Here is a 68084-nt window from a genome sequence, read left to right as displayed (position 1 = left end):
AGCCACAGCATCCTTTTAAACTGCCTCTAGACTTCCATCAGAACTACAGTGCTGCTGGTAGCTAAGGCGGATACAACTTCATCCCTAAACTTCCTTGTCAAAGAACAGTCCAGGAGCAAATACAGTTCTGGAAAGACTATTCACCTGAGATGCTAACGTTACAATAAGGCATTGGTCTTAACAAATCACTTTAGCCCTTACTTGGCATTTGAAGGGTCTCTCTGTTGAGTGAACATGTTTAACGTGACAGCTTAAATGATCAGGCCTGCAAAAAAGAGAGGAACAGAAAAGAGAATGCATACTGTTACAAATACATAGTAAGGACACGGTGGCTAGCGGTGCTGAACACTGCTGGTGACCCCTCGCAGCCCACCCCCTCTGCACAGCAAGAATAAACACATCCCCCTTACCTACGCAGTGGCTTTCAGCTAGAGTAACACATGGTTACGCTGAGACCCAACCTGCTGTTTAAAACTTAACCACGTTCTTCTTAACACACCTGAAAATGGTACGGTTGGTCGTACCCTGTGTAAAGGTGACAGATCAACAGCTCTAAAGGTTGAAGTTTTTTCTCTGTCGCAAGCACAGGTATAGATACAGCCAGCAGCAATGCAAGCTCCCCCACAATGCTCTGTCAGTACGCCTCAACCTTGCTACCGGGCAAGGAGGCGGTTTGCCTGCTGCGCCCCATCCAGCCATTGACCTTTGCAAAGGCTGGTCAAGGGGCTCCGTGACCCCCACCAGTGACACGGACACGTGTCCTACGGGACCTGGATGAGGTCCCAAAATCATTTTAAAACAACTCCCATAAAAGAACGAGCACTTTTGGCTCAGATCAAGACCCACACCCTAGAGGTAAACAAGGCTCTTTATCCCCTCACCAATCTTCTAAGATGTCTGGTTCTCCTAGCCCCTCGCTATGATAGCTTAACCCTTCTTGGTTATGAAAAGCCAATACTTGAGCTCGCCTGGGATTTTCTACATGGTACCTCGAGAAGCCTTTTCCACAAACACCACAGGTGTAGGGTTTCGTGATGCCACCTTCGTGGGACCTCACGTGGTAGGTCATGCGATCCTTTCTCTTGAAGCGCTGATTGCAAATAGGACATTCAAAGGGTTTTTCATCTGAGTGGGACAGCTTGTGCCGGTTGAGGTGGTAGACATCCCTGAAGGCCTTTCCACACATCTCACAAGCGTGGTTCTTCTTAACGGGCTTGCTGGGCTTCTTTGCTGTCTGAGTCACTGCCATGGCCGTTGCGCCGGCACTACTGCTGGGGTTGGTGGCAGAGGAAGACGTAGTGACTGTGGACAGGATGCCTGCGATAGTCGAAACCAGTGAACTTCGGCTGTTGTCACCAGCGATGGTCGAGATAAGGGGCACCATTGTGGTGGGAGTTTTCTTTGGCCGTGACACTAACTTTATCCCTGTGTGGCAGGACTCGTGACGCCTCAAATGGTAGCTGTCCCTGAATGCTTTGCTGCAGTAAGTGCACACAAAGGAGGTTTTAGGTTTTTCCTTTTTAATCCCAACAATAGCATCCTTTAATGTTTCTGGTGCAGGCTGAGGTTTCTGCGTTATTGGTAAGGGCAGAATCGGCTTCTGATCGGGTGGCTCAACAGCAGAGCTCAGGAGAGGCAACAAACTGTTCTGTGCTGCCTGCTGTTGGTGATGTGAGGCTTCGTGTGCCTAAAACCAAACATTCACACTTAAATTCTATTGATGGGTGCTCACTCTGACACGGTGAGAACATTTACAAACTACAGGAAAGCACATTCTAGACTAAAAGCCATTGAAGTAACAACTGGAAAAGGGAACAGAACTCTGGTTTTGGACAAGAATAAACCCGCTCACGCTCTTACATGCACCGGCTGTGCAGATTCTGTGGCAAGTGGAGGGATGGCACACATCATAACGAGCAAATAATTAATAAGTTTCCGGAGGGCAACACTTCTTATGGAAAACAACGAGGCGCTTGTCAGATCTTTTACTAACACAGCATTTGATCTTTACATAACAGATAACTTGTTTTGCTAGCGATCGTATCAGATGCCACCTTGGGACTATCTTTGGAGCTTACGAATGTACCGACAGGAGTTGCAAAATAATGCCCCACCTTTAAGCCGAGCTTAGTGCACACTGAGAATCAAACTGCAGCCACAGGGAGCCAGGATGCGATAAGGTGTCTTATTTAAACGTGTTCATACTGGTGTGTTAGCACTGAACCAAAGCAACTTGAATCCAGAGCTGGCTCAAGCCACATTGCTATATTTAGCAGGTTCCCCACTGCATTTATACACTGAACACTGTGCTCTTTTGCTGGAAACTAATGAGAATAGTGACATGTCCTTTTTCTCTTCGTCAGCAGCTACTCTGTCACAGGAAGAGCAGCTAATCGATAAGCACTGGTAGATGTCTAGAGATGCTGGAGAACACGGTTGGGGGCGTTGGGGAAAAAAACCCCTGAAAACTGTTTCAAAACGGCCAGTACCAACTGACTCTGAACTACAAGAATCAGCGGGAGAAGCTAAAGGGAAGAGACAGAAGGGGATCCCCTGCTCAGCTGAGCTGCAGCCTGTGCTGCTACAGGCTGTCCTACATCCCGCTTGTATTCTAAGGCTGTTTATCCTAAGGTAGAAAACACTGTGATTAAAACTCCTCCAGTCAGACTAGGACAAAACCCTAGCAGATACAATTTTAAAGTGGTTTAGAAACCACACAAACCAATTCAGCCTAATGGAGCATTAAAATAAATCACTCTAGCACCTTAAGCCAGTTTAAGCGCATCTGTATTCAAGATGTGCCTCGGTCTCATCAGACCAGTTTTAAATCAGTCTCGTTATTAACGCAGCATGCCAGGTCTGAAGCTGAGTTTGGGGAAACTTGCATTCCCATTAGATCAGTACTGCAGCCTTCCAGGACTTCTTCCCTATGGTTTCCTTCGCAAAATAACACGACTCGCGGCTGTGAGAGCTGAATAAAATGCTGTGCTGGCTCGTGCCCCCCAACCTGTCTACTTTTACAGCAGTTCAGGATGGACAGTGTTACGAAGCGCCCTCGGGCTAATACTCTTCCTACGGGAATCCATTTCATCACGTCCTCTGGAGAAGTCAGTATCTCTAGAAGCTCACTTGGGGACTTTTCTCTTAGTTGCATCCAAGCTCCAGTGTTTTGCCTCTCCTGACCGCAGCAGCAACTACAGCACCTCAGTGCAACCCCCCCAATCTGGCTGCAGGGGGGATCCCACCTCCTCCTGCCACTGCATGAGCCCTGCAGCACTTGAGCGACTCATTTTTCAGGAGCACGATGCCGGTGATCTTTGGATAAAAGCCACCGGTGGACACAAACACTAACCCACGTGGGTGTGAATACGTGCTCCCTAACACTCCAAGCCTATCTGACAGGAAAACGGTTCACGGGAGAAAGCCTGGATTTGGTGTGACAACGTGCAGGACTCGGTAGGAGCCAGGCCAGCCTGTCCGGTTGGATCCCGTCCGCGCCGAAGCTCGGGATGCAACAGGTAGGCTGAGAATTACCACACCGCGCCTGGCCACGGCAGCCACCTCAAACAACAGCCTCAGGGGCCGGTTTGTGGTTGCTGAGGAGCTGAATGCAGAGCTCTCCTGGAGCTCACACTGCTCAACCAGCACTGCCCAAGCTCCAGCCTCCACCAAACTTCTGCCTGACTTCAGTGCCAAGCGTGGAGTTCCAACCATTTCTTTTCCATGTTTTTAAAAAGCCATTGAGACATCTACGTTGCATAAAACCAGGATGCGTGATACACATTGAAAGCACAATATTAAGCAAGTCGTGTACTTGAATACAATTTTAATTTAAAAAATAGAAAATCTGAGACGTTTTACAGCTGGCTTGAAATAAGCATTAAACAATGTTGTTAAACTGCATCAGAAGACACTTAAGAGCACCTAAGGATAGCTCCAGAGATACAGTTTCAAAGGCAGAGCTAGCAGATCGGATAATAGAGAGCCCAAATCCTTTGGACAAGGTTCAAACTTATGCAGTTTAGGGATATTTTTAAGTCTTAAAGAATCGTCAGCCCTTCAAGGTAACGATGCACTTATTGCTACGGAACCGATCCAGACGGGAGCCATAAAACAATGTATATTCATAAGGCTACAGGCTACGGAGCCGCTGCTTATATAAGTCTGCTTATCTTGGTTCCCAGATAGCCAGCGCTATTAGCAGCGCTGTCTTCCTAACAACCCCTCTTTGCCACAAGCAGTATTCCTCCCTTCCCGAGGGCTGCGGCATCAAAGCCTTTTAGCAAAGGATCAGGCAGTATTTTTTTTAACTCCCTGCTCCAGAAGGGAGCCGGCACCTGCTGCACGCCTCTGGCAAGTCATTCCTATTCAGGCACAGACCCGGCTTTGCTTGACCCAGCATTCATGTCAAGTCAACATTTTTGTGATACTTGGATCGCCTGGGCCGGGCTCTTGTGCAAACCCCCCCCCTCGTCCTACCACTGCTTTGTGCTTTCCTTGGGGGGCAGTAAACAAAACAGAGCTGTAATTCCTGACCCGGAGTGGTAGGATGTGGCATTGTGAACTTCCAATGCCAGAGGCGAACATTTTTTCGCACTCCAGCCTTAATGTGAGAGCAACAAATTAGCATGAGTCATATCTTGAACACTCTGTTTGATGGATGATTCCTCCTCACATTAACAGATACAACTTTCACTTTCCCAGCAGATACTAAAAGCGGTTTTCAAAATGCGCATTTCAGGGACTAATAAGATCCAAACAAGAACTGCTCCAAACAAGAACTGCTTATTCAGTAGCGCAGTCGTTTCTTTAAAGAGAGAGATACAAGTCATCAAAACGCCACCTAAACACAATCAGACAACTTTATTTGGAAAGAGCAATTTACAGTCGCACATCCCATTGCTACCAAGGCTAAAATTAAGACATCGAAGCCTCCTCCAAACACATTTTGCTAAAAATTACAACTTTACACACAGTGTATTGAGCTGTCCCTGAGAAATCCTGTCACAGCTGGAGCGTGGTGAAACCTCCCCCCCCAGCAGAATGAGGGGTTTATTCAGTCACTCGCATTTGTTACTTAACCAATACCGAGGAGGGGCTGGGAAAGGCTTTTAAATCCACTTTCTCCTACTAGTTTTAACTAATCCCAGGTGGATCTTGGCTGACATGCTGGTAGCGAGCAAGGAGAACAACTAAACTCACATCAGGAGTATCTTAACAGTGCTTTCTGCTGGGTGCGTCAGGATGCTCGCACCCTAAATCATTAGTTTTAACAAAACGACTCAAGAAACGATATTCAGCATTTATTACGAGGTCTTAAAGCTTTATTATTTGGGGCGAACATAAAGAACTCAGAGGAAAATTTCCATGCCACGGCTTTATGAAGATGCTTCCAAGTCGCACAGAGCCGAGTACGTCAGGAAAGCGAGCTGCTGACTCCTTAATTAAAAGCAGCAAATCCTACTCCTAAATCAAAGTGTGACATCGCTATTTCAAAACGCAGAACCCTTCTCAAGAATAAAGACGAGCAGCAAGAAGCTGGACACGTACTTAAAAGTATTACTCGGCATTTCTTAACGGAGGCTCCTGCAACACCACACTGCCAGCCTACAAATCATCTCCCCTGGAAAACGCTCAGCTGGGAGGCAGAAAGGCGATAAAACCAGCCCCAACTCGGAGGGAGATGGCCCTAAACTAAGGAGATTAACTTCTTAGCGTGAAGTTTCCTACGTGCGAATCACAACTGCCCACTAGAGTGAGGAATAATTCGCCAGACCTCAGCCAAACTCGATGGCATCACCCGCGTTCATGGCGAAAAGGAGGAAAACCCAGCGCCCAGCTCCCGGTACCGGCTCCCCGGGAACATTCCCGGCGTGTTTTTGGAGGCAAGAGCACCCGAGTGAGTGACTCATCCCTCGGTACTTGCAAGGGAATAATTTTTCCTCTCTAAAGGAATGGTGCTCGCTCTTGGCAGATTTATTCATTCAACTCAGGTTTTCGAACTCGTGTCACGGGGCGGGTTTGGGTTTAATTCCGAGGAGGACAGTGAGTAAGCGAGTGCCCGCCGCTGGGAACGTGCAAAGAGGATTATTTTACCTTGACAAAGGTGATGTGTGGGGCTTATTTTTTCCTCTCCCTTCTGCTGCAATTACACATTTCACATTTCCAAGCTCCGAAAGAGCAGGAGGCACCAGAAAACAATCCGGCGTGAAAGGGCTCGGCTCACAAAAGCCAAGGGAGGATCTTTCTTTTTTTTTTTCCCCTCCTTTTTTATTGCTACACTGGATTTTCTTTGGAATTACATAAACAGCGGTGGTTTTAAGTCAGTCTTTCGCAGACAGAAGGGGGGAAAATAGTGACTCAGTTGGCAAAGGGAGGGGTTGCACGCTCCACCGTCCCTATTCCTGCCCGTTACCGTTAGCATTTCGCCAGTTTTTACACAAATCCGGCCCGCTCGCGTCCTATTTTAAAAGAAAACAAGCTCCCCCGTCACCGGGCCCTGAGTCAGGCTGGTTAAAGAGGGATTAATTTATTCTCCCAGACACGGTGTTTGTTCCATCGGGGTTTTGTTAGAGCCCGGTGGAAGGTTGGGGTGGGTTTTTTGTTGGTTTTGGCGGGGGGGGGGAGGTGTTGGTGTGTAAAGAAAAACAACAACAACAAAAAGCGGTCATTTGAGGGGAAAAAGATGGAAAATAAAAGATATTAAATTACATCGATCCTTCTTTTGAAATAAATAAATAAAAGGAGCAGCATCGCGGGCGGCGGCGGAGCGCGGCCAGCCGGGAGGCGGGCGGGGAGAGGCAAGGAGGGAAAAGCGCTGCCGGCGGCGCGGGGCCGGGGCAGCCGCTGCCCCAGGCGGGCCGCACCGCACCGCTCCGGGCCGGGCCGGAGGGAGGCGGGCGGGAGGCCGGGCGGAGGCGCTGACTGACAGCCCCGGCCTAGCGGGGAGCCCGGCGGGGCGGCCGCCCGCCCGCGGCCGCTGAGGGGAGGGGGGGCGCGGGCAGCGCCGGCCGCCGCGGGGCCTCACCTGAAAGAGGAACGCGGTCCAGTTGGCCTCCATGGCGGGGGCGTCCCGGCCCTCGGCGGGCGGCGGCGGCGGCTCCGGCGGCGCGGTCCCCCCCTCCCTCCCCCGGGCCTCAGCTACATGGAGCCGACAACAAAGCGGCGGCGGCGGCGGCGGCTCAACATGGCAGCGCCGAGCGGCCGCTTCCGCTAACCTCCGGGCTGCACCACTGCGGCCCAGAGGGGGGAGGCGGCGGCGCGGCGGCCCGGCGGGGCGGTGCGGGCCCGGGCCGCCGCGGCGCCGCCCCCGCCGCTCCCCTCACCTCGGGGCGGGCGGCGGACCCGGGCCGGCGCGGCGGGGCGGCGGGACGAGCGGTGGGGCCGGGGCGGCGCGGAGGGCCGGCCGCCCCCCCCGCGGGGCTGGCAATGGGCCGGTCCCGAGCTGGGGAAGCCGAGGCGAGCTGTGGCGAGAGAAGATGGAGGAGCGGGCCGAGGTGTCCAGGGCCGCCGCCGCCGCCTCGCCGCGCCCCGGCCCGGCCCGGCCCGCGGGGGCCGCCTGCGCCGCCCGCCCTCCTCCTCCCTCTCCCCTCCCTCCCCGCCCGCCGCCTCCGCCCGCCGCGCAGGGAGGGAGCCGCGGGGGCGGCGGAGGGCGGCTTCGCCCGCGGGTGCGGGACGGCGCCGGGCGGAGGCCCCGCATGTGCCGCCCCGCCCGCTGCCGCCGGGTCCCGCGGGGCGGGGGGGGATCGCCCGGCACCGCGCTGACCTCGGCCCACCCGGGGTCCGGCCTCGCACGCCCGCGGTTCGAGGCTCCCTCAGCACCACGGCCCCGGCGCACCCGGGTTGTGCGGCCCCGCGGCCTCCAGCCTGGCCCCGCGGGGCTCCGCGGCTTCGCTTCCCCCCCCACAGGCGCGTCTTTCACACACACAGCCGGGTCCGAAGTGACCGGGTTCCTCGCATCGAAGGCATCTCCAGCGCAGCACCTGAATGCAAATCAAAGCCACAAGCAATTAAGTGTATACTTACCGTTAATTACGTGTTTACACACATCAAGCACATCCCTGACGGGCGAAGGACGGGGCCCTGGGCTCCCCGTAATGGGGAGCTCCTCCTGCTTCCCGGGTGCTCTCGGGGACAGGGAATGACATGGGGACACCCAACCTCGGGTGGCACCTAAGGGACGGATGGCAGGAATAGGGAGAACACGAGTGTGGCAGTTGAATTCTGCACTCGATCGGGGTGTTCTAACACCCAAACGCTGCTCAGACAAGGGCTGTGCCTGCGATGGGGGGAGATGACAACAAGCTGACAGGACTTTATTATTCATTCCGCCCCCCAGCTCCATTCGCTCCTGAGCTCGCTGACCCCGCTGCATCCGAGGCCTCGGTGCCGGCTTCACCAAAACCACCCGTGTCCGCTCTGCCGGCTTCCGCGCAGCCTGACCCCAGGCAGCAGGGCTAAACACGGCTCACGTCGGTGAGGTCTCCTGCAACACTTCCTCCCTCACAGGAGAGCTGGGTGGTTTGTCTCATCTCCTGTTACCGATAACGCAAAGGCAGGTCCCAAAGCTCAGCGTAACGCCGGTGCTTGCGCCACTGTGATACCTCATTGGGGGTCCCAGCCCGCCCCAAGCGTTGCTTCACTTTCCAAGAGCATTGCAATAGAGCCGCTGTTCTGCTCGGGATGCTTGCGGTCGTTTCATGCCTTTCTGGCTATCTGCTAGCTGTTTTCCTTGAAACCCCAGCGCCAGGGTCAAGTGATTACGTCAAAATCTGTTTGCCTTCAAAAGAATAATAACAAGGTTTCTTGTCCGTGTGCTCCCAGAGGGAAGTTTGTGGGTATGAGTCTTCCTGGAGTGGCCTGACCCCCTCGGGTTCTTTTCCCTTGGGGAACGTGGAGCCTGATTGCTTTTGACCACCCCGTCTGCACCACGTGGACCTCTGTGCTGATGCATCAGTTGCGCAGCGCTGGAGACGTGCAAATATCACCCTTGCTTTGCAGAAGCTCTGAATTCAGAAAAGCAAACCCAAATAAAGGAGTCGAAGGAGGGGTTGCACATGGAACACACTCTCAGCCCTGCTGGGATCACACTGCCCCCGCTCACAGCTCACTCGCAGAGGGGTTGTGCTGCTCGGAGAGAGGCTCTTCCCACTGTGGCACAGGGACAACCGCAGCATCCCCCCCTGGATGCTGCCCACCACCACATCCCCTCTCCTGCCCTTTATCCCATCCCCAGCACCGTTATTGGCAGCCAGGAGGAACCCGTGTCTGTGGAGGGGGGACACCGCTGCTGCTCCTGGTTATTTTTCTCCCTGTTGGTCAGTTATTTTTGCTGATGCTTATAATGAAGACCTGGGAGAGGTCTTTGTTGAGGGCTCGCACTCACTTCAATTAAAGGCTAAGAAAACTACCCGAGCGTATCACTGAGTCATCGAAGAAATCCCGATGAGCACGTAGGAGGCTGAGCCCCACGTTCTTGTGGGTTTACAACCAAAGAGGGGCTACAGGAACAGAATGAGATACTCAAACCCTTCTTACGGAGTCGGAGGAGAGGGAAACAGAGCTGGAAGCCACTTTCCTTTTGATAGCATCCAGCTGAGCCCTCCCAGCCCCTCTCACACCCCAACACATCCCACAACAGGGCAGTGAACACAGAGAGAGAAGCTGTGTTAGGAGCAAAGCAGAGAACCCCCGGGGGGGGAGCAGGAGCTCGCAGGAGCTCTATTTATAAAGAGCAAGCCTATGCCAAACCTGACGAACTTCCCTTTACCCGGAATTATAACTGGAAATACAAAAAGCCGCAGTGTTTGAAAGCACGTATTTACATTATATATGCCCCAAAGCAGAATAAACAAAAGGTTAGATTTGTAAACTCTCCATCTTAATTAAAGCAGCGCTGCTTTGGACAAACCCACATCACAGGTGGCTCCAAGTGTTGTGTTGTTTAATTTATACCTTCCAGCTCCCTTAGTCACGGAGCTGGGACAGCGATAGCATCAGCAGCCACCCTGCAGCGCTGCCGCTCGGGTACAGGGAATTTCTAGGGCACCAGGAACCGTGTGGCCCATTTAACACCATCCCCAGAGTGCTCTTTTGTGCCTTTCTGAACAGAAACCTGCCTTCCTTTCTTCCTCAGCACTTCCCATGCTGTTGTCGGGAATGCTGCCGGGGTATCCCCTGCTCCCAGTGCCCCACCTCCTGAAGAAGCAATGCCCGTGGTTCATTGTCAAACCTACTTCATGGCACGACTCGTACAGAGAGGAGCAGCTTCCTCCACCGTGCTCAGCCACAAAACTGTTAGTACAGTGCCCATTTGCATGGGCACCAGTAGCTGTTGCTGCTGGGCAGGGCAGCAGGATGCAGCCCCCCTCCACCCCGGAGCCCTGGAAGGACCATCTAAAACTCTACCCGTTTTATCCCATTATCCTTGCAGACCCCTCCTGAGCTGTAGTGGGACATGAGTGATAAAGTCATAACGTGCTTTCTGCTGTCTGCACACCTCCCATGGTTATGGAGCTGATGAGCTGGGTCCCATGGCAGGATGTGAACCCCTGCACCCTCCTCACCCAGCACCTTCCCAGCCCCTGCCTGCCTCTGACACCGTGCTCTGATTTCTACGTTGAGCGTGTGTTTGCATCGCCAAGAATAGAAAATGTCAAATATTTCAGCTTCAGAGGAGCCCCTTTCTGTTTGTCTCTGCTCCCCGAGTGGGTTTCACAGCTCCGTGGGGCTGAAGAGCCCTCAAGTGTGTAAATAAGCTGCAGCGACAGAATGTGCTCCCTGCAGGCAGTTTCCCTTCAGCTGCTTCCCGAGTTCGTGTCTTCTCTGGCGTCTCTCTTTGCAGCTTCAACTTCCCTCTCAAACTGATTAGGGAAGCTAAAAAGAGACAGTAACATACGTCAGCGGGAAGCACGCATTGAAGGCTCAGCCGCCAGCACGGCTGTTCTGTGCCAGCTACGCCATGGGATGGTTCAGCATCCTCCGAAGAGCATCCCACCGCATCCCTCTGCCCAGCGCCCGCCGGACGAGCGCATCCTTGACCTGCAGCAAACACGGACAGAAGGTGCTGTGGGAGCAGAGAACCCGCTTCTATGCAGAGGGAAAGGGAAGGCTCTTGCCATATGGCTGCCCACAGCCGTCCCCTGCTGCTGCCCATCCACCCTCCATCCTGTGCCATTGAGCACCGATGCCCTGCACCACGCCAGGGCCACCACATGTGCCTGCCCTGGGGCTTGGTGGGAGCACTGCTGCTGCTGCTGCGGAGAGCGCCGTCCCTTCCCGTAATTAGCACATCTGAAGGATCGCTCCACTTTTCAGAAGAGGAAAATAGGATGCAGGAAATCACCAGCCAGCTCGGCTGGATCACCGCAGAAAGGCGCTACGGCAATCCGCGGAAAAGCAGCAAGGAGCTATCAAAGGGAAGGAACCTCCGAAGCAGAACGCTGCTCCGCTCCCTGTTTTCATGTTTTTAGCACCAAACTTCGAGGTGCTGCTGCTGCAGCCATGTGTAAAGGAAGTAGGGAAGGATGTGGGAACATCCAGCGTGATGCCAAAGGCAGCAGGGAGACACCCAGGTCCATATGGAGCCGGGTGTCAGCTCCCACCACACACTCACCAGCCCAGGGCTCCCGGAGAGCCAGGCAGGAAAAGTGTTACAGCTGCTCCGTGCTGTCAAGCATTCCCTGGTGAAAGCATTCCCATCCCAACCAGCCCTGCCATGGCCGATCCGTGCAGTCCTGAACATTTCCCTCCCTGCTGCACCCGCTGTCCCGCTATGGGAAACACTCCTGCTTCCCTGGGATAGCATCATCCTCCCTGATCTCTGCCATCCCTGTGAATCTCACACCAGCCCCATGACAGGCAGGTTCCTGCTTTCCTGCAGCCCAAGCTCTGCTTTTACAGCCCGCAGCACCGCTGGGTCCCTTCTCCCATGGCCACGGGAGATGCTCGGTGCTCCGGCCGGAGCACCGCGGGACCGGGAGCGAGCCCGGCTATGTTTAGCAGCACGCCGGGAGAGCGCCCTTATCTCTTCCCACCTCCTTGTCCTCGGCTGCACTTGGGCTAATCTGTGCTCGGCACCTTGCAGCGGAGCTGCCCCACGCTCCGGCACCCGCTGCCCTTGGCTATTATTTTGGGTATCTCCGCCACAACTTCTTTTCCCACAAAGAAGCTGCTGTCATTTGCTGCAGCAACAGGGAGGAAGAGCTGCCCTGGGGACAGGGGAAGCTGCTGGCATTGACACTGCCCCCAGGCATGTGCAAAGTGACTGCCCGTGCTCCGAAATGGGGCTGCACACACTGGGGACACCTAGCACACAGAGAGGGGTGCACGGTGGCAGGGCACTGACATCATGCAGTGAGGATTGCCCACACTTAACATCAAATACTCAGTTCTATGCATATATATGATTTATACATATAAATTTGTATGTGCGTATATATGTAATTTATACACATATATGCTTTAGAGATATGCAGATATAAGAGGGACGTGGAGCTGCTGGAGCGAGTTCAGAGGAGGCCCCGGAGCTGCTGCGAGGGCTGGAGCAGCTCTGCTCTGGAGCCAGGCTGAGAGAGCTGGGCTGGGGCAGCCTGGAGAAGAGAAGGCTCCTGAAGGGGAGACCTTAGAGCAGCTCCAGTGCCTAAAGGGGCTCCAGGAAACCTGGAGAGGGGCTTTGGACAAGGGCCTGTAGGGACAGGCCAAGGGGAATGGCTTTAACCTGCCAGAGGGGAGATTGAGATGAGCTCTGAGGCAGAAGCTCTTCCCTGTGAGGGTGCTGAGGTGCTGGCACAGGTTGCCCAGAGAAGCTGTGGCTGCCCCATTCCTGGCAGTGTTCAAGGCCAGGTTGGACACAGGGGCTTGGAGCAACCTGCTCTAGTGGAAGGTGCCCCTGCCTGTGGCAGGGGGGTGGAGCTGGATGAGCTTTCAGGACCCTTCCAACACAAACCAGTCGGGGATTCCATGAAATTCATCTGAACAGGAGCTGCCAGTGGGTATCACCAGGGATTTTGGGTCTCCCCTTGGGAACACAGTGCAGAGCCATGCGCTTTCCGACCACCCCTCCAGAGCAGGGATGCTCTGCCTGAGGCTCCCGCTGGTGCTGGATGCTCATCCCTGTGGGATCAGCTGAGCGATGCAGCCGAATGCACAACCATTGATTATTGTGGAGACGATCCATAGCTGCCAAATGAGATTAACCAACACCCAGGTCCCGGGAAAAAGTAAATAACAAAGAATAAGGAAAATGGGGCACGGTGCTGGCAAAGGCACGAGCGGGTCCGGGGGGACCGTGGCCATCCAGCCGGGTACTAATCCCTACTGTTCCCGAAGGATTTGCGAGCTCCTCTCCGCTATTAATCGCAGCAGCCCTGCAGGGAAGGTAATGCAGCATTATCCGTGTGTTCCAGCTGTGGCTGGGAGCAGGGAGGCAGCCGGCTTGCCCGGGCTTTGCCGTGTGTCAGTGAAAGATCAGGGATTAGCGGCCGGATTTCCTTGCTGGCTCGGCTGCTCTAATTCCGTGGCCGTGTTTTTCCCTAAATGCACTGACCCTACGTGCCTGATGCCGTGCATCCCGTGCGCAGGGGCAGATGGCGGGAAGGGCAGCAAGGCAGGAGCGATGGTTCCCTGCTTGGACCCACAGGAATTACTACTAAAACCGGTCACTGGTGGTTAACCAGAGCACACTGTGACCAGTTCACGCTCTGTCTTGTGAAGACAAGGCACTACCAGGGATGGGGCAGCCACAGCTTTTCTGGGCACCCTGTGCCAGCGCCTCAGCACCCTCACAGGGAAGAACTTCTGCCTAAGAGCTCATCTCAGTCTCCCCTCTGGCAGGTTAAAGCCATTCCCCTTGTCCTGTCCCTACAGGCCCTTGTCCAAAGCCCCTCTCCAGGTTTCCTGGAGCCCCTTTAGGCACTGGAGCTGGTCTAAGGTCTCCCCTTCAGGAGCCTTCTCTTCTCCAGGCTGCCCCAGCCCAGCTCTCTCAGCCTGGTTCCAGCCCTGCATCCACGCTGGCCTGTGTCCCCAGGTAACCATCTGCATGGTCTAAGCTCATCAGCTCCATCACGTCACCCACTACGCAGAGCGCAACAGAGTCATGTGAGAAACCGGGATATTGCTTAAAACACTGTTATACCCAAAGTGCGGATCTTTGGCTGACTCATAGAAACATGAAACTCACTGACGGGATGAACTGGAGCTATTAGAACACAGAGGTAATTACTCATGTGAACAATGCCCTTCTCAGCTCTTTAATGATTACACAAATTAGTGCATAAAATTATGTTAATGGCCCTACAACTGTTGCACACACACGCAGCGCTCTGCTGGGGAGGGATGAGGAACAGGCTGAGTCCGGACCCTCACGCTGCCCATGAGTGGGGTGCTGCCACAGGGTGCCCAGAGAAGCTGTGGCTGCCCCATCCCTGGCAGTGTTCAAGGCCAGGTTGGACACAGGGGCTTGGAGCAACCTGCTCTAGTGGAAGGTGTCCCTGCCCGTGGCAGGGGTTGGAAATGGATGAGCTTTAAAGGTCCTTTCCAACCCAAACCATTCCATGATTCTAGCCAAGGGGCAGGTGAGGCTCTGTGCCCTTCAAGGAGCACACAGCGTGGCTGGTTACATCAAGCTCTGCAAGTCTGACTCACTCACCTCTTCAGGAGTGTAGGAGAGGGATTTTAGGGAACATTCGTTACACAGGGAACTTCCTGGAATCTTGATTTGATGGTTTCTTTTCCCCTAAAAATTCACCTATTTGAAATAGCTTCAACTGCAATTCAAGATAAACTGCTCTTCACTGTGCAGGTGCAGCGAGGATCATTCTGCACTTACACTTACCAAAGCTGGAGCTGGTTTCAGCCAATCTAGGAATTACTCTAATTGTGCTGTACACCTAAAAACTCCCTGCTGTTGTCAGGAGTGAGAAACCTCGAGCCTCGACTGCCACGAACAGATCAATGAGTGACTCTGCTGTTGTAAAGCAGAAGTTTCTGTTCATCACAAAAACCCCAAAAAACACCCCCCCCCCCCAGACCGTGATTTCTGGGAGAAACCACAACTTTTCCATCCATTTCTATGTCAGGTTTTTAAGCACTCTGCCATCAGTGTGACTGAGGACAGATTCCCTCCCTCGCCACTGCGCTTCCCAAAGTGCCTGCACAATGCCAGCAGTATCGTGCTGGGCTGCCAACAGGCAGCTGTGTCGAGCAAGGGCAGGACAGAGGGACCACGCAGCCCCGCGAGGACAATTGCCCTCAGTTGTACCAACAAAGCGGCACTATCGGAAGCGCAGGACCATCGGAAAAGGCAGATTCCCCTGTGCAGGAATGGCAGGGCTGCTCCAGCACCGCTGGGTTAAAAGCAGGGACACGGATCGGCTGCAGCACCCTGACCTCTCTTCCCTCAGTGTGGAAAGCCAAAATGAGAAGGAACTCCAGCATTCCACCATTCCCTTCCTTTTTCCAAGTGACATGAAAACACAGCATTCCCACTCAGCAGGGAGGGCTGGCAGCCTCCTTGCAGGGGTACAAACCCACCAGGTCTTTGAGAACTCACTGGTAAAAGCTTTGCACAAAGGTGATGTGGTCCACAAAATCCCAACATGGAGAAACACTGGTGTTACTTCCTCCTCCTCGCAGCCCTCCTGTGCTCCCACCAAGGAGGAAAGGCCTTTCCGTGGGGTGATGCTTCTTACCACGCTGCAAACCACTTCCGAGCTTGTACAGGTACTGCTGTGCCTTGGAATCAGCTGGACCACCCTTAAATTAGTGCCTCAGCACATTAATTAGCTCTTTATCCTCAGAACCACTGGACTCCCTGGGTCAGAACCCAGACCCTTGTATTTCAAAGAGGGGACTTTGGCCCCTCCATCTCTGAGGGTCTCAGCCTCCTTCACTCTTCACTCCTCCTACCCCATGCAGTTCTCTTTCTTCCCAACCCCTACGCAGCCAGAGAGACCCTCTCCAACCACCACTCCAATTCAAACCAAACTCTTCAGGTTTCCTTTTGCGCAAGAAGAGGTTTTGTTTCCCTGAGCACACTTGAACCTCCGCTTTAGCGCCGCTCCCATTTCACCTTCCTTGAGCTCAGGCCACACAAGGGTTTGGGATTTTTCAGGCCAAACTTCTCCTTGCTCCAACAGTGCATACCTAAGTGCCCTCGAGCACGGGCTGCCCACTCCACTCCCCTGCTTCCCACACCCTGGCAAACAAACCTCTCTGGCAGGAGCCACCCCACCTTCGCACTTCCCACCCCACTCATCCCAAGGGCTCTTCCCCTTTTCTTCCCACCCGGCATTGTCCCACAGCCACGTCTGTTCTGTGTAGCGTGACTCTTACCTTGCCCACAGGCACAGGCTTTGCCATCAGTTCATGATTGTTTGACTACATCTCATACACACATCTTTGGCTCCTCACACTCATCCTCTGCTCCAGCGTGGGTTCTTCTCCCCATGGGACCACAGGTCCCGCCAGGAGCCTGCTCCTGCACAGGCTTCCCACCGGGTCACAGCCTCCTTTGGGAATCGCCCTGCTCCACCCTGGACCTCCACGGGCTGCAGGGAATCCCTGCTCTGGTGCCTGGAGCACCTCCTTCTGCACTGACCTTGGTGTCTGCAGGGCTGTTCCTCTCACTCCTCTTTTCCAGCTGCTGTTGTGCAGGGTTTTTCCATCTTCTTAAACACATCATCCCGGAGGCGCTATCTCCATCCTTGAGGGCTCAGCCTTGGTCAGTGGCAGATCCATCTTGGAGCTGGCTGGCATTGGTGCCATCAGACATGGGGAAAGCTTCCAGCAGCTTCTCACAGGAGCCACCCCTGCTACCAAAACCCAGCCACACAAACCCAAGGTACCAACTTGAACAGTGACCCAGCCACCCACCCTGTGCTCCCCAGGACTGCCCCACGCACTGCACTTACACTGCGCAGAAACACAACCCCTGTGCTCCACGCTGACACTTTAATTCCCTGCAAATTTGACAAAGACTTGGATAACCAAAGGAATTTTGATGGACTTCCTACTAAGCAATGAGAACCTCCACACAGGAAAGGAGCCACGTTCCCAGCCTGGATGCTGGGGGTGACTACAACCCGATTACACTGGCTCCTCCATAACCTGCATCATCCTCACTTGCTGCCTCCAGCCACCAAGCCCATGGACACCGGGAAGGTCTGCACACCCCACTTCCACCCCATTCATCCTCAAGAGGACTGCAGAGCCAGCACAGACCCTGCTGAACCTCCCATTTTCCCTCAAGTATCACTAGCAACATGAATATTAACACATCCTCTTTTAAGCAGCGAGAAGTCTTTCTTTCCCCCTTCTGTAATAAATTCCACCCATTTCCCAGGGAACGGAGCCCTTTCTTTGGGAGCAGCTCAAACACCAGCGCTTCCTGTGAACACTACATCTCTGTGGAGCACAAAAGGCTTTTGTGTGGCCGAGCGGGGCCATGGCGGCGAGTGGAGCCCTCGGCTTGGCAACAAACCACAACCCCCGGGTGTGTGTTTCTGTAAAAATTTTATTTGTTAAAGAAAAGGAAAAGGCAGAAGCCAATTGAAAACCTGCTCAATCTTTAACTCCAATTGGTCGTTAAATTTAGAGAAATGACTTCGGTTTAATGTTTTAAACAAACCCCCCTTTTTCCCCTTTAGCGTTTACCATCTACTTGTGCTGAATCCTTCCAAGGAGATCGCTCCAACGCACCTCTCCAGGTCCTCGCTTTGCTCCTTTTACCAAAAACCATGGAAAAAACTCCATCGTGCATCTTAAGGGCTCCCATCGTCAAAAATAGGAAAAAAAAAAAGGTATCTTTGGAATAGCCAATTGAGTTGAATAACAAAAAGACTCCACACGAGTGCGGTTTGGTTGGGGCAGGAATCCACTCCTATGTTCCTGGTAATTTGATCCCGCTCCATGAATCCTTGTAATTCAGCCTCCCTATCCTATCCACATTATGATTTGAATCCAATGATCCAGCTCCAAGGATTGGGATCCAGTGAGCCCTCTCCAATCCAAACCTTTATAACCAGCAAAACCAAAAAAGAGGAGGCAAAAAGTTAGATACTGTAATGAAAAAATAGGATTCTGGGGAATGATCAGTTATGTTTGCCATCAATTAACAGAGATGTACAGTAATAACTATCAATTCCCCAAAACAAACTCGTGAATGGTGATGCTCAGATAATTCTTTCTTAGAAATGTTAATTACTACTCGGAGGAAACATTTGTCATATTTACAATATGTCAACTGAAAATGCCAACATACTCATCGCTCGCACGGCTTTGTGGTCGCAAAAAATGGGCTACGAAACTGGAAGAGCTTTAACTGCCAACACTATCCACCTGCTGCAGGCCTGAGCTACAACAGCATTCCCGGCTGGAAGGGAACACCGGGAACTGGAGTTCGCAAACGGATCGGTGAGTCAATTGACAATTAGTCTGAGGGGGCAGGGCTGAGACTTTAAGTTATTCCCCACTTGGTTTTCTAAGTTGTTTGGTTGTATTTTTGCTTTCAGTCTGATACTTTAAGAAATGCAATAGCAACGCTGTATCAGTCACACAGAGGACATGCAGATTTTAGCAGTATTGATATTATACTCCGATTGAAAGATACCCTTTGATCTACTACAAGTGCACGACTACCACAGAACATTTAACACTTGTAACCAAATGCTGCGTGACAAAGTAAACCAAAACTCCCACCCCGACCCAGTTTATTCCTTTAAAAAAAAAAAAAAAACCAAACTAAAACCAGAATGGAATAATGGACTAGAGAATAACAAAAGCAAGTATTTAGCCACAATTGCCCCCCCAAAAGAGAGTTTTAAAGCAAAGAGCAATTGTAGCCTGCGGTAACTAGACCATGCCTGACGTGACACGGAGGTGCACGCGCTCCATTAGCCTGGCTCTCGGTATAAGGTCAATACTGCCAAGTTCATCTGTGACAATAGCACTTGGAGTCATACCATTGCCTCCATTATTGATCTGATCCTCCTCAATCCTCCTTTTGACAATCCTAAAATGATTGACATGTGCTCCACAATCCTTTAATCCAAAGCATTCTTAATCCATCTCTTCAGATATGTCTACAGAAAGACACACGAAAAGGCAAGATAAAATATAAGATCCCCCAGAAGAGACAAGTTAGCCACAAACATCCCAACATCCCCAGCTCGTATAAACCATAGCTGAACACTGAGACATTTACACAGCAATACCACAGCTCCAAGAATGTTGGTATTTAACTAGAAACTAAACCGAAACAATCCTGACTGACATCAATTAAAATACAATTTACCAAAGACATGAGGGGAATGTCGATGTGAAGGAGCAAATACTCACTAGGGATTTTACACAAGAATGCAATTCAACACTTCAGCCAATTTGAGTAAAACAGTTGGAATTTAAAAATTAAAAAAAAAAGGAATAATGAGAGACTGTACTAAGTAAAGGAAAACTGTGTACAACATGGGCTTCTACAAAAAGATCAGAGCTAGTGATCGCTTATGTACGAGATCGGGATCTGCTGTGGCGGGGAGAGTAGCGTGGAGATCCTCTGCTTCTTCTTGGGGAATAACTGCGGCTTCTGCTGTTGCTTCGACTACGGCTTCTGCTACGACTACGGCTGCGTGACCGAGATCTTCCATAGCTTGGACTTCTTGGGCCATCAACTTTAACACGGATGTAGGCAGTTTCTCCCTATTGAATAGACAGAACTTTCGATTGAAAAGTCTAGGCTTTAGGGCCATCTTTTTAGGCATGCTGACAGACTGCAGATATCGTTTACTAACAGCACGGAAACACACAGCAAAGCTTTAAAGTCTATCTCCTGACAAACTGACCACAGACTTACTCAGCCGCTTCGTATATAAACAACAAACACCACACGTTCCTTACCTTCAAATCCTACTGTTAAGCCCCTTGTATCCAATTCTGGCCAAAGAAAGTAAGCATGAAACCTACCTCATGAGATCTAAATTTAGTGTTATCCAGTTTTCGCACAGCGTAGGTCATATCTTCCTTCCGTACAAACTCCACGACACCAGTGCCATCTCGGAAAACATCAGCATAACATACATCACCTGCTTCACGCATGTGATCCTTTAAATCCTGCCAACTTCCACTTGGAGGCAGCCCTATATAAAAAACAAGGAGTTACTTTAGAACCAGGTTGTACTCTCGCCTCTTACAGCTACAGCATCAGCTTGAGCAATCGACAGAGGCTGTTGAGGAAGCAGGCGGGGTGCCTCAGGAGCTGCTCGTGGGCACAGCATTCCTCCCAGGCTACATGAGGTGATGCTTTTTAAGAAACAACTCGGAGCTGCACCACCTCTCGCTGGGAAGCCTGCCTGGAGGACCCCGGGGGGAGCACTGGGGTTAAGAAAAAGACAGCAATGACTCACCCGAGACAATCACTCTGTACTCCGAGCGCCGGGACGGGGGGCCGTACCTGCCCCGGGGGGCTCCACCCCCTCCGCCGCCGCCGCCGCCTCTGCCGGTGCCCCGGCCGCTCCGAGGGAACTCCACGCGGAGGCGATACCCATCGTAATCGTAGCCGTCCCGCCCGTAGACGGCGTCCTCCGCGTCCCTGCGGGACGGGACGGGGCGGTGAGCGCGGCCGCCCGCCCCGCCCTGCCCATGCACCGCCCCCCCGCCTTTGTTCCCGCTTCCCGCCCGCCCCACCCGCCCGCCCGCCGCCCCCCTCCCCGGGCCCCCGGCACCGCAACGGCGCGGGGCCCGTTAGCGCGGCGCAGGGAGCCGGTGCCGCACGGGCGGGGAGCGGCGGCTGCCCCCGCCCCAGGCCCGGCGCTGCGGGGCACGCACACGGGCAGGCCGCGGTGGGGGCCCGGGCCGCCCTGCCCCATGGCGTGTGGGGGGGGATGTGGCGGGGGTGTCTCACCTGGGGTCCTCAAACTCGACGAAGGCGAAGGGCGGGCCCCCGCGGCGGTTCTTGAGGTCGATGTCGCGGATGGCCCCGTACTTGTAGAAGACGTCCTCGATGTCCTTGGTGCGGATGTCGGGGGGTAGGTTCCCCACGTAGATGCGGCAGTCGTTGTTGCCGGCTGGGCCGCGGATCACGCCCCCTCCGGACATGGCAAGGTCGGCAATGGCTGCGGCGGTGCAGGGCCGGGCGCAGGGAGCGGGCGGGCGGCGGGCGCGGGGCCGGGCCGGGCACACGGGAGCGAGCGCGCCGCCTCCCCCAACAACCGCTTCAAAATGGCGCCCGCGGCTCCCCTCACGCTCCGACTGCGCGCAGTGATTTCACCCCGGGACGCAGCACCTCCCGCGCTCGCGGCGAATGAAGCGCTGACCGGTGTCTTCCGCCGCGCCCTCGCTCCTCCGTACTGCGCAGGCGCGGATCCGGTGAAAAGTAGTCCCTTCTCTTCTCGCCCCTCAGCGGCTGCCTCCGGAGAAGCTCAACGCGCGCTGGCGGCGCGGCTCCTCCGCGCGAGGCCGCAGCGGGCCCGGGGCTGTCCCGAGAGGCTCCCGGTGCCCGCGGTGAGGGAGCAACGCAACGGCCGACCGCGGCTTTTACAGCGGCAGGGCGTGTGACGTCACGTCCGGTGCGGCGTCCGCGCCAAAAAGTGCCGGCCGGGGCCGGGGAGGGTGTGTCCCACAATGCACCGCGGCGGCGCTTGGCGCCAAGGCGCGGGGCGTGTCCCACAATGCAGTGCGCGGGGGGGGGGGGGGGGGGTGCCGCTGTGGTGGGGCCCGGGGGCGATGGCGGCGGAGGGTCCGTCCGCGCTGGTGCGGGCATCGGTGCGCGCTGTCCCCGCTCGGTCCCCGCTCGCTGTGCCCAGGGCCGTGCGTCGCTGCCCGGGCAGGCGGGAGGCGTGAGGGTAGGGCTGAAGCTCGGCCACGCTGAGGTAAAATGGCTGCCCTGAGGGCACAGGGAGCTGAGTGCAGGCAGGGTCCGCCGCTCAGCCGTGCGAGCATCCTGCTTTCAGTGCCCTTCAGCAGAGAGTTAAAGTCCAGTTTTGTGGCTGTTGGGTGTTGGTTGTGTTATCTTTTTTACCCCCATGACGCTGTGCTCTCCCGTTTGCGATCACGGCTTTGTGGTTCTTGCAGCGTCTTGCATCAGACTCATGGTGTGCTCTGGAAGGACTCAAATCGACAGTGACTCCACAGAACAAGCCTTAGGAGTGCACTTTGTTACATGTATAAGTTAATAAAAGAACACAAAAGCTCCGGAGATGGAGGTGAAGTCACATCTGAAGTGTGAACGCATCGCCTCCCAAGGGCTGTGTGCTCCTGCAGAAGTGCCTGCTACGTGGTGTGTCTGCAGAGGTGTATGGAGAGTTACATCAGGAATGGGTACAGAAGAGGGTGGAAAAGGATTTCTGGGGAAGCAGCAAAACAACAGAACTATTCATGAGGTTATAATTCAAATGAAGTCACTTTAAAGCAGAATATATCCATGAGAAACAACAGATGTAGGAGGGATACTCGTAAAAATGCTTGGAATAGTTGTACTCTTGCAGCCTGGATGTCTCTTGCTTATCCCTTGGCATCTTCTCTATCAGCACAAGCAAATCCACACAGTGCCAGGGGGGTTGAGTCACTGTAACCACCGTGATGGGGTTAGAGCAGTACCTGAGCTCATAGCAAACCACTTTAGGCTCCCTAAGTTAATTAAGGGATTTGAGAAGTGTGTCACGTCTCTTCAGCACTGTTGTGGGTGCTTTGTTCTTCATGCGTTCATCAAAAATGCATTTTCCCCTAGAAAAAAAAACAGCAATCCTGAGGGATTACAGTTAGAGAAAGGTTTTCAGGGCAATGTCATAATGTGTTTAACTTACAGATGCCTTTTGGTTTCCTCTAGTGGAGCTGAAAGCTGCATCGTGCTCTGCTCTGGTGATTTTAGCACTGGTGATATCTGTGTTAGATTGCCTGTGGTTTAAATAAAGACTGTGATTAATCACTGAAGGATGTTGGGAGAAAGCCCTTCTTCAGAAGTGGTGGTTTGTGAAGTATCAACTAGCGTCTCTCTAGGGGTTTTCTACATCTTTAAGAGGCTTAAGGCTTCGCTGTTTCCTTCATAGTGGAATGGTGAGACCGTGACTGCTGTGCCCTGTGGTTCCAGCGCTGATCTGCGTGACTTCAGTGGGCGCTTTGGGGCAAATACATCGCTTTAAACCAGCACAATTTAACCAGCTAATTCAGTTATTTGCCACCTCGGTAGAAGTACTTGTTGCCCATTAAAAACCCCAAAGAACAACAACTCTCCTCACAAAATAATCACAAAGAGCCTGAATATGCCATTCCCCGGTGTAGGAAAGGCTCCATCCTTCGCCAAGAAATGAGTCTTTTTGTTTCAAAAGCTTATTAAACCACTTCATTTCTTAAAGGCACCATAAAATACTGGTGAGTCTGCCCAAAGCCCGTTGCATAATTTCTTTTGTGTGTTAATAATCCTTTAAATGGTCGCTTTAATTACCTTAATGAAGTGTCTCTTTATAGAAGTATTGGGAGCTTTCTTCTTCATTACCTGTTTTAGCCCTGTGTTATCAGCAGAGCGCTTGAACCACTCGGATAAGCTGCAGAGCAGTTGTTTGCTTTGTCTGAGGCGCTTTTGGCTTTCTGGCTAAATGCATATGTGGAGAATCATTAGACATTAATTATGGAGGAAAGAAATGACTGGAAAGGAAATGGCAAATAATGTTGGTGGGAAAAGGCAGCTCCTGTAAAATGACAAAACTTTCCTTCTTGGAATGGGAGCGATGGAAAACAGGGATTTTCAACTGTGAATATTGAATGACACAGATATTAACTGTGTGTCGCAGTATGGAAGCAGGGACACCTTCCACTAGAGCAGGTTGCTCCAAGCCCCATCCAACCTAGCCTTCAACACTGCCAGGGATGGAGCAGCCTGTGCCACAGGTAGTTCTTCCTATGCAGAGATATTGAACTGCTTCATAATGGGGCCACTTGGTTTCATTTCGGGGCCGTGGCTGAGCTGGCTGCACCGCGGTTCTGTGAGCAGCTCCCATCACCTTCACCACTTGCCTGGCTCCATCAGACAAAACCTGTTTTTCCTAATCCTCGGACTGCACGATCCAGCTGGGATTAGCTTTGACTAATCTTAGTTGGTGGCAAAGTAACAATTCATCAAAGCTCAGATTGTTTGGGAGAAAACGGTCATTTTTACAACAGCGTCTTACGTTGTAACAGGGGGTTTTGAGAACGAAGCTTGGAATTGTCCAAACTTGCCGTTTCCCTCCCTTAACAGTTGTTGTGAATACGCTGCTCGAGTGGTTTCTCTTGGCATTTCGACAGTAACATGAAACTGCACAGACAGTCTTTGGAGATTGAAATGTAAAGCTCGTATTTTGGGGGCCTTTGGTTTTAAAGAGCTCCTCAAAGTTATCAAAGTTACTCATTTTCCTGTAGAAAAAAGATAGAAAAAATACAGTCTGTGCTTTTTCTGTCAGAGAAACTGAGCACAGATAAGCCAAGGGGAACGTGTGCAAGCTGGAAATGATTCCCATCAAGTGGATGGTGGCAGAGCTCGCTTTACTTATGTAGGTTTAGATGTCAGCACAACGATTTCACACATGCATGCTGCAGCACGTCTCGATGCAAACAGACACCACAGCGCGCTCCGACGACGTGATTTCCCCTGAAAGGACACACGCAGGTAGGGATTTAAAGCAGCAAAGCCACCCAGAGGAGCAGGCTGCAGGAGAACTCTGGTGTTTTGTGTAGATAACACCACCTGGATTCATGTCACGCCTGGCGGGCGCTGTGAAAATGCTCCTTTATAGACATTCTGAAGCATTGCTCTTTTTAGAGGTAGAACAGGCATCGCAGGGCTGGGGCATGGTGTGCTCAGCAGAGATGTGATCGTATGGAGCAGATGGCTGGGGTCCTGCCAGGACCATCCCTGCAGGACCACGAGCCACCTCATCACCCCACTCTGGTCTCTACCTTCCCAGTTGGCTGGAGGGACACAAGGAGATGGAACATAGTTAAATCCTATGTGGTATTTGCCTGGCTAGTAGCAATTAAAGGTTAATTTTAAAAACCCATTTTCAAATAAATAAAATTCAAGCTTTTGAAGTGATTTCTGCTCTCCTGTTTCTAATTTACTCTGATTTTCAGTGCCTGGTTTCACCTTTGATTCCCACATGCCCTGCACCATGTCTGGGGGCAAGAAGGGAAAGAGGCCATGGTTAGCACCGACTGAAAAGTTCAAATGACCCCCCCCCAAACCTGTTTTAATGGATTTCTTTCCCCGGGAAAACGTTTATGTTCCTACATAATGGAACATATGGATGTGGATGGAGGAAAATGTGGATGTGGATGGAGGAAAATGGATGCAAACTGTTAATGAAAATAAACCTGATGAGGAATAAATAGCAAAAAGGAGCATATCCATTTGGGTTGCTCATTTGAGAACGATCCTTGAGGTTAGGCAGAGACCTCAAGTGCTCCTTCGCTCCTCTTTCTGTTGCTGTTTTTATTTCCCTGTGCTTTTCCCGCAATTCCCTCCTTTCTCCTCGACACCTTCCCACGCCCCAGGCACCAGCGCCAGGAGCTCACTGACCCCATTCGACACCTCCTTTCCCACCACTTGTGCTTTGGCTCGGAGCAAGTGATGCTGTCCTGATACAGGGAACTGAAACAGTGAGTGGTGACAAAACACCGAGCGAGGCAGCTCCTGCAGCAGGAGCCCCATGCTGCTGGGCTGTTAAACAGGGTATTTGTCCATTACTGGTATTGATGGCTTCTTATTTGGTTCCTGGCATCCGGCACCTTCCCCACCAGGAAACCACATCAGCAAGCACACTGTGTTTAGACATCCTGTGGACTTCTTCACAGTGATTGTGCCACCGAGCCGAGCCCTGGGAGCGTGGGTAGAGCTGAATGTTTTTGTTCTCCAAAAATAACCCCCATTTGCTAGGCCTGAGTGGCTTCCAAAAGGAGGTTTTCCATCTTTCCATTAGCTTTCCATCAGAGAGCCGCCGGCAGCAGCGCTGTCCCCGCTCCCTCCTCAGCTCAGGGCTTTCAGTGATATCAGGATGCAGCCCCTGTGGCATCAGTGTGGGTTTGCTGAGTTCAATTTAATACGAGGAAATAGAATGAGTGAGAAAAGCATTAAAATGTGTTTCAAGCAGAATATTTTTCAATACAACTGAAGTTTTTGGAACTGTTGCATTGACAAGCATAGCTTCATGTGAACAGCTGAGAAGGGTGAAGGTAAAGGTGCAAAATCAACTGCTTTTAAATGAGCAAGTTAAACTATAGAGTCAGAAATGAGGAGTGGAAGCACCCTGACTGTCTGCTGCCGGCTGTTCTGCACCAAACTATGTGGGGCAAAGCAAAACCAACTCGATTTTCATGTCTTTTCTGGTACCAGGCTTACAGCCACGGTCTCGGGCCATCCCCTGCGAGGCTTTTTTGCTGTTAAGAGAAGAGGAAGAAAGAACAATGAATGTGTGCTGCCGGTCGTATGGGCGCACATAAAGCAGTGCCTCCATGTACTTTATTTGCTCTGAGAGCACCAGAGATGTCAGTGAGTATTTTTTTCCCTCTAGGGCTTTCTTTTTGTTATTATTCCCCTTTTAATTCCTCCTCATCGATGGCAGAAGGCAGCTTTGCTCCCTAACCGATTGCTTTGGAGTTAAACACAAGCTGAGCACTGTGATGGACTCAGAGTGAAGTGCCCTCTGAGCACTGGTGGGACTGGGCTGAACTGGAAGTGCACCTTCTAGACACCCATTTGGGGGTTCACATGAAGGAGAGGGGTTTGGGTGCTCACAGGAGCCCAGGGAACCCCGCTGCATCCCTGTTGCTCCACGGCACAGCCGTGTTTGCTGCGTGGAGCCCAGCACGGAGGCAGAGCCATCTGAGGCCAGTGAGGCTGTTTCCGAGGACACATGCCATCTGTGCGGAGGTTTGCTCTCCTCCACGGATGTTTCCTTGCCGTGGGACCTCAGCAGCTGCTGCATTCCCTTAAAAACCACCACCTCTGCAGGCTTTGCCAAGTCTGCTCACTAGAAACCTCTCCTCTTCCCTTGCCATGAAGTGCATTCCTGACACCTCCTCCCCGTCTCGCCATGAATAACCAGCACCTCTCACACTGGGAATGTGGCAGGACCCTGCCCACTAACTCCCACCCTGCGGGGTGCCAGGCAAGGGATGGGGTGCACTCGCAGCCCCAGGTGTGAGTTCCCCCACAATCTATCAACTCTGGTGTGTTTTGCTGTATTTCCACGGCAGATTAAGCAATAGGCAGAGTAACCTTAAGCATTCCTCTAATTAAAACAAAATCCCTGGTGGCCTCTTATATACAGAGAGATATTACAGACTTAAGGGATGTATAAAACGTGTATTATTGATTGGATGAAGTGTAGCAGCTCCTTCCGTGGGGTTCAGTGGGAGCATTAACAGAGGAGAGACCGGGCTGCTGAGGAGGGCAGGGAAGGTTTGGCTGGTGCTTTCACTGAGCCTGTGAACACTTGCCTGTGTAAATACATTTATATACAGAGCTCCCTTGCAAGGCATCACCTCCAGTGCCTGCCCCTCATTTCTGGTCCTGCTTTACTGGGTGTTTGAGGGTTTGTGGATTTGCACCCACAGTGGGTTGGTTCTAAATCCATTCACGATGGTCGTTTTTAGTATTGCAGGATCACTTCTGGTAAAGCCTCAGCAGTGATCAAAGGACGGGATGTGTTTTCCAGTGAGAAACAACCACTCAGAAGCTTTTTCAGGCTGATTTTGTGCTTAGTAAGTTGCTCCACCTCGAAGAACAACTCCAAGTAATGGGAGTGTGTAGTGGAAACGTCTGCCAGCCTGGATTAAAACGGCGCTGGCAGATGATGCTGTAGCTTCTGCAACATAAACATTACAGAAAAATAGTGTAAATATGGGGGATTCTGTCTTTTTTTTTCCCCCTCATTTCTTCCCTCATTCAGGCCAGGAACTGCTACAGCTTAAATAAATCACTGCAGACGTGAGACTGACCTAAATCGTTCCACACAGTGCAGACCTTCTCGCCTGCTTTTGGAGCAACTCGTATTTATACTGTGCCAGAACGGAGTTTAAGCTGTCTGTGTGGCAGTAGCTGCTTCCCACACCCCAGGGAGCTCGGGGGAAGGTGTGAGATCAGCTCCCGTGTGGCTGCTGGGGAGACGGAACCACCAGCTCCGCGGGTATTTGTGGTGCTGCAGCATCCCATGCTTGGCGCTGGTGGGATTCCCTGCCCTGTGTGGGAATGCTGCTTTGCATCCAACTGGGTCGTGCACAAGTGTCCAATTAATTAAGGCGCAAGTGTCTAATCAGTGAATGCACAAGTGCCCAGTTCATTTACATTTCAGCACCCAAGGTGCTCATGCATTAGCACCCAATTAGTGCATCAGCACCTAATTAGTTCTCTCATGAGTGCCCGGGAGGTGCATGAGTGCCTGACCAGCACAGGAGCAACCAAAAAGGTCCTGTAGTGAACCTGCACAGAGTCACAGTGAGCTCATGCACAAGTGCAGGATTAGTCCATGCATGAATTCCCCATAATCCATGCATGAATGCCTAATTACCGCACGCATGAGCCCCCAGTTAGTGGGTGCATGAGCACCCATGGAGTCCATGCATGGGCACACAGTTGGTTTGCAGATGGATGCGCAGTTAGGGTGTGCATGGCTGTTGAACTATTCCATGCATGAGCACCAAGTGATTTACGTGTGGTTTCCCAGCTGGTTCCCGGAGCAGGAACACCCCGTGGGGCTGCAGCCTGTGGCTCACAGCAGAGCAGGAAGGAGGGAACACACAGAGAGGCTGCTGTGGATGTGCTGCAGCAGTGCAGGAGGAAACCCCAACCCTGCGGCCACCCCAAAGCAAGCTGGCATTGCCCTGGCACCCCGAGCTCATCTACGGGCGATGCTGTGCTCTGCTTGACCACAAAACCAGCCCTGGTGAGCACTGTGGCTCACAGGAGGGTGCAGTAGAGGGTCCCAACAGCACTTCCAGCCTTAAGAGATTTAGGAAGCCTTTGATGTGCAAGCAGGGCCCCTTGTAGATAAAATACCAGTTGGCCTTAGGGCTTGTGCTGGAGCACCCAGCTCAAATGAGAGGGAGGATAGAAAAGGAAAAAATTGAGAAACTCAAGCGAAGAAGTAAAATTAACACTTGTCCTTGTCCTGGCCCTGCAGGACCACGGTGTCTGTGTCCCAAAACCCCTCTGTCTCATGGTCAGACTGGGACCTCTGCTAAACTAGAAGCTGAAGGCATGGTCACACAGCATGTGGCCTTGACGTGGCTCTTCCTTCGGTGTTTGTGTTGTCTCCAAACCCATCTTTCACTTCGGGACAGACCAGATGATGGCGGTTCCCAGCTCTCTGCACCCAGCTGGTGTGGGAGCCGGGGCTGGGCTGCGTCACCCCTCATCCCTCCGCATGCACAAAGGCAGTTGTTGTGTTCCTAACAGGACCCTGCTGAGATTCCAGGCTCTTATTTACAGCTCCTGCATGAACTGCACACCGCAAGTCACTTGAAAAAACTTGGAGCGAGCGGATGACCTGAATACATATTAATAAGGCTCACAAGTGGTTTAGTATTAGTTTTTCCTCTCTCGCTTGCGGGATGCCAAGGATACCTCCTGGAAAGCCAGGTTTAGACAAGAAGCCGTCTACAGCTTGTCACAGTTTTAAGCCCGTTTGCCTTGGAGATGAGCCCAGGCTGCCCTGCCGTGGTGCCACGCTGCAGCTACCGCTGCTCCGGGGCAGGCCCAAAAGGAGACGTGAACAATAGTTCTGTGCATGCCAGAGGCACCAAAGGGCCGTGGTGGCTTTGGGGACAGGGCATTGCATGGCCCGAGGCTGCGTTTTGGGGTTTGAGACCCACTGATCCCAGCAGTGATAATGGGTAGTGGCCCTCTTCCCAGTGGGGGAACATGGGGGACAGTTCCAGGTCTGGTTTTCCTGCCCTCTGGACTGAAAGCCTTTGCAGATCAGGCAGGGATGAGGTGCTCAGAGCATCAGGCACAAGGAGAACCTGGTTCCCATTCCCCAGGGGATGTGAGGGTAACCCATGGGAGACAGAAATGCACCCAGACTGGATCTGTGCCCCAAAGAGGATGGCAGGTAGTGCAAACACTCTATCATCCCAAATTTGTGAACCAAAAATTGGGGGACTTGGGGTCTGATATTGATGTTAACAAAGTGCTTATGGTCACCAAACCCTCAGCATCAGCAGTGGCAGGTCCCCGCTGGAGTTTTACAGAGCACTTCCTTTTGTAGGGCATTTTCTTTTGCCACGGGATTTATCCAGGTTCTATAGCAGGATTCAGGGAGACAATAACGTACATTAACCAGGGCGCTGAAAACTGCTTCGCAGACAAGATTGATCAAAGCACAGCTCAGGACTGATCACAAACCCTCCCCTATGCAGTTTGCAAAGCACTTGCCAAAACAATCAACTCCTGGTACAAAAGAACGGGTGAGGATGTGGCTCCAGCAGCCGGGAAGCTGGTGGATGGGGACTGCAGCCTGCGGAAGGGCAAATCCAGCTCACCCCAAGGGTGCCTCATGGATGGGCTGTCACTTGCAGGGGAGAATAAAGCATCTTGTGAGGGGTCAGACCCTGCGAGGCTCCCCCCTGGCAGGAGCTGGGTGCGGGCTGAGCTGCTGGCAGCACTTCCCTCTCACCCTTAGGTCTCGTTTCAGCGCAGTTGCTTTGCAGCGCATCTCTGCAAGGAGCTGCCGGCTCTCTGCTCGATGCCTCAGCCACAGGAGGATGATTATCGGTGATTGCAATGTCACCAGACAGGAAGAGTGCCCGCAGCGTGTGGTGTTCGTGCTCCAGCTGCAGCAGGCAGGGCCTGACAGAGCGGGTTTGTGTTGATATGATGAAGTGGCCAAATCTCCCTTAGTGCGGAGGAGCAGCTCTGCTCCCGGGGGCCTGGTGCTCACACACACCCCCTGGGACATGTGGGGAGAGCGAGGAGGGGAATTAATAAAAGAAGGGGCTATATTTGTGCTGGTTTTATTGATTATTGGCAAAAGGCCGACTGATGGTGGAGCCTGGAGAAGCACAAGGAGGTGAGCAGAGGTGCAGGAGACATGAGGGAAGGAGACAAAAGTGACATTTCTACAGTCGTCTACTACAGACACATGCTACAAAACACATCGGTGTGCCATGCCCATGGGGGGACAGAGCAGAAATAACGGGCTAAGTTATAGCAAAGTGGGTTTAGATTAAATAAGAGGAAAAATCTCCTGCAGGGATGTTCCTGTGGAGGTGCGGGATGGATGCAGGGCTGGTGGGATGCTGCAGCCACACTCTGAGCCCAGCCTTTGCATCCCAGACCTCTGCGTTTCTTATGGCAGATGTGCACAAAGTCTGTGGGGTTTGACTTAAAATCACCTGGGGTTGGAAACGTGTCCCACGGGAAACACATGGCCAAGGGGCAGGAGCAGAGCCTTAGATGGCAAATGGCTCCTCGCTGCCAGGCCCTTTTCCTGTGACTCCCTGTGAAGTGCCTTATATAGTGACTCAGAGGAATTTCTAAATAAATGCTGTTTGTCACTATTCAGGAACGCAGCTCCTTCCGTGGCATCTGGAGCACTTTATTCCATCAAGGCTGTGCTCCTCCACATGCCAAGGGCAGCACCAAGCCACAGCCAGGCTGCGCCGGGCAGGAGTACAGCTCCTCCACCTCCTCTTGCTGCGGGCTCTTTGGGGAAGGAGGCAGGATGGATCTGGGATGGGGTTACAGCAGCAGCCACCAATGCTGGAGCCAGCTCTGGGGACCAGACTGCCCTGACGTGGTCTTTCCCCACTCCTCAGCCCTGAGACCAGCACCTCGGCCCCCTCCAGATACATGGAAACAGCACCATAACAGTATTTACTCCTGCTGCCGCTGAGATGGGAGCTCATAAAGGGCTGTAGCTAAGCCTGTTACTGCATTAGCACCGGCATCCAAAGCAGCCAAAGGCAGGGGCCCGGCTGGGGTGGCCTGTGCTGACCCAGAGCATGTCACTGGGTGCAGGGCATTGCCTGCATCCCAGCAGGATGGGCACTGCCTGCTCCCCTTCCTGCAGACAAGAGCAAGGAAAACCAACCTGCAGGAGGAAGCAGGAAAAACACTGCTCCAGGGGTGCAGGGAGAGCATCAGCTCTTTCTCAGAGCAGTGCAGAGGGATCTCTGTGTTTAAGCCTGAGGCTGCAGTTTGATGGCTGCAGCCCAGCCCTCTGTTCTGGCTGTGTATTTATTTATTGACACTTTGCTTCTGGGCCCGAGCACCTCTGGTGCTGCCCCGGGATGTCCACAGCTCCCATGTGTGTGGTGCTGGGCAGAGAGCAGGGACCCACAGCCAATTCCCAACTGATGCACTTGATGCATTTGAGCTCTGAGAGGCTGCTGATGCCCTCAGATTATCCATCTGAAGGCTGGAGGTCAGCTCCTCTACCACCAGAAGTGGTTTTACAAACTTAGTGCAGCTTTAGTCCTCGCTTTCTTTTCTGCTGCTGTCTGGCTTCTGCTATCTTAGTGCTGAAGCTCAGGTCTATTTGGGAATAGTAACTACTTTATTTGCTGGCGAGAGTTTTGACCAGTATCTCAGAGGCTGCAAAGGTCACACCATGAAATAGCCATACCATTAGCAAGAAAGGATCAGCCTGTTCCCGAGCTGCCTGCTCAGGAGGCAATGCACAGACATGAAGTGAACTCCAACCTGTCCCCCGAGTGCTGTTACCAGCTGTAGGCTTGTCCTCCCTGAGCAATCCCATTAGATAGATTTTAGTACCTGGTTCTCAAGGCCACGCGTGCAATTAAAAGTGGTCTCGTTAAGAGCCGGATGAGCGCAGGCAGCACCATCTCCATCTCACCGCTGTTCTCACCGGGACAGCGCAGGAACTGGGACTGTGTTTTGCCAGGCTTTTCTTCAGGTGGTTCCTTTCACTTGGCACCTCTGCTCAGGTGAAATGGAGCAACCAAAGCAGGAGGCGGCCGTGGGCCCTGGCGGACGGGCCCATGGGGCAAGAGCACGTTTATCGAGGGCAGGAGCTCCAAGGGGCCAAAGCAGCGGCATGACACCGATGTGCCAGGATCTTGCTGTGCTCGCCCGCTGCCAGCCCCGGCGCAGGACCCCATGAGACGCGTGTGCAGCAGATGGGTTCGAGCGTGAGTCTCCTTCGCTGCTTCCCACCCTGAGGTGTACCCACAACGATAGCATGAGGTTTGACTGGCAGCCCCAGGGGTCCTGCCACAGGGCTGCTGGTGGATTCACAGCACTGGGTCAGCCTTTCAGCCTGCTCCGGTGGCACCGGCACCTGCTGAGCTGCTAAAGCTGAGCTTTACTACGGCTTTCCTCCAGGGAGAGCAGTAATGCAAACCAGCGTACCACAGTGCTGCACCGGGCTTCTCCCTGGACGCCGGGGTGAACAGAGCTCGGCAGCTACCCCCGAGGAGACCAGGTCTACCCGAGGCAGTCCGCCCCTCCCAGGGGCTCATGGTCACCTGGGATCGGGGTCCCCAGGGCAGAGGGGACTCCCACAGAGGCGCCATGGCTCCCTGAGGCAGCAGACACCGCTCCAACGTGATGAGCCCGCCCGGGATCGGGGTCCTGGGGCCGGGCCTGAGGGGTCCCCTCGGCCCCAGCCCCGGCCCCTCACAGCAGCGGGACAGCCCCGCCCCCGCGAGGCCCCGCCCCGCCCCGCGCTCGCCCCGCGGCATTGTGGGATGAAACAGGATGTAGGCAGAACAGCGCGGGCGGACGGGCCGGGGCGGCGGGTAGCGCCGTAGCTCAGCCAATAGGAGCGGGGCGTGCGGGGAAGTGTAGCCAATGGGAGAGCGACGGGCCGCGCGCCGCAGCGGGCGGGGCGGTATTTGAGCTCGGCGCGGCGGTGAGGCGCAGAGCGCGCGGCGCGGCGCAGGGAGCAGAGCGGGCAGAGGCGGAGCGGCTCCGGGCCTCCTCACACCTCCTTCTCGTCCGTGCCGTGCCTCGCCCTCCCGGGGTGGCCCTGTCACTGTGAAGGTGAGCGACACCCTCCGCCGACCCGGCTGGTGGGCACCGGTCGTTTCCGTGTGCGAGGAGGTGGCGGCGGGGCCACCCGGGGTGGGTGGCGGTGGGGGTCGCGGTTGTGGCAGGCCGGCGGTTGTGGCAGGCCGGCGGTTGCGGCCTGTAGGGAGCTCCCGGCGGCGCTCGGAGCCCGCCCCACCCCGGTGGTTTGTTGCCGGCCCCGCTCCGGGCAAGGTCACCGCTGCCTCGGGCGGCTCCGGGGCTCCCCCCGTGAAGGTCACGCGGGGCTCGGGCCTGCACATGCGCCCGGCTCCTGGGAGCGTCTCCCCGGGCCCCCTTGTGCCGTGGTGGGGAAGGGGCTGTGCCGCACCTCTTTCCTAGGGTCGTGGTTGAGGAAGCGGTAGGTGCTGGGCTTGGGCCTCATCACCATCCTCGGGCTCCATGCTGTCCTGGTGGGTGCTGGGCTTGGGCACTGTCCTGCCCAGTGGGGGAAAGAGTGTGCGTGTGGGGCTTGTATCTCATCCCCTTTCCAAAGCTGCATCTTGTCCTGGTGAGGGAAAGAGCAGGTGCTGAGCTTGAGCATCTTTCAGCTCCCAAAGTGCCATCCTGTCCTGCTGGGGGAGTGGTTGGGTGCTGGACTTGGCTCTTATACTCCTTCCAAGAGCTCATCCTGCCCTGGTGAGGGAAGGGTTGGGTTCTCGTTTAGGCCTAACCCCTGTCCCAGGACTTTATCCTGCTCTGAAGTGGCTGCTGGGGCTGTGGCCTCTTCTTCCTCCTTCAAGACCCTGTCCTGCCCTAGACCAAGGAAGGGGTGGCTGCTGGAGCTGTACTATTCCCACTGCCAACCCTACCCTGTCCTGGGCTGGATTCTGGGGCCTTGTGGTTTTCTTCAGAGGGCTAAACTGGTGAGGCCCTGATGGCCAGCCCTGATCTTGTAGTTTAGGGAAGAGAGGTGTATGTGGTGCTGCTAGGCTGCTTGTGGGGAGGATGCCTCTGTAACCCCATGGGGTAATGAGCTGAGGCTGGGGCCCTGCTCTGTGGTGTGCAGGGGGGTGGAATGGAGTAACCCTTGGAGCTGCTCCCTGTCCCACGATGGGTGCAGGGGACCCTCCCTGCAGCAGCACAGCCGGCTGCCAGGCCCTGCTGTGGGTTGGCTTGTGAAGGATGCTGTGCCCCGGAGCATTGTGGTGTGGGGAGGGCAGCACTTGCAGCTCTACTGAAGGAGAATCCTTTTGCTTTTCTATGGCGCTGTTGGCCCTCGGCAGCACGGGCCTGCACTGAGATGCTCCTTGCCTAAACAATGAGGAAGGAAGGTGCTTTTTGCAGGTCACTCCGTGGCTGGTTATGTAATGGCAAATGCCCTCTGAACTCGGCGTGCAGCGGAGGTGTGTGAAGACTTGACGTGTGTGAGAGCTTGCCTCTCCCCTTCCCCTAAAGACGCTTTCGTGGAAGCATGACCCACGAGTGAATTTCTACTACTTCCCTTTTCCTGTGGGCTGAACCTCCAGAAGACTTTCTCCAAGAGATTGCCAGATTCCTGGATAGTGACTATAAATCTACAGGCAGTTGGTTGGGCTGCTGTGAGCCACGTCTTGTCCTGCTGGGCTTTCTGGGGCTCTGGCTTAAACCACAGCATGGAGGGGAACAAACTGCCTGGAAGTGGCTTTTCCAGAGCTGTGGTAGAGGCGTGTGCTCTCTGCTGGCATTTGAGCTCAGTTCCTGTCATTCCTCCTGATGCTATTAGTGTATGTTAATAGCAGTGCTCTATTAAACGTTGTATCTAAAACGTATAAATTAAGGTTGCAATAGAAGCCTTCAACTGCAGGCAGAGTGAAGAATTGAAGTATTGTAATCATAGGGCTGCAATTATGTAACTGGATTCTCTTTCTCTCTGGGTAGCAGGCTCCTTTAATTGCTGTAACAAAGCTACTCCTTCAGTTTTCTGGGACTATTCCAGGAAGTGATCATTGCAGCAGATTTTCTTCACTCCCCAGTAGAGCTAAAAATGTGTAGTTTCACTATTTCAAAACATGCTTGGTAGTATCATTCAAGACCTACAGCGCTCTAAAAAGACTTAGGAAACTTAGTGGTGCTCTGCAGGCTTCATTGGAGGCACTCCTTGTCATTAAGAAGCTTCTTCCCACAAAGTTTTAACATGTTCTGGTAAGAGCTGCTGTCCAGGTGAGCAGCTGTGCTCCTTCTTGTGAAGACCTTTGCTTGACTGGTCCCCTAGTTAACATGTGCCCCCTGACTGGGCCTCACGTGGCTGGGGGGCCAGGGGTCTGTTGGAGAATGGCAGCCAGCAGCAGGACTGCACAGGACTCCTTCCGCAGGGCAAGTGGTGTGGCCTTTGCTCGAAGAGAGGCTGCAGGGCTGGGGTGGCTTTCTAGAATAATACTAATGGCACTGGAAATTTCCCGGTGCTGAATGTCTCCCTGGGAAGGCCATGGCAGATCTATGTGTAAGTGGCTTCAGTGACTGCTCTGACACACCTGAACTACCACAGAGTGAAGGGGGCTTCATGCTCAGCTGTAGTACACAGCTTTTGAGTTTTACTAGCACTGGCATGCTGGTGTCTAGCATCTGTGCTGTGATCCTCAGGTGGGAGGGCAAAAAGGAGGCTGCTTTGCCAGGCCCTGGCTGTGCCAGCTCTGTGGTGGGGCTTGCTTCCCCTGCCCCCGTCTCTAGGCTGCAGCATGGTGTTAACCTGTTTCTAGCTCGTCAGACCGGCTTTGTCCCGTGGGAACAGCTGAAGTCTGGGTTTCTGTGGCAAAGCAGCAGTGAGGTGAGGGAATGATGATAGGCTGAATGTGGAACACCACCACTCTTCCAGGCTAAACTAGCAGTGCTAACTATAACTCCTGGGATGGCGGTGGAATAAAAGCATTGCTGCTAACATGCTTCCTGAGCCTCCCTGCTGGTGGTGGGCAGTCTGGGATCTTGCAAGGCTCTGAACAGATGATGCTCCAAACCACTGATGCTCCTGGAAGGCAAACTTGGCTTTAGCCTACTGATCTATAGGAAGGTTCTGGCTCTCTGCAGATTCCGTCTCCTCCCACACAGTAAGCTTTTTCTGCACGTATTTAATGCAGGTGTTGATGTTGGACTATCTTTGATCTAACCTCCAGACAGTGCCAGTGCTACAGTGCTCCAGCTGCAAGGTGCACCTTAGCCTACAGGGACTACTGTAGGCTACCCTCTTAAACTCACCCTGGCTGTAACAGGGGTTCTGTAGTTTCTGCTGGTGACGCAGCCTGCCATAGAAAGGACAACCTCTAATGCACAAGAAGCTTCTCCTGCCTTGGGAAGGAATTAAAAGATTCTATGTTCTGTCTTAGGTTCACGATGTCTGACAGAAAGGCTGTGATCAAGAATGCGGACATGTCTGAGGACATGCAGCAAGATGCTGTGGACTGTGCTACACAGGCAATGGAGAAGTACAACATAGAAAAGGACATTGCAGCATATATAAAGAAGGTAACTACGGGATGAGGGGGCTGCTCTGGCTGAGACTTCCTGAAGCTGTTAAGTATGTGTGCCTGTTGTGAGCCTGAGTGTCTGAGACTTCATCTGTGTGTGCTCGGAGGGAGAAGGTGCTTTCTTCTTGGCTTTTTTTACTGCTGTTCCCAAGAGGATGGAATGACTTCTCCAAGGTCAGAGAAGGGCTCTTGGCAAGCTCTGAGCAGTGTTGAGTGCTGTCCCTCTGGATTTGCCAGCCTAGAAAGAGCTGGCAAACTGCACTCTCTGTTTAGGACTTGCTCCAGAGATGCTGCTGCTTCTCTTGCAGTACCAGTGCAGGGTGGGATTACTGATTCACTCAAAGTGGGCAGCCGTGCACGTGCAGTTCTCCCCGCTGTGTTCCCGGCACTGGGGTGGGTGGTGTGGGGGAGGATGGGGCCTTGAGCTGTCTGGTGGGATTGTGCAAGGTGCTGCTTTAAAAACATGCAGGCAGCTGCCCTGGCTTGTGAAGAGGTGTCTCCTCCTGTGCAGGAGCTCATGCTTGATGGCATCCGGGGAGCTGTCAGTTCCCTCTGTAGCCACTTCTCTGAATGGTCAGGCAAAGAGCTTCTGAAGGAGGAAGTGTGACTTCATAGTGCAGTCCTGGCACCTGGCTTTTGGGCCTTGCTTGTAATCTAAGCTTGAGTAGAAAGGATTCAAAGGTGTCTCCTAACCTCTCTGATCACTTTGAGGCAAGACTTATCTCAAACTGCTTGGGGCAATGCAGCCTGTAAAGTGAGTGAGTGCAACAAAAAAGGCATCTGAAAAGAAGCTGGCCTTTATTTCCTGTGAGGGTGTTGGGAGGAGGAATGCAATTTGGTGGCCCTTCATGCCCTGGCAAGAAAGCCTCTTCCTTACTTCAAAGGTTACCTGCAAAGAGCTCAAACTGTCTTGCTGCTGTCTGAGGGCTAACACTGGCTTTAATCTTGAATGTTTGGTCTGTTCTTTTGGCTCTGTCTTGGTGGAGGAAAGGGTGTTCTTGGGAGTTGTGTATTAACTAGAGGGAAGAAAATGGTCTTTAACCCCATCTAACCTGCAAAGTAGAAGACTATTAAGCCAGCATTCAGCTTGCTCACCTCTGACCTCTTAGGTCTCCATGTGCTGCCTGGCCTGTGAATTTGCCTGCTTGCTTTCAGTGCACAGTTTCTCCCCTTTATGTGAAGAGACCCAAACAGCAAAAGCCAGACTTCTCCTTCCTTTTTTTAGGTGACCTTTAAGCTCAAATGCTTTGCTGGAGCAGACATGCCAGAATCTTATTTTTTGTGAGTGGGTTTGGAATGGGAGAGGAGAAATATTCCCCTGAGCTAGCCTACACGCAGGGCTTGAATAGACTGTACCAAGGAGAGCTCTTGTGTCTGCTTGTCCTGCCCAGGGCTGATGAGTGCTCCAAGTCTCAGGAGCTGATTTGCTTGTGTTAGATCCTTCAAACTATCCTGTGCAGAAGGCTGGTTGCTTAATATGATAGTGTTTTGCAGTGGGGAATCAAAAGATGCTGGAGGTGGGAGTAGAGGCAATAGTGTGTGGACAGAACCAGCTAAGAATTTGTGCTTAGAACTATTTTCATGTGGGCTTTCTTGGCCTTAATGCCTCTCTTCTCTTTCTTCAGGAATTTGACAAGAAATACAACCCAACTTGGCACTGCATTGTTGGCAGAAACTTTGGCAGCTATGTAACACACGAGACAAAGCACTTCATCTATTTTTACTTGGGTCAGGTTGCAATTCTTCTCTTCAAGTCTGGATAGGAAGTAGGAGCAGGTGAAATTTGGACTGTAATGCACTGATGGCTGAAGCCACGACTCCCTTTAACATGGCTATGCCGCTGCATGGACTGTATACTATATTTAATGTGTATATGTTGCAGTAAAAATCTACTTCTGTTTAGTTGCCTGGGAAGAAGGCGGCATTTTTTTGTTACTGCTTTTTTTGGTTGTATTGCACTAGGAAACCTGTAAATGCTTAAAACAATGGCCTTTACGTGGGAAGAAATAAAACTATTCCACAACAGCTCCCTCAGTGGTAACTCCTTCTTTGAGGCTGGGAAAACTTCTTTGGGCAGGCCAAAAGATCCTGACTTCCTTACTGAGTTTTATTAGACTGTTAATCTTGTAAAGAGGAGCAAAGCCAGTGTGAGCCTCTGTACCCACCCTGCAGACTGTAGAGAGCTGGCTCTCCCAGTAACCTCAGTGCAGGTACTTAGACCTTCCCTGAAAGCTGGTGGGGTGGCTCTTGATTACGTGGCTTTCACACACAAGTTGAACTCCACCTCGGACTGGGATAAACAGGCTTGCAGCTGGCACCCTCGGTGTTCTCTTTCAGTGTCCATCACTGTATTTTTGGCGCTGCTGAAACATTGACCTAGACTTGTAAGCGACTCAGCCTGGTCTAGAAGACTTCAACAGCCATCCCCCTGAGCTGCTGCTTGCTGCAGAAAGTGGCATCCTGTGGCTGAAGTCTTTAGACCTTGATACTGAGCTCTAAAGCCACGTGGCCCCGTTCCCGCAATGGAGTAGGATTATCAAATTGGTGACTACTGACAACAGCTCTATTTGGCATGTTCTTAGCCAGTTGTCTCAACACTGCCTTAACTCGATGCTCTCCTTAAAGCAAGCTAGTCATGTGGAAGACTTGTAAGTGGCCACTGTCTCCTTTTTTTATTTTCTGTAGCTGATAAGCTATTTCTGGAGGACTGTCCTCCATGTTCTGATATCTGCTTTTGTTCTTAAAGCACAGTACCAAGAAGTTAAATTTACATGTGATGTTTGTGTGAAGGAAACTCATGTGACATCTGCTTCAAAGGCAGACAAATGTCTTGGTCTCCAATAGGTTCAGCAGTGATGTTGTCTTAGTATGTACTGACTCTTGGATTATGCTGCAGGAAGTTCTTTTATCTGGGTGTGGAGAAATGCTGTGTGATGGCAAGTAAATACCCGGTGCATGTCATCAGGTCTATTTATTGGTTTGTTAACTAATGCACAGACAATATCACTGGGCTGGTTGCACCTAAATTGTGTCTCTGAGATGACTTCGGTGTTGCTAATAAGTCACTGCTGGGGGAGAAAGGGCAGAGCGAAGGGAACTCTTTGTTGTGAAATGACTTGGTGACCCAGGTTGATGACTTCCTGAAGTAAAAGTCCTTCTTGTCTCTGTGCAAAATCCAAAGTATGCCTAATTTTGTAATATTGATAGAACAATGTTGTAACTAGAAAGAATGTAGCTGTCATAACTTCATGTTGATGGAAATGTCTGCACTGGGGTAATGTGCCTTGGACTGTCTGGGGCACTCGTGTGGTCTTGTCTATTCAGAACTCTGCTCTGGGTCTGAAAGGAGAATGTTTTGGGTTTGGTTTTATCCAAGCATGAGTCTAATGTGAATCTGTTCATGGTCTCTCGTGGAGCAAAATCTGTTCCCTTCATAACTGCAATGGCTCAAATACCATTTTTTTTTTTTTTTTTTTTTTTTCAAACATTAAAGGTGAATTGACACATTTAAACAGCCTCTACTTTCTTCTTCGTTACTGGCTGTCCCAAGCAAAACCAGCTCTTGTCCAGGGAGGGTGAGCAGCGAGTTCTCTGCCCTTGAAGGTGGTGATGGCCCAAAGGAGACAGGTCTGCAGAGGGAGAAACAGCCTCGGGGGGTGTATGTGGCCAATCTGTGCTGGTACTGACCTCGAGCCTGCCTCCAACCCTGCTCCAGAATGTGGGACTGGGGAGTGTGTGTCCTGCTGCAGCCCTGATGGGATGCTGCTGTGCTCAGGAACCTGGATATGCAGGTGCTGGGCCTAACCTCTTAATGACTTCAGTCAAAGGGGGTGCTATAGCAGCTGGGGCCCTGGCTCCTGGAAGCTCAGAGGTGTCTCCCTGCTTTGCAGGGAATTAGGCTTCCCCTTCAGGATTCCCCTTCAGGCTTCCTCCCTGTGCTCAGCAGAAAGGTGAGATCTAAAACTCCTGCTAGTTGCCTGAAGCTGATGTATATTTAATGCCTCCAGCGCTGCAGGGACTGTGGGCTTGGCCTTAAACAACCCCCTCAGCTTGCTATCTTGCTCCTGATGCAACCTAAATGTGGGGTTGTGGCCTCCTGATATTTTGGAAAAGCCGTGGGCGCCTGCCAAGCACCGTAGTGTAACAGCTATGCTGTGGGACAGTAACACCAGCATGAGAAATGAGGGGAAGCTGAGCTGCAGACAAACATGACTCATGCAAAGCAGCTATAAAATGAGCTGAACCCAAAACTCCTGAGCAGGCAGCAGTGTGGCTGTTACACACAGGCAATCTGCTGTAACCTACGCCTGGCAGTGCTGAAAAGCAGAGGTGGCTTCTCCTTTGGGGAAGCTGGGAGCGATGCTCCTCCCTTCACTAGTCCCAGTCAGCCTTTTAGCTGGAAGTGTAGTTGCAGGGTTTAAGCTCTGGGGCCCTGCAGGCCTGGCCTGGCTAGGTCTGGGTTAACACTGCAGCTGCAGGAAAGCTTTTGCAGCCTTGTGGGGTGGTTGAGCCCCCTTGGTGCAGAGGGCTTTTAGTCAAAGCAAGTGCAGCTGCAGCGTGGGAGGGCTCATCCAAAGCTGAGGTGGAAAACTTTCCCAGCCTGAGTTCCACCTGTGGGAAGCAGCCCTTCCAGCCACGTATCCGGTGGCTGTGGTGCTGCTGTAAACCCATCTCTGGAGGGACAGGGAGGCCCTGCCCAAGCTGGAGGGACAGTGAGTTGACACACATGAGTAGAAAATGAGTTTGGTGCTTGCTTGGATGTGTCACTGCAGTGGGAGTCCTGCTTCAGGCTCCAGGCTCAGGAAAAGAAGCTCTAACTCACACCCCTAACAGTTAGGCAGTGAAACTGAGCCCTGCTCAGCAACCTTAAGCCCTGCAGTGGACACTGTGTCCTCAGCCTTCCCCCTAATCCGTCCCTTGCATAGTGCTGGGGCTCTGGAAGATACAAACTGCCCCAAGTTAAGCAGAGCTTCCCTCTAAATGGCTGAGGGCAGTGTGAGGTGTTAACATGGAGCTTTCTGTCCCTGCTGCCTTCCCCTCTGGCTCTGCAGCAGCTGTCTGACACAGCTTTTGGCTTTGACTTTTTCCACTGCTGGCTCCACTTTGTCTCCAGTTTCCACCAGGCACAGGTGTCCTGCATGATGCCTCGGAGCATTAACTGTTTCCGTGCTGGAGAGGCCAACAGTATCCCCAGGATGGTCGCTCAGTTTCAACAGGGGCATGATGCTGTTTGAAAACATCTGGATGTGGGGCACTGAGTGGAAGGTATGTATCTGGGGGAAACATCTGGGGAAAGAAACTGCTTCCAGATGTGTTTGGGCAAAAATGCTATTTAAATGTAAACTCGGTACATGTTACTGTCTTGCTTTACAAGGTTCAGAAGATGTCTGCTTGCAGGGGAGTTCGAGGTGCTGGCTGCTGCTTGTGGCTGGGGGTCTGGGTGCAGGACAGGGTCTGCAGATGTGCGTGTGTGTTTGCTGTGGGTAACAGTGCGGTTTGGGGTTGGAGAGAGTGTCCTGTTACTTTCTGTTGTACAAGCCAAGTTATTCAATTCCTCACATGGAATATTTCTTCCAGATGTGGCCTTTGTGGCACTGGAGAGCAGACAGGGTGTTTGTTGGTAGCTGTGCTCCATCTGTGTAACTACTAGACATGATCTAGGATTCATTCTGTGGAGGGAGCATGGTGCAATGCCCAGGGAGAAGGTGTTAGCAGGGAGAGCCAGCCTTGCTCTGCCTGTGGCACGATGTTCTTCCTCCTTCTCCATGGCCACTTAGGATGCCAGGAAGGGAGAAAGTGATGGCAACATCCTCCCCACCCTGGGCATCCTGCACAGGGATCGGGTGTTGCACCCTGCTCCGATGGGAACACCCAGGCTGCGTGTCAGTGCTCTCCTTCCCTCCCATCCAGCTCAAGCACGAGGAAGCAGAGCCTGCTGCTGGTAAACCCGGTACCCAGTGGATGGATCCTTCTCTCTGTACTTTTGCGGGAGATTTGAGATGAAGGGAGAAAACACGGAAATGATTTTTATCTTGCTTTCAGTCTCCAGCGGGTAAGTCCTTGGGAGGCCGGTGGCACGCGGTGAAGGAAGCAGGGCTGTGCCATCCCTGCCCACTCGAGGTTTCCCTGCTTTGTTCTATTTATTGAGCAATGATTCCAACACCCTTTCCCAGACTGTGACTCATAGCAGCAGTGTCTGTGCATAAGCCATGTGTCTCAGAGTGCTTTACAGATACAGGAGCTGCAGGAGCCTCGCAGGAGTCAACTGTGTTTATTAAAAGATGATCAGATGCTTCCTCCCTTAAGGCAGTATCTCACTGAGGCTGAGTAATAACTCATTACCAACGAGACAAATAACTGCTTATTGTCAGGTCAGTGCCTTCACCAGCCCTGCTGTTAGAGGCAGGCACCCTGTTTCTCCTGCACCAAGCACCGGTGGTCTCAGCACCCAGCATAGTGGGGTAAGGAGGGAGCTGCCCAGTCTGAGCAGGGGCAACCCCAGGCTCTGCTCCACTCTCAGGAGGGTTTGGCCTTGGGTCAAGCTTGAGAAACAGTTTTATCCAGCCTTGGTGTAGCTTGTTTCCCCCTGCCTGTGGACACAGGCTGCTGCAGTGTCCTCACAGTCCGCATCTTTCTGTCCCAGTGCTGGGGACTGAGACCAAATGCACCAGAGCTTGCTGTGGCCTGGTGGAAAAGCCAGTGGTGGGCTAGCACAGCTCTCATCCCTTACAGGCTTGGTCAGAGGCTTTCCTCAGACGCCATCCTCTGGCGTGGCTGCGGTGGCCCTCTCCTGCCAGCTGCCATGGCACCTCTCCATGTCCTTTGTTCCCTCCCTTGCTTACACATCTCCATTGATTTATGGCCGTTGCGGAGCAGCCTGACCGCAGCTCAGCTGCCTTCCCAGACCCTGGCCAGGCTGCGTGCCTGTGCTCCAGGCCTGCCGGGCAGGGAGGCTTTTGGGGAGAGATCCAAGCCCCCCATGCAGTAGGGCCCCCCTGCATTTAAGCGCATGCATGGCCTTTTCTTTCACCTCCTTCCATCCCGGGTGTGAATGGAATGCTTTCAGGGGGAGGAGATTGCTGGGACTGCGCTCTCCCTGTGCATTGGTTGCAGCCCATAAAAGCATCTGAGGAATTCACCACAGCAGTCCCTGTGCAGGGTGAGTGCAGTGAAAGCCACCCTTTGTTCATGCAGCCCTGGCCACCGAATCCTACACACTGATGGGGCTGGAATCTGCAGAGCTGGATATGTGCTCCCACCAGCATGTTGTCCTTAGCAGCCCCTGTGTGGGTGCTACACTGCACTGAGGCCATCGGGAAGGGTTTTCCCATGTCCTACCCCAGCCAGGGTGAGCAGCAGGGTGTGAGCAGCATGAGGTGCTGCTCGGGCATGGTGGAAGGACTTCCCCAAGGTTTGCCAGCAGGGTTGAGCGCCAGGGTGTACACACAGCGTGACCCAACCTTCAGCTCCGTGCTGCTTAAGCTGAGTCAGAGGAATGTAAATCCTTTCTTACACAGATCTTTTTCCACCAAGTGTTTGATTACAGGTTTGGGGTTTAATCTTGTGCCCGTCTCGCGTGGTTTCCTGGCTGCTTGTGCTGGGGCCGCTCCGGCAGGAAAGGACGGAGGGCTGACACGGAGCCAGGACGTGCCTCTGCTGCAGCCTGCACACAGGCAGCTGGCACCTGGCCTGGAACATGGCTCTGGAAAGAAATAAATGCCTTTTTGTTTTTGAGGGAAGCCCAGAATGCTTCAGCAAGGACAAAACCTCTGAAATCCAGTTTTGAGAGTCCCGATTTCTCTTAAGGCTTCAAAATGCCCTGGCCAAAAGCGTCTGCTCCTCCGTGGCCTGTGGGTCAGCTTGGATGGGCTAAACCTGGACCCACATTGTGAAGGCTCCCTTTGAAACCATGGTTTGCAGAGGGACTGAGAGACAGCACCCCTTTCCAGCAGAGACCCCCCCATGGGTGCTGCTGTCCCCCTGGCCGGGGGTCCCAGGACCTTTTCAGTGTTGTAACTAGCAGAAGAAATCCATTGGGTGACTCAGCATGCATCGGGTGCCAGGCCAGGGCTTTGACACTGCCCCTGTCCTCCAGCACTGACGCGTGCAATTCAGGCAGAGCCTGGGCTGTCTAAAGATACCGGGGGACTTAAATGCTTTACAGAAAATCATTAAGCAATTAAATCTGGCAGATCTCGCATCACAGAACAAGCAGCTTGAGGTCCGCAGTAAACAGGGCAACGCTTCCTGGTCGGTTGGGATGTCTTCTTGGAGTCTGAACTCCAACCCGGGCTTCCGAGTAACTATAATTATCTCTTAATTGCCATTATTGTTTAACATTTTTAGCAGTAGCAAGTGCAAACTGTTAGTTTTCCATGCGGATACAATCAGGAGCCGGGGTTCACAGTGAAAGCAATTAAAATCCTGTGATTATTCTAAGCCTGCATGTCTATACAACTGCTTCAATCTGCATAACTTGCCAAGGCATAGGCTAGAAACTCAGACAAATTTAGCATTTATTTAGTAATCCAGCAGAGCTCCTACCCCTCACTGCCTCCAATGATTTGCATCTATGGCACTTTTGGAAGGATGAGGGGAGGGGAAAGCAAGCATTTTCTAGAATACATCCCTGGAGAATATACAGCGAAGATAAAATTATGCACATGAATTATGCATCTGAATTATGATTTCACTCCTATTTTTGTTGGGATTAGCTCATGTTTGGTGTGTATCCCTGGCAGGTTGCTGGCGGTTCGGCAGCTAGCAGAGTGCTTGATCCAACTCCCAGCAGGTCGCTGTGGTTTCAGGTCCCATGTTCCTGGCTCCTCACAGAGCTTCCTGGGATCCAGCCCACCAGCAACGATGGCAGCCCCTGCTCCTTCACGCCTCTCGGGCCTGGGCAAGTAGATTTTCTGTGTTAATTCATCAATCTCTAATGAGAACAGATTTAGGTGTAGAACTCAAAAAGCAAGGCTGCGCTATGCTGTGTAGAAGGGGAGGGGTTTGCAGGCTCTGCTCACATCAGCCAGGCTTCACCGGAGTCCCCTGGGTCCCCACCATCTCCCAGGAAAGGCAGATATGGAAACATCTCGGCTTCTGCCAGCTCTGGGAGGATAAATCCTCAGGAGAGGAGCATGAAGGGCAGGCGGTAGCAGTGTTTCCAAAATCTTGGAACCCAGTCCTTGCACCAGACTTGGCTGCAATGGCCCTTATTGCAGGGGAGGAATTATCCCCACTATGAAATGATGTCCCAGTCTCTGCTGCTGCCTCAGACTAACAGCCTGACAACCCAGCAGTCGTTTGCATGAGAGAATGAGATTAGGAAAGTATTTCAAGTATTTGTGTCTGTTGTTCAGTGGCAAACAAGGCCAGGGCCAGCGCTGTTTGTCCTGTCAGCTCGCCACAGCTTGGGAAAACAGCCGGGAAAGCTGGGAGACACCCACTAAGTATGGGGGGCTGAATTTGCACATGCCTTTGGGGAATGGTAGATGTGTAGCAGGGTGCAGGTAAATCCCCCTCCCAGGGATGCAGTACCTGCATGTGCACTGCAAGCACCCCTCTTTTCCCAGGAAAGACCAGCAAAGGCAGGATTGATGGAAACAGTGGCATCTGAGAAAGCCTGGGGCTGAAACCCCCCAAATTCCCATCCGAGTTTTGGGCCAGGTATGCTCCCAGAGCAATAATATTAAGATGAACTCTCTCCACTTTGCCTTTTACAGGAAGAGACAGAGCTGATGCATCAGCAAGGTGAGGAGGAGGCAGAAGAACCAGCAGCAGCTCCCAGGTCATCATCACTTTGTCAAAATCAGCAGGTATCTGCCGTGCCCTTCAGCTCTCTATTGTGGCTTCTGTTTAGTTTGGTTTCCCCATGGCAGCTGTCTCCATCCCTGCATTATCAAACCACCTGCCTGAATTTCAAGGAAGTCATGCATATATTCAACAGGAATATCAATTCCCAGGAGCTCCTGGGGGGCCTTGAGATCAGAGCAGCTAAACCAGGGATTTCTGCTCACACCGCCAGGGCTGGAACTTGCCTTGGCTGGGATGTGTGCTGGGGGGGTGCCCTGGGGCTGAGCCCCATCCCAGCAGCATCACACTGGTGGGACCAGCCTGGGAGAAACCAGCCCGAGTGAGGGCACCTCCTCCATATGTTTTTTAAACCAAAGGTGGCTCCTGAAATCAATAGAGAAGGCAATTCCTCCACAGCCTGGGGAACCATCCTGTCCACATTCCTCCCTGAGACCTTTAAAGGAGCTGAGGAATCCAATTCCTACTAATTTGCTTTGAAAATACCAACTTAAAATTGCAATTCTGGCATGCTGGGAGGAAAGACCCGACCGGACTGTAGCTTCCCTAAGACAACAGTTTTGATGATTTATTAAGATTTACATTTTTAACAGTATTATGTTGGTTAATGTTAAGATGTTCCTACGATTAATGAAAATTTCATACACTGACTGGGGAAGAAAGAGCCCATTTTATGTCCCCACCAGATGGCCTAGACCAGCTGCTCACTTTTCTTCTTTGAACTGTGATTCTAATGACTTCTCTGTCCTTTGAAGTCTGCTTCTGAGCTGCTGAACCAGATGTATTTGCATGACAGCAGCAGAGTTTAACAGACGAGGACTTGTGCTATTTTCCCTCATACCCCACCACATTTGCTCTTGTTTGGTGGTTTGGAGGGGTGAGTAAACACAAAGGCTTTCCAGGCACTGCTAAAGTGTACCTTGGTGTAACATCACCAGCTTCAGTGGAGTAATTCCCTAAACCCACAGCATCTTTACCCAGCTCTGGGCTGGTTTATAAACCCATGAGCAGTGTCAGTCTGCTTTCAGTCACGGATTTATGAGGGTATCACAAAAGCAGGAGCTGCTGTCAGAACACACATTTCAGCACTGTTTTCAAAACAGAACAAAAAAAGGAAGAGCTTTAAATATGTATTAAGAAGTTTTAAAAAGAATAAATCACAAAACAAAATGGTGACAAAAGGAACAAAACCCAAGAAGATCCCTAAGTGTGGGTTTGGTGGAATTTTATGCCAAATAGAGAAGTCGGGGAGGCAATGCTGACATTCCTGGCTTTCAGATTTCATACCCAAAGCAGCCCTGCCTGATTCCATCCCCAGATGCTGCTTCCCAGAGCACTTGCAGGCTATCAAGCAGCTGCACTGCCCAGAGCAATGGCTGGGCTGAGATGGCAGAGAGTGCTCTAAAATCATCCTCCCACAATATTAACACGCTTGAGGGTGTCTCTCTGCTCCGTGTTTCACTGCGACTGCCTTGGAGGCCTGTTAGGGACTTCTGTGGAACAAATAATAAATGGAATGATAAAGGTAAGGAGCACAGCAATTAGTCAGAACCAGACAGCTCCAGGGCAAAGAAGAAAGCCAAGGCGACGGTGCTGGTGGCACAGCATGTACTTTTCTTACACGAGGTGCTCAGTCTGATAAGGAGATGAAGGGAAGGTAAAGTGAGGTGAACAAGAGGTAAGACGGTCTCTCGAGTGAGGTTCCAGAGCTTGGCTTTGCCTGGCTGTGCCATGGAAGGAAAGGACACCATGCCCCGATCCTGCAGCTCTCCTGCTCCGTCCTGGGTGATGCAGATCCCTGTGTTGGCAGCGGTCCACATGCAGCAGGCTTGGCTCGTCCCCAGTCAAGTGTATTTCCTCATCAACTGGGGCCTTTCAGTCCTTGGCTTCTCTCCTGGGGTCCTGTTCCCAAGGAAGTGGCAATAGGCCGTCTGTTCATTTGATGCAAGAAGTGAATTCCAGGTGAGGTGCAGATCATATCTGGAGGAGCGTCTGTAAAGGCAAGTAGGTTTCTCTTCCCAACTATCAGTCCCTTGTGTCCCCAGTGCTGTAAATCTGTTACATCTCTGTGCCTCGACCAGGTACAGACAGATCTAGGACAGGGCGATGGGTGTGCGACAGGAACAGCCTGTTACAGTTCAGCAGCCCTCCTCTGCGCTCTGATTTCAGGTTATATCCGTCTCTTACAGTTGCTTTTAACGAAACACTGAGTGTCCACAATGGTTAAAACCTGCACAGTCCCCCCAAACTGCTCCTTGGGGAGCACAGTGCATGGCTGCCCAGTGCTTCTGCGCCAGTCAGCGGTCACCGGGCCACAGCCAGGATGGATCTGGGCATTGTGGTCACTGTATGTATGGACAGTGCCACCTGCTGTGGTGCTCCCCACCGCCATGGCACCCAGTCCCAAGACCTGGAGCTGCGATCACTGCCTGGGGCAGGCGCTTGTGCTTGTCTTGCTGCTCCATCATCATGAATTCTCCTTCCTTCCTGGGTTCAGTGCCATATGAGAGCGGAATGGCCGTGAGGGTAACATTGCCGTGAGGGTGACATGGCTGTGAGGGTGACATGCTATGATGGTGGCAGTGCCATGATGGTGATGCGGCTGTGACAGTGACATGGCTGTGAGGGTGACGTTGCTATGATGGTGGCAGTGCCATGATGGTGACACTGGTGTGATGGTGACGCGGCTGTGAGAGTGATGATGCTATGATGGTGGCAGTGCTGTGAGGGTGACACAGCCACAAGGGTGACAGGGCTGTGAGGGTGATGCTGTTGTGATGGTGGCGGTGCAGTGATGGTGGCGGTGCAGTGAGGGTGACATGGCTGTGAGGGTGACACTGCTGTGAGGGTGACATTGCTATGATGGTGCCAGTGCTGTGAGGGTGACACAGCCACAAGGGTGACAGGGCTGTGAGAGTGATGCTGTTGTGATGGTGGCGGTGCAGGGGTGGTGGCGGTGCAGTGCGGGTGACACAGCCGCAGGCCCTGTGCTGCTGGACGCACACCCAGGCCCGCAGCCCCTCGAGGGCCGCGTCCCCGCCCTGCACCGGGGCTCCCCTTCGCCTCTGCCTGGTGCCACCTCGGGCCTCCCGCCCGCCCCGGAAGTGCTCCGCGTTGCCATAGCGCCGCCGGCGGGAAGGCGGAAGATGGCGGCGGCGGCGGCAGTGGCGGAGGAGCCGGAGCTGGGCGGCTCGCTCCGCCGGTACCTGGCGCGCCTGGGCGCCCTGCGGCCCCGGCCCGGCGCGGAGCGGCCCGACGGCAGCCGCCGCACCGAGCTCCACCTGCTCTTCGACCAGCTCATCTCCGAGAGCTGCGGGACCGCGCCGGCGGCCGGGCCCTGCCCGCAGGTACCGCGTGGCCCGGGCGGGAGCGGGGCCGGGTCGGGCCATGGCGGGGTTCTGCTGCGCCTCTCCCACTGTCCCCCCGCCCCAGGACCGTGTTCCCCCTCTGCCTTCACCCGCCCCGGTTCCCTTCCCCGCCTCTTGTGAGCTCTGCTGCCGGCGTGGGCAGGAGCGCTGGTGGAGATGGTGGGAGATGCCCATGAGCGGGCAATGGATGGGTGTATAGGCACAAGGACTAAGTACTGTTCAAAGTCTGTTACTTAAACAATTAAAAATCTCAAGTTTAAAGTAAGCCCTTCAAAGCTGAGTACTGTAGTTACGCAGTATTGACACTGCTTTGTTTGGAACACGCTGTACTTCATTATTACTCTATAAGCACTGCTTTACCTGGTTTTCTTCGTTTTATTTCCAGACTAGGCACTTTGGAATTGATTCTTGGACAGTGCTCTCCCCCCGCCCCTTCTGTGCCTTCATCTAACTCTCTATATTTCTTTTGCCATTTATTATTAGCTTTGATTTAACTGTAGTGTTTAAGTGGTGTTGTTTGAACAGCACTCCTGCAATACAAATTCAGTGTCAGCATCCCCCTGCACAGGGATGAAGGTCTGTGGGTAAATGAGGGGAAGGGAAGCTCACTAGCTGGAGTTTCATTCATTTTGTTATCCCTGTGTGTCAATGGTGGTGGTACCCACAAGCAGATCTGGTTGTGTGATCAAAGTCTCAGCTGATGATGTGGTTTCCACCCCGGCTTTGTAGTCTCTAAGTAATAAACTGAGGCTTTCTTTTCCAGGATGTTTGTGCTCTGCTTGTCCAAGCCTGTCAGCTGGTTCACCTTGATCAGGAACATCTTGTCAGCAAAGTTTGCCAGCTTATCCATCACTTACTTAACAGGTTTCAGGTATGGAAAGTTTGGCTTTGTCCCTTCTTTCCCTGTCTGCTGCCTCCCTGATCCCTCACTAAGCCAGGGAGACCTCCTGTCTTCTTACAGGGCTGTGGAGCCAACCTTCATGCAGAGTTACTTGGATTTTTTCCCTGTATTGCATATTTATTCTTCGCTGAGATTCTGATCTCTGGCTCTAGCATTGTTCTTCATGTAAAAACAGCTCTCTCAAACATGATACACCATCAGAAATACTCTAGGTTATAGGACACTTTATCCATTTCCTAAGTGTTGGCTGATTCTGTGATGCTGTGTAATTTTAACAGCTGCATCACCCAAGTCTGTAACCAATATACCTGAGTATATTAACTCCAGCAGTACATGATGATGTTTTCTTGACCATGATCTTTTTCTGTTACTACAGGTGCTGGTTGATGAACAGAACTTGAATTTCCTTCTCTCCTACTGCATCTCTGCTCTTAAACAGTGCAGCTCTTGGACACATGTTGAAATTGTGCAAGCCTTGGCAGCTCTTGTCTACAATAATGGACCTAAATGTCAGAAAGTGAGTTCACAAGCTAAGAGAAAGTATCTGCAAAAATATGTGCACCCTTTTGCTGATTCTCCTTTTATTTCTTTTTTCCCTTAAAGAGAGAATAAAAAACTATCATGTTCTCTAATCGTCTTATCTTCATGTTAAGATTAGATATCATTTAATTAGTGACTGATATTTATGGAAATGTTGATTTTAGCCATGTCTACTAATAATAAGGATATAACAAGATTCTTCCCATGCCAAATACCTCTCTGTACCTCCAGGCTTCAGCTGTAGGGACCACCTCTTACCTGGCCTGAGCCAAAGGCAGGCTATTAAAGAAGGGCAGCAGGCTTAGCCTTCAGTCTGTCCACCCTGGTATGCCTGTGTACCAGGCAGGAAGAACATGGGGAGCTTCAAATTGCACGTTACTCAGCAGGCTCCATTGAGGAGCCTGAAATTTATCCAGTAACCAGATCAGCAGGCTCAAAGCCGTTTCAAAGTGGAGTTTATCAGGTATCAGTCCTGAGGTCTGCATGAAGCTCCTTGTTGCTGCAGTGTAACCGATGGTATTTGGTATGTTGAATCCTCCTGCTGTCGCCAGCTCTTGGCAGCATGCAGAGCAGTTTCTGCTGCTGGGCTGAAGCACGGGGAGGTGATGGTAGCAGTTTTGGAGCTGCCAGCTTGCGTGGGTTTGTAGCCTATGTAACTGCAGCAATTTGGTACAGCAGTTGTTACTAACTTAGCTTTGTGTCTGGGAAGAAAGCATAAACTGGGATTCAGCCTCAACTATGCTCACACTCGGTAATTTTCAATACAAAATAAGAAAACTTTGGAAGTTAATATTTTCATGTCATTTTTTCCTAAACATAATCTGTCTGTGGAATCTGGAACTGCAGCTGACACATCTTTTTTTGTAGCATAGATATGTTTAGCTACCGAACAGAAGAAGCAGGAAGCTGAGGGAGGAGCACGGATTCCTAATGGCTTTTGGTGGTTCGTTTTAGCATCTCCCGGATTTGCTGGGCAGGACTGGGCTCTTGGTGCAGTTCAGTGATGCTGCTCAGCCCGACGTGGAACTCCGGAGGGCAGCAGTACGCAGCATGGCAAACCTGTGTCTCAGGTGTGTGCAAGCCTTCCAGATGGGGGAGTGGGTGCTTTAGGAGATGTACATATGACAGCAAAGACAGCTGGTCTGCTCTGGGCTGGGAACAGCAAATTTAGGACTAGTAAGGGGTATATGCATGAATTTGAAATGTAAAACTCCTGTGCTCCAAGGTATTGTGTTATCTCTGCATAAAATGGTAAACTCTGTCTTCCAGAAATCATGATACAGAGATTAGTTTAGTGAAGAAAAGAAAAAGTGTAGTTCTGTCTGGTCCCTGCAATGATTTTCTGGGTTAATTTTGCACAAGAAATGGCCAGTTACAAGCTTTTATAGTGATTGTCAGTTATTCTTTTGCGATTCATCCATTTTTCCATTCCACATGTAAATATGCTGATGCCACAGTCATTCTAAGCTCTTCTTAAGGCTGATTTTTGCCTGAAAAGCATTTATAAGCATGAGAGCTTGTTAAGCTATGCTTGGAGAGTCATTGTAATCAAGGAGGCCACGGAAGCAGCGTAGGTGTACGGCACACTGTGACTGTACTAGCTCTTTGTGCAGAAGGTTTCCTTCTGTTCTTTACAGTGGTAGAGCTGATCCCTTTCAAAGAGCCACCATCCATCTGAGGCTGTGCTCTTCAGCCTAGCAGAGGGCTTGGGTCGGGTCTGACTCTGTGTAACTTTATAAAGCTGTGGGACAGATTGTAAACCAACCATTTGTCTCCTCCTGCTCTAATCTCAGCGTGCCTGAACAGCCATATTTGGATGAGCCCTACAGAAGTGTCTGTTTTCAGACTTTTCTAAGTGTTCTGCAGTCTTCAAAAACCTCTGATGTGGATGACATCACTTTTTGCATGGTGAGTGTAATTGTCTAGAATACTCTAATTAGGAGATTGTGCTGCTGGAATGTTAGAATTTGGAATATGTGACATTTGGAATGTTGTCAACTGAGATTTTGCTTAAATAGTCTATTTTTTTAATAAACATAAGTAACTCTCCCAGTAATTATGTTGAGTTAAACCATAATTGTCCAGAAGGTCACTTGAAAGATGTGAACCTACAGTGTTTTGGGAAAGAAAAATAATTCTGTGTGCTGGTTTTCAGTTACTGCAAAATGCACTGAAAGGTATCCAGTCGCTTCTCAATGGTGGGAAGATGAAACTAATGCAAAATGACCAAATTGGATCTCTTCTTGCAGTATTAAAGGTAAGTACTTCAATCCACCTTGAGACAGAGTCAGACTCTGGAAGGTGCAGGTTCCAGGTGCTTGTTAAGTGAGAAACAATAGAAGACAAGAAAGAGGGAGCAAAGAATCCTGAGCATGGTGGGAATACGTAGTATGGGATATAAAGAAGATGACATTGAGTTTCTCTTACAGCACTTCCCACAAAAGAATGTGAGAGAAAGATGGGAGGCTCATGTTTTTGGACCCACTTATTATCCTTCTAGGTAGAGTTGAATTTCAGATGTTGCAATGCTGTTACGTAGCACGGGGAGAGACAAGGCCTGGGGGAAGGATCAAGAAAGAGCCCAACTGAAAATTGATGAACACCTGAGTAAATATAGAATAAATCTTTGTGCATCACAAAGGGAAAGCATGCTAATGTTTTTCTTTCTGTTCTAGAAATGTATGTTTCATGGACTGCCAGGACTGAGCATAGAAATGCCAGCAGTCTTGTACCCGGTTCCGTTACCTCAGTATGATAAAAGGTTGCCTGCCAAACAGGAACAGTCAGAACCAGCCACCTTTAAGCAGACAGGGGTAAGCTGGAACGCTCATTATGCATGTGTTTGTGCAGTTACATGTTACCTGACTGATATTAGTGGCTCTTTGTGTTCTGAGCATCTGATACATTTCACATTCTTTGATTTAAAAGTATTGATCATAAACCTCTGCGCAGAGTAAAATTGCTTTGTAAACTCAGGAGAACAAATGGCTCTGAGGAGATTGGTTTTCCTGAGCTGAGCTGTGTGCATCAGTTACTCATCTATAGCCAAGAATTCTTGGCCTGCAGACTGGGATTGGTGTATGCAGACGAGGCAAAGCTTTTTATTTTATAAGTTACATTTTCTCTCTAACACTTGCACAATTGTTTGACTCTTTCCTAGGGGAGTCAAGTTCATCTAGAGACTGATCTCCCCCCCCCCAACCCATTTGTTCTGCTTAATCCTTCTACAGGTTATTTTTTAACCCTCTGAACAGTTTGGATTACCAATTATCTGAAAGACATTAGAGAAAATAAAAGTGTGTAGTCATGTTGACTTGTTTCTTTTTACATGTTAAATACCTACTGTAAATCTAAAAAGAACTACAGCAGCATTTACCATTCCCCTTCTTTAATCACTTTTGTGTGAAATCTGATTTTGAGCTAAAAGTTTTCTTGGAAATCTTTTGCTTTGCTGATGAAGAGGCCAAATCTTAAATTTTGAGGCTATTCAGATATTAACTGCTTACACACTAAGGTATTACTATACTGATGTTACTGCAGCTGCTAATAAGCAGAGTTTGCAAACTCTCAGATGCTAAAGAAGTATTTTTTGTCTTAAAACAGAACCGAAGAAAAAAGTCCAAAGGGAAACAAAAGAAGGGAGAGTTTGGGGAGGAAGGAAGAGATTTGGGTGATGCAGGAAATGAATCAGTCCTTGGAGCAGACATGATGAAATTGCACTTGGGGAATGTGCAGAAGAGTCCTTCTTCGGATCCTCGGGGTCGTGCATCAGATGTTGCAAACATGCCTGCTGGGAAGGATCACTTGTCTTCACGTTGTCCTAGTTGGAAAAGAATCAGCAGCAGTGAGTCGGAATATTCCGATGCCGAAGGTGGAATACAGAGCAAAGTGAGGTGATTGTTGTTCACGTAAACATAAAGCACAGCAGCAGAGTGTGCTGCTGTTCATAACAATTTCAACTCGTGTGTCATGTTAAAACATACCTTCTGTCCCTGCAGACCTGGCACAAATTTTACATGTGTGCAGCCTCCCACACTCCCAGCAGGATCCTAGTGCTTTGGTCTTAAAGCTGTTGAGGAAATCAACAGCTTTGATTTATGTGATGATACAAGAAGATAGGAAAGCAGTAATTTGTCTTGGTTTGAATGTAAATTTGTTCTTTCTCATCCTCTTCCTGGTCAAAAGAATTTCTTGTCACAGCTAGCCACTAATGCAAGTGAGAGGTTAAGTCCATTACTCTTCTTTGCGGCTATTTCATGAATCTTTTTGTTTGTTTTTAAGATCTTATCAAGCCAATGTTCGTCAGGGGGCTCTGGCCTGTTTCCTCTCTGCTATAAAATCAATAGAAAAGAGAGTTCTTTATGGCTACTGGTCAGCGTTTGTTCCTGATGCTCCTGGTATTGGCAGCCCCCAGTCAGTGTCCTTGATGACTATTGCTTTAAAGGACCCCTCTCCAAAGGTGAGGCAGCTCTGAGGAGAAAAAGCATTGTATTTTTGCCGTATTAATCTTGAGTTGTCTTCTCTGGCCTTCAGTAAGTACTTTAGCTACTGTATCTGTGTTGCTTGGTCACTGTGCCGCAAGAAATAAAGAGGATGTACTGGTTAAAGAAACAAAGGATTGGTTATATTGTGAGATAAAAATAGTTGGATTTCTTTCTTGTCTGAGAAAGAGACTTTGATGAATTTTATCCATCTCCATCAGCTCGAAGGAGGTGTTAAAAGTGGATAATAAATGTTCTATCATTTCAGACCCGTGCCTGTGCTCTTCAAGTTCTCTCAGCCATTCTGGAAGGCTCTAAGCAGTTCCTTTCTGTTGCTGAAGATGTTGATCACAAGAGAGCTTTTACTCCCTTCTCTGTAACTATTGCTTCTAGCATCCGGGAGCTGCACCGCTGTCTGCTGCTGGCCCTGGTGGCAGAATCCTCTTCTCAAACACTGACACAAATAGTCAAGGTAACTGTACTGTTAATGTTTCAAATGCTGCCCAAGAGATGATAATGGTCTCTGGATTAAGTCTTGAACAAAGATTGTACAGGAATTGTTGTAGCTGTTGAGGACTAAGGCAGTGGTGGGAAATAATCTCTTGTCATCTCACTTCATTGACTGAGTTTTCCTACAGAGTCCTAGGGTTCTTTTCAGCAGAATTCTCTTGTTCCTGCATTTCTTTTGTGTAGTCTTTTTGGAGCTGAACGAACCTATGAAATGATTCTGAAGACTCACATTGGCTTTAAAACTGGAAATTGGCAAAAAAAGCTTTCCATGGGCTGCTGAAATTCCTTGGTCTTTATGCCAGGTCACAATAGTTAAATACTTGTTCTTAGGAGCCAGGTTTGTAACCAGCTTTCAAACAGCAGATGATTGCATTTGTTTTCAGGTGCCCTCAGATAATTATCTGTCAAAATTAGCTAAATTGCAAATGTAAAACCAGATGTGTTGGAGGCCAGGCTGACATCATAACCACTGCTCCATGTATGTTCCTTTGTGTGTTTCAGTGCCTTGCAAATTTGGTTTCAAATGCCCCATACAGCCGTTTAAAACCTGGGTTGCTGACAAGAGTGTGGAACCAGATAAAGCCCTACATTTGTCATAAAGGTTTGCATTCTTTTTGGCTGGAGCCTCTTTGTGTATGTGATATCTCAATTCAGCATTGGTTGTTATGGAATAGTTGTGGATTTCCCTCTTTCCCCTGTGCTTCATAAATACATAAACATGTATATTGCTATTGAATCATATGTTATGATCTCTCTCATCTGAAAACTGCTGAAGGATGCTGATGTGTCAGTGAGATGCTAATGGAGTGGCTTTTTCTTCCCCTGTCCTGTTCTTTCTTGCAGATGTTAATGTCCGAGTTTCTAGTCTCACATTGTTAGGGGCTATAGTATCTATCCAAGTACCTTTACCAGAGGTGCAGTTACTTTTGCAGCAGCCCAGTTCTTCAGGGCTAACTAGTAGTGGTAGCACAACCCCTCACCGTTCTAATTCCTCTGAGCAGTGGAGAAAAACACTCCCCTCAGAAGGGGAGCCTCTGGATAATCCAGCAGGATGCACATCTCCAGAACCATGCTGGCTGCTCCGTCTCTGCGTTTCCATCATTGTTCTGCCCAGAGAGGATTCCTGTTCTGACAGTGATGCGAACTTCCCATCATTTTCCAGTGTTTATGAACCATGTCCCCTTCGACTGGAAGCCTTACAGGTGGGGAGATACTGAATGTGTATCTTACAGGCACTCTTGCTTAGTTTTTCAGCTACAGGAGGCCTCACAGTAAATAATTCATTGTGTTGTTAACTGACAGTGCTTTTGTGGCTCTTTTCTGAACAAGATAATGACCAGGGAGGTTTTTATTTAGCTCTAGTATTCTAGAAATTGTACTGCAAGGTGTATCTCATACCTTGGAGTTTAGTATGTGGTCCCAGTGTTGATTAGGACATGAACATCCTCTCTGTGTGTATTTGGGGTATTTTGGTTTAATAGAAAGAAAAAACATTGAATGGATTTTCTTTTGTTTGTGTTTAGGTGTTGGCTCTTCTTGTAAAAGGTCATTTCCCTATGGCTCAAAGCTATTTCCTAGAGCTTGGAGAAGTGGCTTGCAGATGCATGGAAGAAATGGATCCATCCATTCAGCTTCACGGAGCCAAAGTAAGAGCATGAGGAAACATCAACGTTGCTTCACTGAGCCAATTTTATCTATTAGTGTGCTTTGCAAATACAGATGAGTAGTGATGGATATTCAGAACATGTGTGTGTCCTGTAGCACACCATAAAGAGCTGTAGCTCTTTGGGAAATGCTGTACCCTGACACTGACATATGCACATTCTGCTTCCAATCTTAGCAGAGTGTTGTTGCTCTGCTGAGTCACCAGGAAGCTTGGGAGGTGCAAGGGCTATAACACTGACCTTTCCCTGATTTAGCATCAGCCAGTGCAGGAGCTGTAGTCTGTCACCCAAAGGACAGCTCAGAGAGATTTCCTCTTTGTGTGGCAATTCGTTATGCTGTCCTAGTTGGAGACTTAGAGGAAAAGTCTTTCTTACATCAATTTCTTCACTAGCAGGGACAGAATAGAGTCCAAAACAATACTGAATCTTTCATTTTTGTTCCATGGGTAAGTAATTATAGTCCTAGATAAAGGGTGCTATAGTTCCATGGAACTCGAGGCATCCCTGATGAAGACCTAGTTGCTTTTTGTTTCCTTGCAGCTCCTGGAGGAGCTGGGCACGGGTGTACTGCAGCAGTACAAACCTGATTCAGCCGTCACCCCTGATCAGAGAGTACCGGTCAGCGTGGTAAGTGTGGGGGCTCCCTCTGAGATTCCACTTCACTGAGCTTCCTTTCTTGAACGCTCTGCAAAGTCACTGGCACGGATAAATAAATCAATTGCAGGAAAGCAGAAGGGGACTCGGTGCCCTCTGGCTTTGTTGGTGCTGATATGTAGAATTTCTGTAGACTTCCTTCATTGTTCTGTTTTTGTCTGTAGGCAGGTGTGGGGTGCTTTTGTTTTACGTGATGTTAACACTGCCTCTCTGTCTTTCCTCATTCGTCCTCTTCCTGCCTCCTTTAAGTCAGACAGCTGGAAGGACAGAGTTTTGGTGAATTTTCATTGTTGCAAGAGCCAGCCTACATGTTCTCACTGCTCACAAGTGCAGAGAGAGTGACCAGAACCATAATACATGTGATTTCAGGAAAAGTCATTGTTTGAGGCTGTTTGTTGGACCAGTTTGTGGAAGCTGAGGAACTGGCATTCTAGTAGTAATGTAGGCCTGTTTAAGTCTTGCTTCTGTGAACAGAAGCCAAGTTTAAAAGCTTCCTTGGCCTATGCTAAGTATTGAGCTGTTCACCAGTGACCCTACAAGATAGGAAACGTGTGCAGTAGCACCAGGTTCCTGTTACTTGATGTGAATGTAAATTGTCAGGCAAATGAAAGTGCCCAGCTGTGTGGATTCAAGAATGGGATTGCAATTCTACCTAATGCAAGCTAATCCAAATGTATATGGCCTTGAGAAGGAAACAAACAGAACTCAGTGAATAAGCACTTAATTGCAGTACTAAAATGTTTCTGAATGCTGAGAATTTTAGGCTTGCAAAGAGTCACAGTCACTTCCATGTGTGATTATGCTACCTGCTGTAAGTATGTCTTAAAGATGATCATAGGAAAAGACAATCTGTTATAGAACTTGGGCATAATTGCTGAGTTTAAATAGATAAACCTGGCTGCTTTTTCTGTAGGTTGTAACTTTCTGGACTATGATGCTAAATGGCCCTTTGCCTGGCACTCTTCAGAACTCCCCCCATGCAACTCTTCAGACAAGTGCCTGTGATGCCCTGTCCTCTATCTTGCCTGAAGCTTTCAGCAGACTGCAGGTAAGAGCACTCCTTTAAGGTGGCATTTTTAAACCCACTGAAGTCTTGATCTTGTCTACCAAGTGTAAAGCCTTTTAAAACTTACAAGGAGAGGGTAGAGAAACCTTCCAGATTTTTTGTAAACATTCTGAACAGGTTATGACCATTGAAGACTAGAAAAGGCAATGTTGGGAGTTATTAATCTGCCAAAACAATTAAGCTGTGGGTCACAAAAGCTGTTTGGCCCTGCCATGAATACTTGGCCTTGGCGATGATGCAGGGGAGATGGAGGGCAAGAATTTCATCGCTTGAGGGAGGGGTGAAGGGTTGTTATTTTGCTGGTTAAGTCTTTGAAGACACAGCTGAGCTAACAGCCATGGACTGGTGATGGTCACCAGTTCACATGCATGGCTTTTCTCTTGGCTGGCTTTTAAAACACTGAAGTGTGGCAATTGCCTTGGCAGAAGCAAGCAGACGTGTTGGCCTTGCTCTCCTTTTGCAACATAAAATATGCTTTTAAACATGAAAGCCTTGGCAGTGTATCACCGCTGCATTGTGCCTCTCCTTTTATGTCACTGTGCCCTTCTTGATGGGAGTACTCTGCCAGATCTCATTTGCCCAGGAATTGCTAGTACAGCAGTATCTCTGGAATTCTCCGTCCGGTTTCTCCAAGTACAGCATGTACTTCATCACCCTGTACTTTGATCCCGTACACTCTCTTGTCCCTGTGGCCATGTGGGGTCAAGTCAGCGCCCACTCTGACCCTTTGCTCTGATGAAGCAAAGATCTTTGTCATGGATTGGTAAACTGACAATCTGTCCGGGATGAACTTAAACTGCCTGGCTGTCCTTGTTAATGGAGGGGAAAGAGCGAAGTAAGACAGGAAAAACCAACTGATCCAGTGGTTTTACTCCTGATGGGCCATGCTGTCTGCATTTGGATGATAGTTAATATTTCGGTTTCCTTTGTGGTCTTACCTAACAAGATCGTTCTTGCTGGAAGCATTCCCACTTCCTGTGTGGCATCCTGCAGTGCCGCTCAATTTACTTTAAAGAAAAGAGTATGCTCTGAATGGTATTTTCTGTAGATTCCACATATTAGGGTTTTTCAGTGGGATGGAGATCTTTTCAGGTTCTCTCTATTGCCATGACTGCTCTTCGTTGCAGAATGACCAGCAGATATTGTGTGTCACTCTGCTTCTTGGCCTGAACCACAGTGAGAACCCGCTGGTAAAAGCTGCTGCTGCACGTGCACTTGGAGTCTACATCCTCTTCTCTTGCCTCAGGCAGGTCAGAACTGCCCTATTTTTCTTATTTTGAGCCATTTTATAATGGTTTTGGTGAAGTGTGAGATGTGGGACATGAGTTCTTTTGGAATGAATTGGCCTTCCGACTTGCTTTTGGTCTGCAGATTGGTCTGTAGATTTGGTCTGTATATAGCTTTTCCTCACTGTCTCCAGACCTGCTCTTGCCTCTTATGTGGTAAACAGAACCAGCACAGGTTTAAGTGAGATGAGCAGAGGTCAAAGTGCCTCATAAGCGAGATCAAAAGGAGGGAGGCCAGGATCTTCCCTGAGCTCTCGGGGACAGAAGTGGGAAGGCCAGGTTGGCACAAAGGAGCTGCGAGAGATGAGGTGGAGCTGGGAAGAAGGAAGCAAATGTACAAGAAGTTTTTAATGTGAAGGCTTCAGTTTTGCTTTCAAGCTCAGAAGTAAAGCTTATTTAGAGAAAAATGCTGGATGGTTTCCACAGGAAAAATTGGCCTTGGTTTGGCTGAGCTGGGAGACTCTGGAGTTTTTGCAATGTGGCCTGAACTGAGTGATTGTAATAAAAGAATTACACAATAGCTGATGTTGAGATTCGATTCCAAAATATTCTGAAAGAAAACTCTTTACCATAGGCAAGGGAATGAAAATGAAATGTAATGGCCATAGAAGAGAAGATTAAACAGGCAGCTCAACAGGGAGTTTGGAGAAGGAATTACTTTGAGTGGGATTTGATGAGTGTAAGATTGGCAGTTCAGGAAATTATGTTAAATCCAAAGTAACTAAAGCACTAATAAAATGAAATAATACATTGAAACCTTTCAGCAACAGCCACTCAAGAGAGTGATGAAGTTGGTCACTGTTAATTTAAGATCAAACCAAGCTGTACAAACATGTTAAAGGAAGAATGCATGAACGAAGCTGGTCTCTGTGCAGGTATCAATTCCCCTAGAAAGGCTAGAATGTGTATGTTACTAAGGAAATCAGCTGAGTTTTTAAAACTCTTAACTTTGCAGCAGTTTTTACTTTTCTAGGATGTGATGTTTGTGGCAGATACAGCAAATGCTATTCTGGATTCCCTCCATGACAAGTCTCCCAACGTCCGTGCCAAAGCAGCTTGGTCCCTGGGCAATCTTACAGACACCCTCATCATCAACATGTACGTAAGTGGCCTTGGCCTGTGGAATTCCCTTCTCTGCCCCTACTTCTGTAGCATCACACAGAGGATACTGATCTACTTAGTGTCAAGCCCTCAAATTTGGCTTGGATGCTTCTTTTTAACCACTCAGCCTGTGTGTCTGCCAGTGTGTGACCCTGTTAACAAGTATCTGGTATCCATCTGGGGGCTGAGTTGTAAACTGCTTGAGTTCAGCTCTTTCTACTCATTAGTCTGGAGTATATTCCAAGTTTACTTTTCAGTTTTCTATTGCTTGTATGTTGCTTTGTGTAATTGAGTTTCCCTGGTTACTTGCAACATAACACAGGAGTAAAATTAATAAATATTTAACACTACCTCAAGCCAAAGACTGACCTACTGTTACATTTTTAACAGGAGAAATAGTTATCATATATTCCTGCTACACAATTGCCTCTGAGCAATTCATTGCCCTCTGTTTTTTATTACAGACTTAATGCATTGCTAACTGGCTTACTTGCATTGATAGTTTGGTTTTAAATTAATAAACATAGTGGTCACATGTATACGGTCTGCCTTACATATTAGCCCTCTAAAGAGTGAAGGTTGTTCATACGCCTCTGTAAAGGATTGTATCCCATCTTTGGGGATGGATCATCTGAGCTGCCCTTTCACTCTGTGATTCTCCTGCCAGGGAAACGATGGGACAAAGTTTTCATGAGGAATTTTCTGATCTCCTCCTGTTGAAAATGTTACGGTCTGCGACTGAAGCATCCAGAGACAGAGACAAGGTACGAGTGAGGGGAGGGAGGGTGGAGTTGTCATGGTGTGGTTAACTCTTGCATTTTTATTGCCAGAAAAAAAAAGAGGGGGGGAGATGTCACCAGTTACTTTGGGGCGTTTTGCCCCAGTGGATGGGGAGCTGCAGCTCAGCATCCTCTCTTGAGGGCTCCTGGTTGGAGGTTTCTGTTGTTTGACCGTCAGGGCATTTGATTGTGCTTTTCCATAGTGCAGGAGGGGGTTGGTTTGGTTCTTTTTCAGGGTGACCATTTGCACAGAACAATCTTTCTGGTGGCATTTAAGAACTTGCCATCTGATAAGACACCAAATCTGATTCCAGACAGGTTCCTTGTTGGCTCTGAGCACGATTTCACAGCAAGCTTGACAAAAGCTTTGCCTATAAGCTGAAAGCCAAAATGGTTTTGGGGTTTTTTGTGTATGTGTGTTCCAGGTAAAGAGCAATGCAGTCCGGGCCCTTGGGAATGTGCTTCATTTCCTTCAGCCATATCACATAGCAAACCCCAGGTTCAGGGAAGCCATCGAGGAATCTCTCCAGGCCCTCATTTCCACTGTTCAGAGTGAGGCCACTATGAAAGTGCGCTGGAATGCTTGTTATGCCCTGGGGAATGTATTTAAGAACCCTGCCTTGCCACTCGGTGAGTAACTTGTCCCTCTGGCTTTGGATTTGCACAGCAGGTTGTGGTTTTGATAAGAAGGTCTCTGTTACCAATGTGTTGGGTAAGCAGGCGAAAGCAAACTGAGCAGAATCTTCTTGTCAGAGCATTCCTGCCAGTGAAATAGGCTCAGATCCTGCAAATGTTAATACAGGCACCACTGTGCTGTATTCAGTTGGATCTGTCATGTTAGAAAAGAGCATGAGGATGGGATTATACCTGTGAAGAGATGCAAAATGTCACTTTTGCTCTCAAAACCCACTTAATCTCCTGGAGCTTTGTAAATAATTTCTCATTTCATAACCCCTGATTCTCTCATTTAGACCAGGATAAATACTGTAAATGTAAGCCCATTAAATATGCAGGAGATGAATTTATAGTTTTGTGTATTTTGATTGAAGTGGATTTGTTTTGGGGGTTTTTAGGAGAGGCTCCTTGGACCACACAAGCCTATAGTGCACTTTCCTCAGTGGTGAAGTCCTGCAAGAACTTTAAAGTCCGGATCAAGTCAGCCATGGCCCTCTCCATCCCTAGCAGGAGGGAATGCTACGGCTCCACTGAGCAGTTCTGCCAAATCTGGAGTGCCTTGGTGGTAGCCCTGCAGAAGAGTGAAGACACCGAGGACTTCCTGGAATTCAAGTACAGTGCCAGCCTCAGGACACAGATCTGCCAGGCTCTGCTCCATTTGTTGAGTCTGGCAAAGAGCACGGACCTGCCTGTCGTTTGGGAAACCATAACAGAGCACGGGGATGCAATCAAATCCTATGTCTTGCAGTATCTGAAATCTGGAGCTGAAGAAAACGAAGCGGGAACACACACAGACTTGTGTGAGAGGGAGAGGGTGTTAAAAGGAGCTGTTGAACATCTGGATGGGATAGAGAAGCAGCTGCAGGGCAAGGCTAGGGTGAGAGTGTCTGTTTATCTGCAGGATATCTTGACAAACCACGCCAGTGCTGCTGAATTAAGAGGCTTAGAAACACCTATTTTGGTGACCAACAACCCACACTTCTGACTGGGCACAGAGGAGAACATACTGCTTTCACACAGGCCATCCAGAACAAACGTTTCCTGTAGCTGGTATTAAACAGTTGATTTCAAACTTCCTGAAGTCACTCATAAAGCTTGATGGAAAAAATCTGGAGAACTTAATATATTTTATTATTATTTTTCATTTTTGTGTTTAATGAACTCCTAAGTTGTCCTCCCTTGGTTCTGCTTGTACATTTACCTGTGTCCTGGGTTCAGCTGTAACAGTTCTTTTTCTCCTTCCTAGTAGCTGGTGTAGTTCTGTTACAGCATTACCCTTGGAAAACAAACACCTTTTCCTTCTTTGTGTGTTTTATAAAACCAGCCTGTTCTCTCAGCTTATCTGGAAGCATTTTGTTACTCTTGCTGCTGTATCCAAAATCATGTTTGTAAAGGAGGGGCCTGGAAGAATTTTGTTTTTCCGAGCACTGCAAATGTTGTCACTCTTGTGTTCCTGCAATAAACCCCAAAATGCCAATATTTGAATAATTCCTTAGAGCAAACACACTTTGCCTTTACCTGTCTGCCTTCCCTGTGTCTTGTACCTGGCCTGTGCCTCTCTCCTGCCTTCCAAAACCTGCAAATTCCTCGTGTCCAGGGGGATGGTTCTGTGCTGTGTGAGCCAGAAAACCCAAAGTAGATCTTCCAAAGCTGGAATTCTGACTCTTGAAGCAGTGCTACCCCTGGGTGGAGGTGCAGTGATGTTCTAAAGCACATGTGGCTTTGTTTCTGAAGCTCTGTCCCCTTCCCATTCCTTACTCTGTTTGCTGTGTGCTTACTGTGCTGATAGCTGCAGGAGGACGGAGCTCTCTGATGTTGCTGGGGACAAATCGATGCCTCCAGGAATGAGCCGGGGCACTGTGAGTTAAGTGCCTGCTCTCCTAACCTCTGGGTGGATGTTTGAACAGAGCTCAGAGCAAGCGCTGGCTGTTGTAAAAGCTCTTTGGGATACAAAATTCACCTGCTTTGTTCTTCCATCCTCGCCGCTGGTTTCAGTGGGCCTCAAGCACTGCGAGTATCCGAAACCCCTTCACAGGGATGGAGTCTTTTTCGATGGAGGTATGAGGCCACTTCCCTGGCACGAGTGACTTCTGCAGCAGGAACAGCTCTGCCAACAGTCTGGCTTGTCTGAGTGCTGTGGAGTGCTGAGCTGCTGCCTGGAAGAGAGGCTGAGGAAGAGATGGCAGAGCTGAGCACCACCACTGCCCTTGCTGGTCCCTAACGGGGCATGGGCCCCATCCTGCCTCAGGAGCACCCTGGCTACGCTTCAAGTTACAGATTACGCTGGAGCTGACACTTGCTCCTTTTCTCTCTGGCTGCTGCAGTTGTACCTGTACCCATCTTTGAGTTCCCACCTTCTGAGCCAGGCTGTGTGTTACAGCTGTGTTCTGCCTCTAGAAGAAATCTGTCCCATTGCCACTGAAAGCACAGTTGTGGTTGTGCACACCGTTGGCTGCTCCCTTCTGTGCCGCTTCCCCAGGGATGCTCATGGACTCCAAGCATCCCAGGCATCAGTGTGACCTGTTGCCATGTCACAGCAGTAAAGACACACCGGTTTAGGTAGAGTCTGGATTTTGTGGTCTCCCTCCACACACTCATTACAAACCTTCTGTGAAGAGGATTCACGATGGGTCTTATGTTGGTGCCAGTGTTCATCCTCTTGTATAGGAATATCCTTTTCCAAGCTTTTGGACACCCTTAGCTGGCCCTCTGGGTTGAGAACTGTGTGCACAAAAGAGAGCAGAGAGGCAGGAGCTGGTTTTTGTTCTGGCTGGTGGAATTAACTCCGTCCAGCATCTTACAACATGTTCCTACCCCTGCCTCACATCAGTGCTGGGCTCAGCCCCACGCAGGAGCAGCCATGAGCTGCAGCACGTGGGCATTGCTGGGGAGACACATTATAGGAGAGCAAAGGGGGCAGCTGAGGAGGTTCAGGCCTAATTTCTGGGTCAGTCATGGGGTCAGCTGTGCCCGGCCCCATGGGCTATTGCTGCTGCTGCTGGTTGTTCCTGGGTGCAGTTGTGATGGGCCAGAGCCAGGTTCTTCTGCTTTGTAGCACGGTCAGTGATGGTTTTATGTGTTGTTTCAGCGTCTGATGCTTGGTTTTGGTGCCTGGTGGAGCAGTATGAGCTGCACGTCCCCTGTGTCACCTGCTTGCTGCCAATTGAGAGCAGTGGGGCCAGACGCAGCCTCTGTCCTCGCCTGGGCATTCCATTGGTGAAGCACGAGGTGCTTGGGGCCAGCAGCACCTTCCCCACCCCGGCCAAGGTTTTATTGTCCTGCCTCTTTATTGTTGTGTTTACAAGGCAGGCGCTTTATAGGTTTTCCTATGAATAGTTTCAAGGAGAAGGTAATTACCTTATCACATGCAGGATGATTTATAGCCAAGGTGGCAAGGGGACATTCAAGCTCCACATCGGCTCCGTTTGAAAGACAATCCGCCTGTTCTTCCGCGCGGGGTCACTGGGTGGGGGAAAACAAAAGGGCTTTAGTGCCCGGTCCCAGCCCCGGGATGTCTCCTGCGGCCGAGCCCAGAGGGAATATTTCCCTGTGCCCATGGTGTTTGGGCCCGGCACAGCCCCTGTGGGGCTGCCCATGGTGATGGGCTCTGCCCGGAGCAACCCAGCGGGTTCAAAGCTCGGGGTTGTAGCTCAGGTTGTAAAGTCCTCTTTGTGGAATTGTGTGCCTGGAGACAGGACCGGGCTGTGTGTGTGGAGAGGGTTTGGTGAACTGAAGCACTTGCTTTTGTTGGGCAAAACTCCTCACCGGTGGCCACAGACCCAGCTTGCAGCAGCTGAGGGACCCGTTACACCTCTCCCCTTGCC

At 50.8% G+C, this 68084-nt stretch overlaps 4 protein-coding genes and 1 long non-coding RNA gene across 13 annotated transcripts in view; 2 read left to right on the top strand and 3 right to left on the bottom strand.

Moving 5' to 3' along the window:
- Positions 1–7560, bottom strand: part of VEZF1 (vascular endothelial zinc finger 1) — a 15015-nt gene extending 7455 nt beyond the window's left edge. For 2 of the 5 annotated variants that reach the window (XM_030472434.2, XM_030472435.2), the window contains exons 1-3: positions 7028–7559; positions 882–1687; positions 202–265 (exon numbers count right to left, since the gene is read on the bottom strand). In XM_030472434.2, the coding sequence (XP_030328294.1) occupies positions 202–265; positions 882–1687; positions 7028–7060 (903 nt within the window). In that variant the 5' untranslated portion in view covers positions 7061–7559. Of the gene's footprint in view, positions 1–201; positions 266–881; positions 1688–6096; positions 6597–7027 lie in introns of those variants that run through there. The other 3 variants (XM_030472436.2, XM_030472437.2, XM_030472438.2) reach the window with 3 other exon arrangements.
- Positions 7561–17494: 9934 nt separating this feature from the next.
- SRSF1 (serine and arginine rich splicing factor 1) lies at positions 17495–21547 on the bottom strand. 2 transcript variants are annotated; one of them, XR_003989540.1, is made up of 5 exons: positions 20894–21499; positions 20397–20581; positions 19957–20129; positions 18960–19692; positions 17495–18011 (listed from the first exon to the last, which is right to left on the bottom strand). XR_003989540.1 is itself a non-coding variant. In XM_030472433.1 (4 exons), exons 1-4 carry the CDS (start codon positions 21085–21087, stop codon positions 19498–19500), a joined length of 747 nt encoding a protein of 248 aa, XP_030328293.1. In that variant the 5' UTR covers positions 21088–21547; the 3' UTR covers positions 17495–19497. The 2 variants fall into 2 exon arrangements, 1 of the variants encoding a protein (XP_030328293.1); XM_030472433.1 differs by having other exon boundaries at positions 17495–19692; positions 20894–21547.
- An 819-nt stretch (positions 21548–22366) lies between these two features.
- Positions 22367–23891, bottom strand: LOC115601902. Its single transcript, XR_003989539.1, has 2 exons — positions 22794–23891; positions 22367–22713 (listed from the first exon to the last, which is right to left on the bottom strand). It is a non-coding gene; the product is annotated as an uncharacterized LOC115601902 (long non-coding RNA).
- Positions 23892–33837: 9946 nt separating this feature from the next.
- Positions 33838–39458, top strand: DYNLL2 (dynein light chain LC8-type 2). 2 transcript variants are annotated; one of them, XM_030472431.1, is made up of 3 exons: positions 33838–33964; positions 37288–37426; positions 39054–39458. In XM_030472431.1, exons 2-3 carry the CDS (start codon positions 37295–37297, stop codon positions 39189–39191), a joined length of 270 nt encoding a protein of 89 aa, XP_030328291.1. In that variant the 5' UTR covers positions 33838–33964; positions 37288–37294; the 3' UTR covers positions 39192–39458. The 2 variants fall into 2 exon arrangements, with proteins under 2 accessions (XP_030328291.1, XP_030328290.1); XM_030472430.1 differs by lacking the exon at positions 33838–33964 and having other exon boundaries at positions 37266–37426.
- Positions 39459–41090: 1632 nt separating this feature from the next.
- On the top strand, positions 41091–65739 carry HEATR6 (HEAT repeat containing 6). Of its 3 annotated transcripts, XM_030472428.1 has the most exons (23): positions 41091–42693; positions 43339–43480; positions 46170–46327; positions 47148–47240; positions 51367–51474; positions 51881–52021; positions 52999–53114; positions 53838–53952; positions 54200–54301; positions 54720–54857; positions 55648–55937; positions 56326–56503; positions 56794–56997; positions 57537–57636; positions 57879–58237; positions 58559–58681; positions 59240–59326; positions 60267–60401; positions 61547–61669; positions 62679–62803; positions 63474–63570; positions 64011–64215; positions 64659–65739. In XM_030472428.1, exons 3-23 carry the CDS (start codon positions 46241–46243, stop codon positions 65243–65245), a joined length of 3513 nt encoding a protein of 1170 aa, XP_030328288.1. In that variant the 5' UTR covers positions 41091–42693; positions 43339–43480; positions 46170–46240; the 3' UTR covers positions 65246–65739. The 3 variants fall into 3 exon arrangements, with proteins under 3 accessions (XP_030328288.1, XP_030328287.1, XP_030328289.1); XM_030472427.1 differs by lacking the exons at positions 41091–42693; positions 43339–43480; positions 46170–46327 and having other exon boundaries at positions 47155–50582; XM_030472429.1 differs by lacking the exons at positions 41091–42693; positions 43339–43480; positions 46170–46327; positions 64011–64215 and having other exon boundaries at positions 47155–50582.
- Positions 65740–68084: the final 2345 nt, after the last annotated feature.

The sequence above is a fragment of the Strigops habroptila genome (assembly GCF_004027225.2).
Source record: "Strigops habroptila isolate Jane chromosome 13 unlocalized genomic scaffold, bStrHab1.2.pri S16, whole genome shotgun sequence".
Taxonomy (NCBI): domain Eukaryota; kingdom Metazoa; phylum Chordata; class Aves; order Psittaciformes; family Psittacidae; genus Strigops; species Strigops habroptila.
This window is presented reverse-complemented; position numbering and strand designations above follow the sequence as displayed.

Excerpts from the sequence above, each read along its gene's own strand:
- SRSF1 (XM_030472433.1), bottom strand. The coding sequence starts at position 21,087 with ATGTCCGGAGGGGGCGTGATCCGCGGCCCAGCCGGCAACAACGACTGC. Across the intron at positions 20,130-20,396 it reads GTACAGAGTGATTGTCTCGG|GGCTGCCTCCAAGTGGAAGT; the intron begins GTGAGTCATTGC and ends TTTTTTATATAG. Across the intron at positions 19,693-19,956 it reads CTAAATTTAGATCTCATGAG|GGAGAAACTGCCTACATCCG; the intron begins GTAGGTTTCATG and ends TCTATTCAATAG.
- DYNLL2 (XM_030472430.1), top strand. The coding sequence starts at position 37,274 with ATGTTCTGTCTTAGGTTCACGATGTCTGACAGAAAGGCTGTGATCAAG. Across the intron at positions 37,427-39,053 it reads TTGCAGCATATATAAAGAAG|GAATTTGACAAGAAATACAA; the intron begins GTAACTACGGGA and ends CTCTTTCTTCAG.
- HEATR6 (XM_030472427.1), top strand. The coding sequence starts at position 50,166 with ATGGTGGCGGTGCAGGGGTGGTGGCGGTGCAGTGCGGGTGACACAGCC. Across the intron at positions 62,804-63,473 it reads GACACCCTCATCATCAACAT|GGAAACGATGGGACAAAGTT; the intron begins GTACGTAAGTGG and ends TTCTCCTGCCAG. Across the intron at positions 64,216-64,658 it reads GAACCCTGCCTTGCCACTCG|GAGAGGCTCCTTGGACCACA; the intron begins GTGAGTAACTTG and ends GGGGGTTTTTAG.